At 41.8% G+C, this 72,089-nt stretch overlaps 1 long non-coding RNA gene across 1 annotated transcript; it reads left to right on the top strand.

The window, feature by feature from the left end:
• The first annotated feature begins 7,149 nt into the window (after positions 1–7,149).
• On the top strand, positions 7,150–8,136 carry LOC133559904 (uncharacterized). The gene is made up of 3 exons (XR_009808323.1): positions 7,150–7,322; positions 7,439–7,634; positions 7,787–8,136. It is a non-coding gene; the product is annotated as an uncharacterized LOC133559904 (long non-coding RNA).
• The last annotated feature ends 63,953 nt before the right edge of the window (positions 8,137–72,089 follow it).

Consider the following 72,089-nt stretch of genomic DNA (forward strand, 5'->3'; position numbering starts at 1 on the left):
TCGCAAAAATGACTGATGATTTATTGCTAACAATGGATTCTGATGCATCATCTATGTTGCTGCTCCTCGATCTTAGCGCTGCTTTCAATACCGTCGATCATAATATTTTATTAAAGCGTATCAAAACACGAATTGGTATGTCAGACTTAGCCCTGTCTTGGTTTAACTCTTATTTTACTGACATGATTCAGTGCGTCTCCCATAACAATGTGACCTCGGAATATGTTAAAGTTACATGTGGAGTTCCCCAGGGTTCGGTCCTTGGCCCTGCACTCTTCAGCATCTACATGCTAGGTGATATCATACGCAAATACGGTGTTAGCTTTCACTGTTATGCTGAAGACACCCTACATGCCCCTAAAGCTGACCAACACGCCGGATTATAGTCAGCTGGAGGCGTGTCTTAGTGAACTTAAACAATGGATGTCCGCTAACTTTTTGCACCTCAATGCCAAAAAGACGGAAATGCTGATTATCGGTCCTGCTAGACACCGACTCCTATTTAATAATACAACTTTAACATTTGACAACCAAACAATTAAACAAGGCGACTCGGTAAAGAATCTGGGTTTTATCTTCGAACCAACTCTCTCGTTTGAGTCACACATTAAGAGCGTTACTAAAACGGCCTTCTTTTATCCCCGTAATATCGCAAAAATTTGCTCCATTTTGACCAATAGCGACGCTGAGATCATTATCCATGCATTTGTTACGTCTCGTCTCGATTACAGTAACGTATTATTTTCGGGTCTCCCCATGTCTAGCATTAAAATACAAACCCCGTTTCCATATGAGGTGGGGAATTGTGTTAGATGTAAATATAAACGGAATACAATGATTTACAAATCATTTTCAACCCATATTCAGTTGAATATGCTACAAAGACAACATATTTGATGTTGTGTTGCCCACATACATGTATGCGGTCCTCTCCAAGGTTTCTCATAGTCATCATTGTCACTGTCACAGACGTCCCAGTGGGTGTAAGTTTTTCCTTGCCCTTATGTGGCCTCTACCGAGGATGTCATGGGTTGTGCAGCCTTTTGAGACACTTGTGATTTAGAGCTATATAAATAAACATTGATTGATTGATTGATTTCCTGCAGCTTGGCTTGCGTGATGAGAATTGATTTGGATAACCTGGTCTGACTGCATCGTGTTTATTTTCACTGCACTTAGACCGGGGGTCAGCAACCCGTGGCTCTTTTGTGCCGCCCAAGTGGCTCCCTGGAGCATTCTAAAAAAGGATTTGAATTTTTTTCGTTTTAGTATGGTTTTTGTTTGAGGACAAACGTGACACAAACCTTCCCAATTGTTAGAAAACCCACTGTTTAATGTGTGTATGCTTCACTGATGAGCGTATTTGGTGAACATCGTTTTGGCCTACTAATTTCGGCGGTTCTTGAACTCACCAGAGTGTTGACTGTGACGCTACAGTAAAATCTTTCTCTCCGTCTTTGTCTCATTTTGTCCTCCCACCGCCAAAAACATGCACCTGGGGATAAGTTGATTGGCAACATTAAATTGACCCGAGTGTGTGAATGTGAGTGTGAATGTTGTCTGTCTATCTGTGTTGGCCCTGCGATGAGGTGGCGACTTGTCCAGGGTAACCCTGCCCGAATGCAGCTGAGATAGGCTCCAGCGACCTCCCGCGACCCCAAAAGAGACAAGCGGTAGAAAATGGATGATGGATGGATGACTCTTTCAATGCCCCCTATAATCTGGTGCGCCTTATATGGGAAAACAGATTGAAAATAGACCACTCATATGCCTTGCGCCTTACAATCCGGTGCCCCCTATGGTCCGGAAAATACGGTAAATACTTTCCACAGGCTGTACAAAGTCACGATGTATAAAATTGTTTCTGCAAAGATTATATTTGGTAACCTGTTGAGAAACAGGCAGATTGCTTACACATCAAGTGAGAGTACTGAATGCAAAACTAAAACTGAGAAGGAAGACTTGCAGCAGCCTCAGCTCAGCTTTCTGCCCCGTCATTGATCAGTAAATGTGCAAATTTAGTGATTTTTACTTTGGAAAATGTTATAAAACTACTGGATCGTACAGAAATTAAATCTTTCAACTTTTTGATTAAAAAAAAAGAATAATTTTATGTTAATGTTATGTTTTTTCAATTTTATCATGACAAGTGAGGTTAACTATGCGAAGCCCAGCAGGGAAGATCTTCTAAACCAGGGGTAGGGAACCGATGGCTCGAGAGCCAGATGTGGCTCTTTTGATGACTGCATCTGGCTCTCAGATACATCTTAGCTGACATTGCTTAACATACAAGCAATGAATAATTCCACTGCTAATCACAGTGTTAAAAATAGTGAAGTGAATTATATTTATGTACCGCTTTCCTCGAGTGACTCAAAGCTCTGTACGTAGTGAAACCCAACATCTAAATTACATTTAATCCAGTGTGGGTGGCACTGGGAGCATGTGGGTAAAGTATCTTGCCATGGGGCGGCATGGCGTAATGGGTAGAGCGGCCCGCCAGAAACCTGAGGGTTGCAGGTTCGCTTCCCACCTATTGACATCCCCCCAAAAAAATCGCTGCCGTTGTGTCCTTGGGCAGGACACTTCACCCTTTGCCCCCGTTGCCGCTCACACTGGTGAATGAATGATGTATGAATGTCAGATGGTGGTCGGAGGGGCCGTAGGCGCAAACTGGCAGCCACGCTTCCGTCAGTCTACCAGCTGTGGCTACTGATGTAGCTTACCACCACCAGGTGTGAATTAATGTTGAGTCCCACTTCTCTGTGAGCGCTTTGAGTGTTTAGAAAAGCGCGATATGAATACAATTTTTTTTTTTTTTTTGCTTAAGGACACAACGGCAGTGACTAGGATGGCGAAGGGGAATCGAACCTGGAAGCCTCAAGTTGCTGGTATGCCGCCCCCCACATTCTAAAACAATTCATAGAAAAAGGCCTGAGAATTATACTTTAATGCGATTATACATTCACATAGCACTAATTTAGCGAAAGAAACAGGGGGAAAAAATGTACAAGGAACTAAAACTATTCATGAAAAAAATCACCAAACAATGGTTGGGTTAACATGTCACTATGACTGGAAATACTTATTATGACCGTTTTAAAAAGTAACAAGTATTGTTAGAAAATTAAAAACACCATCTTGTAACAGGACATCTTGGATGACAGGCGCAAGATGTCACCTGTTAAAATAACGTTCAAAATATAAAACATTCTTAAGCATTTTAATTCGTCCGTCCATCTATCCGTTTTTTACCGCACCTGTTCAAGAAGTCGCATCAATGGTAAGAAGTATTTTATTTATTATTAGTTAGCGTCAGAATGAAAAAAAAAAAAGACTTATTATACTCTAAAAATGTTGGTCTTACTTAAAAAATGGATGCATTTAGTTGTATTCAGTGTTAAAATATATTATAAGGCTCTCATGGCAATATACTTAAAAACATTTGGCTTTCATGGCTCTCTCAGCCAAAAAGGTTCCCGACCCTGTTCTAAACACAAGCATAAAAAGACAAGCATGTTGATGTGACAGTTCAGGTCGATTTGCTGTGCCTGGAGAGTAAGGACCAAAGATCAGGTGATCCATCCATCCATCCATTTTCTACCGCTTGTTCCCTTTGGGGTCGCGGGGGACGCTGGTGCCCATCTCAGCTACAATCGGGCAGAAGGCAGCATACACCCTGGACAAGTTGCCAACTCATCACAGGGCCAACACAGATAGATGGACAACATTCACACTCACATTCACACACTAGGGCCAATTTAGTGTTGCCAATCAACCTATCCCCAGGTGAATGTCTTTGGAAGTGGGAGGAAGCCGGAGTACCTGGAGGGAACCCACGCATTCACGGGGAGGACATGCAAACTCCACACAGAAAGATCTCGAGCCTGGGATTGAACCCAGGATTACTCAGTACCTTCGTATTGCGAGGCAAACGCACTAACCCCTCTGCCACCGTGAAGCCCAAGATCAGGTGAATTAAGTGGAATAAAGAGAGTCAGCACTTTCTCTGCAAGACAGTTTATGTTTGTGAGTTTTTGTCTGACAAAGAGTGTCTTTGGCCGCACTAAACCTTGGACGCTATTGGAAAGCAAATCTTCCAGTCAGTAGGAACATTGAGACCCAGCAGGACATTTTTCAGTGCTCTTTAAGTTGTCACACAAGTATAGTTTTACATGCCTCTGTCGTCTGTTTGAGCCGCAGCCAAACTCTTAAATTCAACATGATAAACCCCGGTTAGACCTAGAAAGACGAATAAATAAGTGAAAGACGAAAGAATAAACAATGTAGAGCACTGGCAGGAAGCGGGAACACACCTCAGTCATTCGTCAGACGCTACCAGGGTACGTTTTGTTTTGGGTAAACGCCAGATCCCCTCGAGGCCTGCCGCTGATAAAATATGAATACACAGACACACGAGTGCTTTATTATTGATACTGTTTGCTGCAGGCCTTGTCGGATGTTCTAGGGCAGGCTTTGAGATGCATTCATCACACAATTTAAATGCAGTAAGCTATAATTTGCTGTAATTTAATACTTGGAAAACCACACAAAACTTCCGTTTGGCGTTTGACCCAGCAGTGAAACTTACCGAAAGTTCAATTTGGATGTTTGTGTGTGTGTGTCTATGTGTGTGTGTGTGTGTGTGTTTAAGACCATGTCCACACGAGTTTAAAAAACACATATTTGGGGTTAAAACCATCTCAATCCAGACAAGTGTAGTTTCATAACTGTCTATGTCTACACATAAACGCATACCCTGCTGCTCGAATTTGAATTTTCCTGAAGGAACTCTCCTGAAGGAATCAACAAAGTACTATTTATCCATCTATCTATCTATCTATCTATCTATCTATCTATCTATCTATCTATCTATCTATCTATCTATCTATCTATCTATCTATCTATCTATCTATCTATCTATCTATCTATCTATCTATCTATCTATCCATCTATTTATCTATCTATCTATCCATCTATCCATCTATCTATCTATCATGCACATTTTGTCCAATCAGAAGCCTGGAAAGAGCAGAAATATCTGACTTGGTGGAATTACAACTCATATTATGTTCATTTTGATTTACTTTAAACCAGGGGTCGGCAACCCAAAACACTGAAAGGGGGCCACATAGGACCAAAAAGACAAAAAAAAAAATCAGTCTGGAGCCGCAAAAAATGAAAAGCCATATATACTGTAAGTCTTATAATGAATGACGTAAGTGACGTAAGTGTCTATATTACCTATATTAGCCTACTATCAAAATGACTATCTGTTGCAGGCTGAAGCAAATCTTTGTTGACAGAAATGTTGAAATGTAATATTTATTCTACACATTTTTACAACATTAGAAACCATTAGTAAATCAGAGGCTACTCAGAAGGTGAGGTAACTCCTGGAAATGACTGGCTTTTAATGGCCAAAAAATATAGATGTGTGTGTCCAAGTTAAAGGAATCGGCAGGTTGTTTTCTTTTAATAGATTTATTACAATCTTTGGCAAGCTAGGTAACGTTTGCTGTGGTCTGGAACAACATGGCACACAAACAACTACCTGAAATGCACACAATGTTACCTACAGATAATGTGTCATGAGACATGCAAAACTGAATTATATACAAAGAAGGTAAAAGTAAAGGATATTGAATTATCTCAAATATAGCTACAAATGAGTGATAATGATGTAATATGTACATACAGCTAGCCTAAATAGCATGTTACTATCAATTAACTTGCCGTCATGCAGTGACCAAATATGTTTGATAAGCACTCCACACAATTCAATGACACCAACAAAGCTCACCTTTTAGCATTCACGTACAGTATAAAAGGTTTGGTGGACAAAATGAGACAAAGAATGAGTGGCATAAAATATGTCTTTCTCTGGCATCATTGAATAAAGTTATACATGTCAACAAACTACGGTGAGTTCAAGGACCGCCAAAATTAGTAGGACAAAACGGTGCTCGCCAAATACTCTCATCAGAGAATCATGTTTGATGTAAACACTGGGATTTCTAATAATTAGGTATGTTTGTGTCGTGTTGTCCTCCTACAGAAACCCTAATAAAACAAGAATATTTTTTTCCCCCCCACCTTTTTCTGTTTTCATACATTTTTGAAAAAGCTCTAGGGAGCCACCAGGATGGTGGTAAAGAGCCACATGCGGTTCTGAAGCCGCAGGTTGCAGACCCCTGCTTTAGACATACAATGACATGTACATTATCTTCAAAATCAGCCTCCAAGTACACAGAGCCCTGGGAACATTATTATCAGTGTTTAAAACGCAAATGCACGACTGTGCTGCTGGAACCCAACACTCATCAAATTATAACATGTTTAATTAGCAACATGGTGCTGTATTACATGTGCAGTGAAGCGGACACTATTTCTAAAAATCAGCAAGCTTTAACGAGCCAAGGAAACTACTTTGCATGTTTAAGTGCCTATATAAAGCACACGGACGTGCGTGTGCCGCTGCAAAACTTCTGGAATTATAAAGCACGTAATCATGGATATAGGGATATAATATATGTGCATTGAAGTGTATATTGTCTTTAACATCAGTACACACTACAAGGAGGACGCAACATTATTATTATTTTTTGTTGCTCGGTCGCTTTTTACAAGAATGGGAGCAACACATGTAAGTTGACTTCACGATTTGTCGTTAAATGAGGACTAAAAACATAAGATGATGTTGCATCTTTCTTATGACACACAGCAAAAAGTATTTGCTTGTCAAAGTTTTCCCATCGGGTGGCGGCTCGACAGCGATCGTATCCAAAACGATTGACTGTCGCAAAGCACATGTGTTTTTATCATAGTAAAGTGAAAATAGCTTATTTACGTTCAAACTAGACAAGTCCGATAATAGCTTTTTTGCCCATATCCGATATTCCGTTATTGTCAAACTCTTAATTACCAATACCGATTGTGGGGAGACGGAGCCGACGAGCCGACAGCGGGTTAGGACAGACGGCGGTCTTACCCGAGATGGCGGCCAGGAGGCGGGGCATGCGGCGGAGAGGAGAGGCGGGACGCACTCGGAGTGACGCTGCAGCCAGCCAAGTCAGGTGCGTAAGCGACACACCTGCGCTCAATCTTTACTGTCACAGTCAGTCTGTGTCTGTTTTTCTCTGTGTGTCTTTGGGAGATTGGGCGTGTTTTGGGCGAAGGCTTGGCTCCAGCTCTCAGCCTGGCACAGCTGATCCCAGCACCCTAATCACTCACCTGCCTGCCATCAACTCATCACCTGCAGCCTACAAATGTTTGGACTCCACTCGGCGCGATCGCCAGATCGTTTCACCTTGCTACATGCGGTAACGCTTCTCGCCAGTTTGTCCTAGAATTCTAGCAACTTTGACAATCTTGCAAACCTGCTATGTTTGTGTTTTTTGGCTCCTCATCTTACCTGGGTTTTTTCCTCTGCCTTAAGTTCCCTACCTGCCGTGTGTGCCTACCTCAGCCTGCAAGCCACGGCCTGCTAGCCACAGCCTGCTAGCCTCGGCCTGCTAGCCTCGGCCTGCTAGCCACGGCCTGCTAGCCACAGCCTGCTAGCCACAGCCTGCTAGCCTCAGTGTGCTCTCCTGGACTGCAAAGCCTAGGACTACAAGCTGCCTCCTTTCCTTCAGGTTTTATTAATAATAACCCTTGAACACTAATTCAGTCAAGAATCCTGAACACTTCCGTTATGCTGAGGAGACTAAAGTTGCGTGGGAGGAAAGAAGACTGTTGGGATGTCCACCCGTTTTACCCCCCGTGACATTTACATCTTCTGCTGCAGTATAAAAGGGGTGAAGGAGGAACACTGGCAGCAGAAGTAGGCGAGGAAACCACGGTGAACAAGGACCACGAGCACGACGAGAAAGACCCTGAGCGAGATGAGCCTCTGCAGCAGACGCTGCCACCGGCCACCGAAAGGTGTGCCGCGACGAGGAGGAAGAGCCAGGGAGCTAGAAATTGGCGCGACAGACTGGCAAGACATGATGTTTGTTGAAAGAATAAACGAAATTCAAACCTGTTACGATGCGTCCTGTACCGAGTGTCACTGCAAACCACACGAGGAAGGCTGGAGACCCGTCACACCGATATTGATCGATACCGATATATACAGTCGTGGAATTAACACATTATTATGCCTAATTTTGTTGTGATGCCCAGCTGGATGCAGTAAACAATGTAACAAGGTTTTCCAAAATAAATAAACTCAAGTTATGGAAAAAAATGCCAACATGCCACTTCCATATTTATTATTGAAGTCACAAAGTGCATTATCTTTTTTTAACATGCCTCAAAACAGCAGCTTGGAATTTGGGACATGCTCTCCCTGAGAGAGCATGAGGAGTTTGAGGTGGGCGGGGGAAGTGGGTAGCAGGGGGTGTTATTGTATCCCCGGAAGAGTTAGTGCTGTAAGGGGTTCTGGGTATTTGTTCTGTTGTGTTTATGTTGTGTTAAGGTGAGGATGTTCTCCCGAAATATGTGTTTGTCATTCTTGTTTGGTGTGGGTTCACAGTGTGGCGCATATTTGTAACAGTATTAACGTTGTTTATACGGCCACCCAGCGTGTGACCTGTATGGCTGTTGACCAAGTATGCATTTGCATGCACTTGTGTGAAAAGCCGTAGATAATATGTGATTGGGCCGGCATGCAAAGGCAGTGCCTTTAAGGCACGCCCACAACATTGTTGTCTTGGTGGAAATCAGGAGAAATTCAGGAGAATAGTTGCCCCGGGAGGGGCAAGGAAATTTGGGAAAATTAGGAGGGTTGGCAAGTATGACTGGGAGTTGCAACTGCTCTCTGATTCTCACTATGTCCGTGTACCATTCCTACAGCGGCATTTTAAAAAGTCATGAATATTACTTTTTGAAAACGATACCGATAATTTCCGATATTACATTTTAAAGCATTTATCGGCCGATAATATCGGCAGCCCGATATCATCGTGCATCTCTAGTTCAAACACAGTAATTCCTCTTTGTCAAAACTTGGACTATGATGCAGCTTTCTGCGTGGATAGTTTTCCCGGGATGCAACAGAACTGGACCGAACATGGCGTGAAGGTAAATACATGTCATGATCCGTGTTGTGCATTACAAACTCAAACGTGTTTCGTGCTCGCTTTTCTCTTGTCATAGTTAGGTTTTGGATGTCCGCCAACTTTTTGCAACTCAACGCCCAAAAAACGGAAATGCTGATTATCGGTCCTGCTAGACACCGACCTCTATTTAATAATACAACTTTAACATTTGACAACCAAACAATTACACAAGACAACTCAGTAAAGAATCTGGGTATTATCTTTGACCCAACTCTCTCCTTTGAGTCACACATTAAAAGCGTTACTAAAATGGCCTTCTTTCATCTCCGTAATATTGCTAAAATTCGCTCCATTTTGTCCATTAACGACGCTGAGATCATTATCCATGCGTTTGTTACGTCTCGCCTCGATTACTGGAACATATTATTTTCAGGTCTCCCCATGTCTAGCATTAAAAGATTACAGTTGGTACAAAATGCGGCTGCTAGACTTTTGACAAGAAAAATAAAGTTTGATCATGTTACGCCTATATTGGCTCACCTGCACTGGCTTCCTGTGCACTTAAGATCTGACTTTAAGGTTTTACTACTTAGGTATAAAATACTACACGTTCTAGCTCCAACCTATCTTGCTGATTGTATTGTACCATATGTCCCGGCAAGAAATCTGCGTTCAAAGGACTCCAGCTTATTAGTGATTCCCAGAGCCCCCCAAAAAAGTCTGCGGGCTATAGAGCGTTTTCCATTCGGGCTCCAGTACTCCAGTACAGTTCAAGATGCTACCTCGGTAGAAGCATTTAAGTCTCATCTTAACACTAATTTGTATACTCTAACCTTTAAATAGACCCCCTTTTTAGATCAGTTGATCTGCCGTTTCTTTTCTTTTTCTCCTCTGTCCCCCTCTCCCTTGTGGAGGAGGTCCGGTCTGGGTGGCCATGGATGAAGTACTGGCTGTCCAGAGTCGGGACCCAGGATGGACCGCTCGTCCAGAGTCGGGACCCAGGATGGACCGCTCGCCTGCGTATTGGTTGGGGACATCTCTGTGCTGCCGATCCGCCCCGCTTGGGATAGTTTCCGGCTGGCTCCACTTTGGACGGGACTCTCGCTACTGTATTGGATCTACTTTGGACTGGACTCTACTCTCACGGTTATGTTAGATCCACTATGGATTGGACTCTCACAATATCATGTTAAATCCGCTTGAAATCCATTGCACTCGGTCCCCTGTGGGGTGGGGGGAGGGGGGTGGGGGGGTCCTCTATGTGCTCCTCTCCAAGGTTTTTCTCATAGTTATCATTGTCGACGTCACACTGGGGTGAGTTTTTCCTTGCACTTATGTGGGCCCTACCGACGATGTCGTTGTGGTTTGTGCAGCCCTTTGAGACACTTGTGATGTAGGGCTATATAATTAAACATTGTGTTAGAATAATTATGTCTATATTATCACACTAACTTTAGTATGCTTAAAGTCTGTTGCTTTAGTTATTAGCTATCGTGCTCAAGTTAGACTTTTTTTCTAATCTATGCAAGGACAAAACTTCTTGTCTGAGGGGTGGCCTCAGCCACAGATGTTATCTTTGTTTTGGCCCGCTGGAAGCCAAGGACTTCAGGGACTTCGGCATGGATGGGAGAACAGCACGCAGACGAGACAGACACTTCAAGGATCTCAACGAAGATAAGATGACAACACACAGACGAAGCAGGAGACAAGGCGAAATCACATTCCATCACGTACTATGCGTCCTGGACCTGCCTTGCATAATATATGCGCCCACTCCTTTTGGAGGCAGCCTCAGTGATGTTGACTATGGAACTCTGCATAAAAAGTGAAACGCGGGAACTGGACCTTAGAGCGTAGGGCAAGACTGTGACTAAGTGTGCAGTGCCCGCGTTCTCCTCATGAGCCCTATTTAACTCTGTGTCTGCTTGGTTCCTTGCTTCTTGTCTGATTAATAGATGTCATCAGTGTTTGAACCTGACACATTGATTGATTGATTGATTGATTTTACGACTAATACCGTAGCACGCCGATGTGTTACTACGCTAGAAAAAGAGTCCCTCAGTGTTCGCTCTTACAATAACAATGTCGCTACAGTTTGATTAATATACGCGTTACGGAACGTAAATCAAGTAGTGATGACGGTTTTTGAATGCATTTTTTTTTTAATGCATTTTTTATTTATTTATAGATGGATGGATGGATGGATGGATGGATGGATGGATGGATGGATGGATAGATAGATAGATAGATTGATAGATCGGACTGTACAACTCCTCCCTGGGTAGGAGGGGCGGTACTAGGATGACAGAGGATGCAAAACAATAACCTATACCCCCATTATTTACTTTTTAAATTCAATCTCATTTCCGCACACTGCTGCTGGAATTTAAATTTTTCCTGAGGGAACTCTCCTGAAGGAATCAACAAAGTCGTATCCATCTATCTATCTATCTATCTATCTGTCTATCTATCTATCTATCTATCTATCTATCTATCTATCTATCTATCTATCTATCTATCTATCTATCTATCTATCTATCTATCTATCTATCTATCTATCTATCTATCTATCTATCCATCTATCCATCTATCTATCTATACACATTGGCTGGGGTATTTCTTGTAAGAACAAAACCACAGGTAAGAATATTGATGATATGTGCTTAAATGCATGCATGGTTTAAGCACATATTTGTGCATAGTTACATACTCACTGTTTTGCAAATTAATTGTCTTTGTCATTTTTTCACTTTTTGATGTAAGCTCCCCATGCTTCTTGTGTTGGGCTTTTTATTTTATTTCTATATAAGGCTTTAAAAAAACCAACAACAAAAAAACTGTTTCATCAAGTAGCCTGCCTACCTCTGATTAGCACATTTTACCAACTTGCCTAATCTCCATCTCAGCAAATACATGTAATTTCTTACATGTACCATCATCATTAAAATACGCATGGAATAAAACATAACATTGACAAACAGGACGGCGTGGCGCGGTTGGGAGAGTTTTTGCGCAGTTTTTTTTTCTTTTTTTTCTCTCTGGCACTCACCGAGAGTGGACGCTCCCCTTTCCTCTCCCTTATCTCTCCTGCTTGCTTCTTTGTTTTGTCTTGTCTTAACTTTCTTGTTGCCTCTTTTTGCACTGCTCTCCAAATCTAAACATTGGAACTATTTAACTGGCCTCAACAAAATTGACAAGATCTTGGGTTTGGGGGAACTTGCTGTCGTGACGAAGCGGTTGTTGCTGGACACACGACGGACTCTTGGGAGAAGGAGTGCAGCGTGCCTGGCGACCCTTTTCTGTCGAGGACGTGAAGATATCCACCTTTTCGGAATTATGACAACAGGACATCTGCTGATTGGAGTAAGACTTGCTCTGGTTTGTCGACAAATTGGAAGTTGATGGCAGTCTTCAAAGTACCCCAAAGCTGCGACAAAGGATTGGAGGATGCGGGAAGAACTGTGGATCACATTGGACTGTCTACCCCGCAGTTTTTGAGGACCAGACATAGACAATTTAGAGTGAAAAGCAAATTTTATTTTCACTCGCATACAAACCATTCTAACTTGGATTCTTTCCCTGGCTTCGAGACTCTCCCAACAGGTGTGTGTCTCTCATGGACACACACCTGTTGTTGTTGACATCAAGGCCGCGGAACAGAGACACACTGCAGGCTTACACACACACACACACACACACACACACACATATCCACAACATAAATATACGCCACGCATACACCCATCCCCCCCCCCCCCCCCAACCCAACACCCTCGACGAAACTCCCATAGGGGTGAAGAGCTGCGGCCTACCACCATGACCTTGAACTACCTTCCCTCTGTTGCTAGTTATCTCGAGATGTATGTTGTAATATATATATGTGCTTTGCTATGGAGGTTTTTTCCCACTCCAGACTGGGCCCCTTTAGGAGCCCAGTCTAGATTGTATTTTTTTACTCATCCTTCCCCAGCGTTTACCTTTTTCCCATCTTTTACAGGGCGCCTTATGGCGGCCCATCAGCGTTCTTGTTCTGTAACCCTGTACACTGTTTGTTTGTCTAATCTTGAACAGGTTTGTGCTGAAAACAAAGTTTCGTTGTACTTTTGCAATGACAATAAAGACCTATCCTATCCTATCCTATCCTATCCTATCCTAGAGTGGCTGTGCAAGAACCTTCACCCTTACTCCTGATGGATTGTGGTTAGGGTCTTGCATGGCAGCTCCCCCCATCAGTGTGTGAATGTGTGTGTGAATGGGTGAATGTGGAAATAGTGTCAAAGCGCTTTGAGTACCTTGAAGGTAGAAACACGCTATTCAAGTATAACCCATTTACCATATACGTAAAAGAGTGAGTGAAAGAACGTGAAACAATTTTGGTATACAAACATTTCTCAACTGATAACTGGGTGGTCAAAAAATTATGTTTCATCCCTTTAAAGTAATGAGAAACCATTTCTCTTTGGCAGGTTCTGCTTCGTCTCCACATCTTGGAGAGGCTATACTCTCGACTGCTACATGTTTTAGAAACAAAGGCAACTGGATTTGGACCGCTTGGAATATGTGTGCACTCAAGACCTGGCATTCTGCAGTGCTAGTTCAAATATTGACATTCCAGTCATCATTATCGGCGGTCACTCGCAGCGAGTATGACGATCCTCCGGGATCCCTTTATGGAGCATGCCTGTGCATGACTTTGTTTAACGTGGGGAGACTGGTGCACAGACAGTCAGGACCCGGGTCAGGGTCCAGTGACATGGAGTCCAAGACGACTGGGGACCCACTCGACGTCCATTGGATCAGGTCAATCAACATGATTGATTGACTTTGATTGATTGATTTTCTGCTGCAGCCTACTTCTGCCATAGCAGCCGTTGTGACACTCCATAGGCCTGTTCCACCGTTGAGGTCTTGGGTTGTTATTTACCCGTAACTGGACCCACAGGTTAGTGCGTCTGCCTCACAATACGAATGTCCTGAGTAGACCTGGGTTCAATCCCGGGCTCGGGATCTTTCTGTGTGGAGTTTGCATGTTCTCCCCTAGAATGCGTGGGTTCCCTCCGGGTACTCCGGCTTCCTCCCACTTCCAAAGACATGCACCTGGGGATGGATTGATTGTGAATGTGAGTGTGGATGTTGTCTGTCTATCTGTGTTGGCCCTGCGATGAGGTGGCGACTTGTCCAGTGTACCCCGCCTTCCGCCCGATTGTAGCTGAGATAGGCATCAGCTGCCCTCGCGACCCCAAAGGGAATAAGCGGTAGACAATGGATGGATGAATGGACGCACATGGATGTTGGGGTGCCTTCTTCTGCCATCGCAGCCATTGTGGTAGTTCTTAAATCTACCGTCTTTCGCCTGCTCCGGCGTTGAGGTCTTCATCGTATCCCTGGCTAGAAGGCGGTCAGGTACTAGGCCTTTGCCAAGGGCTACCTGGGGTAACAGTATTAAAGGGGTTAACCTCCTCGTGCCCCAAGACCCCATAGAGGAGCCTCCACTGCCGGATACACTTTAACGTCATGCCCAGGACATTCCAGTATGCATAATGAACACACCATCTGTGTAGCATGTCCAAAATGAGGGAACACGTATTCAGGTGAAATTCGGGAAGACGCATGCAGATAATGCAGGACGCCCAAAGCTAGGCTGACCATATTCTGAAATCCCAAAAAGAGGACACATATATGCGTGCCAGGGCGGGCAGCACGCCAAGGCCGGGAGTAGGTGAAAATTTGCCAATGATACTCAAACTTGCTTTATAAATAATACATTTATTTAAATAAAGCATTTTTTCTCCTCTGTTGACGGCTGTGGTGGCGCTAGGGAATTCTAAAATGGGGTCCCAGGGACCCCATCAAGTCATAAAAATGGGGTCCCACAGTAAATTTTTTGGGTCCCACTTTTTTGTAAGCGTTTTGAAAACAAATGATAAACGTATTAATTATCCTGTTGTATCTCACATTCTATATCGTGTTTTGGAAAAAGGTCGTCATAAATTTTACTTAATTCATTTAAATAAAAAAAAGAAAAAAGAAAACAAATGTGTATACATATGTAAATGTATTCAGTTATAAACATTCATTCACTTTCTTCTTTCCTTCATGGATCTAAACTTTACCCCTGCTGGTAGTTTTTCCTATGTTTTTATTTAATATCAATCAATCAATCAATCAATGTTCATTTATATAGCCCTAAATCACTAGTGTCTCAAAGGGCTGCACAAACCACAACACAAACCTCTACGACATCCTCGGTAGGCCCACATAAGGGCAAGGAAAACTCACACCCAGTGGGACGTCGGTGACAATGAGGACTATGAGAACCTTGGAGAGGACCAAATATGTGGGCAACCCCCCCTCCCCCCCCTCTAGGGGACCGAAAGCAATGGATGTCAAGCGTGTCTAACATGATACTGTGAAAAGTTCAGTCCATAGTGGATCCAACGCAGCCGCGAGAGTCCAGTCCAAAGCGGATCCAACACAGCAGCGAGAGTCCCGTCCACAGTGGAGCAAGCAGGAAACCATCCCAAGCGGAGGCGGATCAGCAGCGCAGAGATGTCCCCAGCCGATACACAGGCGTGCGGTCCATCCTGGGTCCCGACTCCAGATGAGTGGTCCATCCTGGGTCCCGACTCTGGACAGCCAGAACTTCATCCATGGACATCGGACCGGACCCCCTCCACAAGGGAGAGTGGGACATAGGAGAAAAAGAAAAGAAACGGCAGATCAACTGGTCCAAAAAGGGAGTCTATTTGAAGGCTAGAGTATGAAAATGAGTTTTAATATGAGACTTAAATGTTTCTACTGAGGTGGCATCTGAAACTGTTACCGGGAGGGCATTCCAGAGTACTGGAGCCCGAACGTAAAACGCTCTATAGCCCGCAGACTTTTTTTGGCCTCTGGGAATCACTAATAAGCCGGAGTCCTTTGAACGCAGATTTCTTGCCGGGACATATGCTACAATATAATCGGTAAGATAGGCTGGAGCTAGACCATGTAGTATTTTATACGTAAGTAGTAAAACCTTAAAGTCACATCTTAAGTGCACAGGAAGCCAGTGCAGGTGAGCCAGTACAGGCGTAATGTGATCAAACTTTCTTGTTCTTGTCAAAATTCTAGCAGCCGCATTTTGTACCAACTGTAATCTTTTAATGCTAGACCCGAAAATAATACGTTACAGTAGTCGAGGCGAGACGTAACAAACGCATGGATAATGATCTCAGCGTCATTAGTGGACAAAATGGAGCAAATTTTAGCGATATTACGGAGATGAAAGAAGGCCGTTTTAGTAACGCTTTTAATGTGTGGCTCAAAGGAGAGAGTTGGGTCGAAAATAATACCCAGATTATTTACCGAGTCGCCTTGTTTAAAAAGTGTTTTGCTTGGGTCATGAAATGATAATAATGGTGTGCCAGGCCATACATACATTGTATATACAATTCTTAAATCTCTGGAGTCTTACACTCACCTTAGTGTTTACCAAGAAGTCTATTTCCTTTTCCCGGGAAAATTCGAACCAACACTTCCTTTCAATAGCGTCACTTCCCTAACTTCCCCGGAAGTCCCGCCCCCCAACCAAAGCCATTGGCTAACACCTCGTAGCCAGCCGCTACAATATTTACAGCTGGTGTGATGTTATGAGCCAGGGAATAAAAGGACTACACTACCTAGCATGCAACAGGTGTGATGAGTATGCGCGGTAGCCCGGTAAAGGGGGGTGGTGTGTCGCCATGACGGCATCTTGTATGTTGTGATATGCTCGCTCTGAAAGTAAACGTTATGAACTCAGCCAACAAATACACGCAACCCTAATTCAAAATGCCGGACATTTGACGCATTTAAAAAAAAACGCCCGGACATGCCGGACAACGCCGCAAAAGAGGACATGTACGGGGAAAAGAGGACGTATGGTCAGCCTACCCAAAGCCTAATATTAGCACTGAGTACCTTCGGCATCATCTGGAAATACCATTATCAGTCACAACCATTGCAAGCCTGTTGGGAGTATCAATGCACTCGATTCATAGAATACTGTCAGAAAACAGCAAGTCAGTGACTTCACTGTACGGTCAAATGACAGATGAGCAGTTGGATGCAACGGTTGCAGATGTCAAGTTAACAATGTCACATAGTAGGTACGGCATGATAAAGGGAGCCCTATAAATCCAGAGGGTTCCTGGTTCATTGGGAGCGTGTAAGCGCGTCAATGCACAGAGTTGACACTTTAGGTGTGCTGGCGAGACTGACCTCAATGGGGTGTGCTGTGAGACGCGCTTACTCGGTGCCTTGTCCAAGGTCTCTTGTTCATATCGACACAAACCCCAAGCTGATTCGGTATGAATGATTTTATGTGTTTATTCAAAAGTCATCCATTAAAACTTTGTTTCATTTTTTTTTAACAGATATAACATTATTTTCGGTGGAGTGGGCGGATATTCCAGGAGGGTGGGTTTTTGAGAAAAGTAGAATTGTTTTTGTTTTTATAGATGTTATGAGAAAGTGATAATGCATATCCTCCACAGTGGTTGTTTCCAAAATTGCCTATATACGTCACTAGAGTAAATTATGTCTATTCAGTCTACAAAAAAGTTTTTGGTCCAAATCCAATATCTATTTAAGTCATTCAGTACTCCCTATTTAATATACACTACATTATTTATTAATTAGTGAGCTGCAAATAGACATATTTACTGTACACAATATTCTAATTTTACCTGATCTATAGTGTACACATTAGGATGTACTTTTAGGGCATTTCATATTTGCCAAATTGACTTTCTTTTGGACACTAAGGTAACATGACTTATCATGTATGGTAAAATATCGACACCCGCGGAAAAGCCAACAATGCAACACACCAAATGTTAAGCTTGCCTCTGACAGTTTGACTATGTTTTAGTTTTTTTCTCTACATCTGTCTTTGTTTCCTCTGTGTGTGTAGTGTTTCCTGTCAGCGCTCTTATTTTGTTGGTTTCCTGCCTTTCTCCCTGAGTGCTGTATTCCCCCTCAGCTGCGGCTGATTGGCACCTGGCCACACCTGGAGTCAATCAGTCCTCTCCTATTTAGACCTGTCTTCCCATCCAGTCACCGCTGGATTATTGTATTGCATGTCGCACTTGTCATTGCTACCTGTCGTATCGTGTCAATGCAGCGTTGCGGTAAGCTATGTTTGATAGCGGTTTTTAGGTTACTGTCTTTTGTTCCCTGCTTCCGGTTTGTTTTCTAAGTACAAGTACGACTTCTGTTTTCCATGCTAAAGTTCCTTTTTGTTTTCTCGCTCCCATGCTAACTCTCTTAGTTTGTTGTCTTCCCACGTGCGTGCTTTTTGTTTGTACCCTTTGTTTGGTTTTGTTCTAGTATTTTATATTAAAACCATGTTTCCTTATTCAATGCCTGCCTCCGTCTCTGCATCTTCGGGTTCGTCAACAACAAACCTTGACACCAAATAGGTCATTAATGACAACAATTAATGATTTATGATCTGTCTTAAGGAAGTTATAGTAATTGGCTACATACCTTAATTTTGTTATGCTGCACAATTCTAATCAAAGTTCCTCCAAACAACTAAAACCTGCACACTTACGGCTTAACTTTTTGACTTGAGCTTATATTATTTCTTTTTGCACAACTCGTTTGGTAATTGTGTTAAATCTATTCACCGCTTAGTTGACAAATGTTGATTTTTAGTCACAGACATGTTTTCAATGATATACTCTGTGTGTTTGTACCTTGGAGCTGCAAATAATAATTTGTCATCTACAACCCAGGCCTTTTTTTCCCTGGAGTCTGTGGAAAAATATGGCTTCCCACTGAGGTATGATGTATATTATGCTATTTCCAAGTAACTGCAAGAATACACAGGACCCAGCAAGAGTTCTATTGTACAGGCACATCAACAGCTTGAAGTCCACCAAATGATGCTATGTGTGACGGCGTGGGCTCGAACTCGCTTCTCGTCGGCAGCAATTTCTCCCAGTGCCTCAATTAGAGGGCACGCCAGGACACGCCGACGCTCGCCCATGCGCTGGCAAAGCTGCAAGCAATCTGCAATTAGCATACCTGTCACATGGGAATTGCATCTTACTGCGGAGTTCGTTCTCCCGAGATGCAGACGGACCACTCCGGACGGAAGTGTGAAGGTAGGATATGATTTGTTTGTCATAAATCATACACAATACAAAGAAACAGGAAACAAACAAAAGGAAAGCGTGCCGCCCGCACGGGAAGCTAAGGTAATCACTTGGAACAGGAATCATAAACTTGGAAACAGAATACCAAAGTACCTGTTGCATACAGCAAACAACAAAGCCAGACTGAGCGTGGCGAGGAACGTGAATAAAGAGCTCTCTGATTAGTGCTTGGCAGCAGGTGAGCGTGCCGAACACTAACCAGACGCAGGTGAATCCAATCAGTACCCATGGTAACCAAAACAAACCCAGAGGTGCAAAAAAACAGGACTTATTTTAGTGTTAAAATGTTGCAGGCAGAAATGTCTATTTTTAAAATGCTCCTGTAAATCTTGCAGTTAAAAACAAACAATGTTTAGTGTCACGCTTTGATAAAAGGATTGGACTTAGATGCAGAGTTGGGACTTTAGACAGGCTTTTATTTTGACAACTTCCTTTTACCTCCAAAGTCAAGAAATAACATTATAATCACAAAAAAAACTACTCGGCGAAAAGGTTCCAGAAAAAGAAGAAATAACCGAAAATCACTCCGAACGGAGGAAAACACAAAAGTAAAGACGAACTATAATTGACGCCGTATATTCTATAAACAGTATTTAACAAAAAACGCTCCAACAGGAGGACCAAAACAACATCTATGAAAATTTCTACAATAACTAATCTAATAAAGTTTTTAACAAAAATAATCACTCAAAAAGTTGAGGAATGAATGAAAATTTTTTAACTGAAACTTACCACTGCGGCTGAATAACTAAATAATCAAAATCACTCTGCTGAGGAGGAAGAAAGGAAAACTCAAAATATTCACAAAGGGGTTCAGGATCAAGGGACATAAGCACAAGACAAGGCAAGGCATGGACAAAGACATGGACGCTAGAGAGCACGAATAAATGAGACAATCTGGCACAGAACAAAGGAAGGAGTGAGCTTATAAAACACATGAAGGTAACAGGGAACAGCTGGAAACAATCAGGGAAAAGGGATGACGTCAGACTGATGACACAAAAGGAAGGGCAAGTGACCTGAAATGAGAGGAGAGTTACTTTTCAAATTAAAACCATAAGACAGAAAAACCCAAAACAAGACATCCCTCACCGCGGTGTGACATTTTAGATATTGTGCGAATAAGGCGCCTCAACTAATAACATGACAAATTAACAAAATTAATACAAATAATTATCAAAAAATCCCTTGATTTGGAATTACCTAAAAATTAAAAACAATTTTAAAGTTATCAAAATAAGCAGATTTTATCGTAAACATTTCGTAAGAAAGTTACTTAAACAATTACCGCATAATCAAGGATGCATTTTTGTTAAGTATATTTTATCAAATATATTAAGTAAGGTGTAGTGCCTACAGAATCAATTATTACCGTATACTCACTGCCCTGTCAACAAAGGTGAGATAAAGCCCAAAATGAGAAATAAAAAGGCTAACATCTGATTACTTAAATATATTTTTTTAAATTCCATCCATCCATTTTTCTACCGCTTATTCCCTTTTGGGGTTGCGGGGGGCGCTGGCGCCTATCTCAGCTACAATCGGGCGGAAGGCGGGGTACACCCTGGACAATATATATTTGTATATTATCAAAAACATGGTCCTCCATGAAAATTGGAATCTATCTGTGCCTTTTTCAGGATAAGCGCTGATCAAGGGGTTGAGAATGTTGGTGTAGCACATCTAATGTTCTCAATTCGTGGCACTGGAATTGGGAGTTTTATCTCTGGCAAGAGTATTCACAATCAAAGGTACGTTTTTAAACCAGTCACCCACCACAATTTACACCGAACACCAACATACAGGATAACATAAAGCACCTGGTTAACGCTAACAACCACCTATTAACGGGTAGCCATGAATTGCAACCTAACTCACTAAAATATTGTATTATGGTCTTCGGTTACTTAGCAATGCATTAATGATAATAATTAATAATTAATCACTTACTCTTATTAGTTTAAATTGTGTAACACTAGAGCTGGGACATCTGCTAATTAGAATCAGAATCGGTATCAGAAATACTTTCTTAATCCCCGAGGGGAAATTTAACTTTTCAGCACAATCCCATTCAAGATCAGACAAACATTACAGGGAGACAGAACAGGATTGCTGACAGGTCTGCCAACTTCCAGCGAACCCTAAAGGTGAGATACAGGTAAATAATGGGGGAGTGAGAAAAACCATCGGTTTAAGCCTGGGTCCCTAAAGAGGGCGTCCAGACTAAAGGCCAAGGGAAAAAACAACTCATAGCCATAGCACACATCCCTCTTACATGTGGGAAATATCAAACATCATAGGACATTAAAGACATTAAAGACATTAAAAGAGCATAAAGTGAAACCTTAGGTCTCGTTCTCTCTTTTTCATCTGTCAAATAACTACAAAGTCCATGTTACAATCCAAAAAGTTCAAGTTGATGCTAGATAAGAAAAGTGAATGTTTTACTTGGAAAAAAAGACATCTAACAGCTTTGTCCATCCACCTCTGCTATATCTACTTCTCCATTCTTAAAAGGGACTGCTTTGATTCAACAGCACAAAAAGTCAATGGTGGACAAAATACTGGAACCCGACAATTAATTTCAGTATTTTCCAACAAAGTGGTCAGGAAAAAAATGTTTTAATACACAAATATTTTTCAGTACGGTACTTTTCGGAGTATAAGTCGCTCCGGAGTATAAGTCGCACCTGCCGAAAATGCGTAATAAAGAAGGAAAAAAACATATATAAGTCGCACTGGAGTATAAGACGCATTTTTGGGGAAAATTTATTTGATAAAACCAAGAATAGACATTTGAAAGGCAATTTAAAATAAATAAAGACTAGTGAACAACAGGCTGAATAAGTGTACGTTATATGAGGCATAAATAACCAACTGAGAAGGTGCCTGGTATGTTAACCTAACATATTATGGTAAGAGTCATTCAAATAACTATAACATATAGAACATGCTATTAGTTTACCAAACAATCTTTCACTCTTAATTGCTAAATCCCATGAAATCTTATATGTCTAGTCTCTTACGTGAATGAGCTAAATAATATTATTTTATATTTAACAGTAATGTGTTGATAATTTCACACATAAGTCGCTCTGAGTAAAAGTCGCACATGCGGGCAAACTATGAAAAAAAACTGCGACTTATAGTCAGAAAAATACGGTATTTAAAACGTTTTCTCTATTTGTACATTTCTTTCCTGAAATATTGTACTTTTTCACATATTTCATTAAATTAAGCAATGTAATTGTTGTGATCCGCTGCCCGGATCATGTTTTGATTTAGAATTTTGAGTCTTTTAGTGTTTTCTGTTTGTTTTGGACTCATTCGGTTCCGGTTTGTGCTCCTCTGTTTGTTAGTATAGTAACGTATTATTTTCACCTGCCGTGGGTTCCAGAGGCACAAGTGTTTTTGTTAATCACTGTCTTTATTTAAGTCTGCCTCCTTCGTTCATTCTGTCTGGCTGCGTAATTTGTGTTGTTCTCACAACAAGTAACGACTTTGGTTCCCGATTCCGTATTCCTGTTTGCTACCAGCTAGCTTCCACGCTAGGTCCCTTGTTATTCCTCTTGCTCCCATGCTAGCTCTTTTTTTTCTCTTGCTCCCATGCTAGTTCTGTTTGTTTTGACAAAGTCTTTTTTATTTGTTAATAAATATTTTGTTCTTACCTTCACGCTGTGTCCAAGGCCCGACTGCATCTTTGAGAGAACAACTCCGCATCACCATGCGACCCAATCGTTACAGTAATATTGCTTTCTTCAAAGGGAAAATAACACCTCTCGGTGGAACTATTAACTCAGACATCTAAAATTTTAGTCTGATTACACACTTATTTTCGGTTTCATCTTTAACAATATATTGTAAATGTTGTCAGATATTCACCTGAATAGTAACTAAACTGGTCAGATAAATGAACTGTTTTCCTCTGAAATGTAATGGACTGGAAGGAAAAAGTAACAAGTACTTAAAAAGTGTATCTAAGGAAGGGTGATCGTCGTAAATCTTACTTTCCACCACTGATTATGGTGTATGGACTGCGGTTGTCTCGGTTGCAGATGAGCTCCTGTAATATGTACTGTTGATAACCTGCCTTTAACAGTTTGTCTTTTTATTTGGTGCTCAATAAACGTTAAGAGATGGCGCCGCTGTAGTGGCTGCTGGTGGCAGGAGCTCTGTGCTCTTGTATCATCCTTTTGTGTTCCTGATGTTTCCCTTTTGTTTTCATGTGGGGTTTTTTTGGTTTTTTTGCCTTTTGGTTCGGGACCCTTTGGGACTGTGCAGCAAGGGGTGGCACTCTCGTCTAACTAATTGTGAGGCCATGTCAAGCAATTGATGATCCTCCATAGACGTCTTCAGTCCATCATAGAATAGAATAGAATAGAATAGAAAGTACTTTATTGATCCCTTGGGGAAATTCAGCACCACAGTTCGCTCACAATAAACAATAATAATAATAAATAATATATAACATATATTATATATATAATATATGAATAATATAAATATATTCTACATATATTCTACATTTAAGTGCAATCAAGAAGGAACATATGCATTATACAGTCTGATGGCTGTCGGCAAGGGAGTAGGGTTGATTTTGAGATTGGTGGGGACACAAAAGTGCGCCAAGACAGCACTCTGAAAGTTTCCTCTTTTTTTTTACATTAGCAATCATAAGTTCAGGTCTTGCAGATGTTATAGGGCAAAGCAACTAAAATGAAAGCAAAGGAGACAACTTCAAAGAGTTCTCATCTTTACTCTTTAGTGTAGGGTTGTAGTGCAACTGTACATCATACTGTCAATGAACATAGCCTACTGTCCATCAACAACATCAGAAATACATTCATGCAATACAACATTGTAAATAAACATAAATTAACTGTAATAATCTCCAGCCTCTCCTTCTCTACTTCCTCCTGCCTCTCTTCCTCTAACTTCTCTGGCCTCTCCTCCTCCATCTCCTCCAGCCTCTCTGCTGTCTGTCACCTTACAAAAAAATATGTTGATGCATAACAGATACATTAGGGACAATGACCATAAAGCTTGATGGTACAGTTACTGCCTGAGCAAAAAGGCTTTTACTAAATATGAATATTACTTAATTTTAATTAATTCTATTTTATAATTGTAAAATCACATGATCATCTAGTGAGGTTTTATTGAATTTCCACCCCAAAGTTTTGTTCATTGGTATTTTCAAACCGTTGCTCACTTCTACACAAATACATGTAACTAAAAAATTATTTCCAAAATAAAACGGAAAGGTGAAATCCGGCGATCTGATTGGCTGTTACCCGCGGTTTAAATATTCTAAAGCCTTATCACAGCGCAGGCTATCACTCCGCCTCAGGCACGTATGACTGGTATGAATGGAATTTGTTGTCATGTACCCATGACAACGGACTGTTGCAGTCCATAGTAAAAGACAGCTGATGTTTTTACGATGTTAAAAAACTGAGACTAAAGTAGTTGAATTCACATGTTTAAGGTCAACTTTCACCTCCGAGGAGGGTTAACAATGGGGGAGGGGACTGAGCATTGACTTTTACCTGACAAAAAGCGGAGGAAAAGACGAGATGCAGTGCTAATTTGGAGCTAACGTCTGGATAGGTGGGACTATTTTTTCCACAGTGAGGCTATTTTATTGGATAATATGTATTTCTGGTTGAATAAAACTACATTAAATTGATTGAGTATTCCTATTTCATATTGCCTTTATTGGTAACAGTTTTATAAAAGCAATATATCACTCCAGTCCATGGTATATGCTCATTGTAGCACTCTAAGGGGCGTGACTGGAGTGAGATATTGTTGAATTATTCAATATTGTTGAGCCTCTATACACCCTTGAAGTAACTTACAGTTTGACTCCTAAAGAAGTCTTTTATATCCAGTTTTCTTTTCATTGACATCCTGCCAAACCTACAGCACACACGCACGCAAACAGACACAAACACAATGTAAATCAGAGCACTGATATTAAAATCCATCTAGCTACCGTGTGACAGGAACAAAAAATGCCGAACATGTTGACAACTTACACTGACAGTTGCACCGCCTCTGGTCTGCTTGCTAGCAACTAGCATGTAGGCTAGCCTTTACAAGCAGAAGGAGTGACAGCGGGGAAAGCCAATCACACGTAAGTTAGCATGAAACCGGCAACCAATCAGGGAGCGATATTTAGGTTAGAGGTGGGACTTCTAGCAGAGACCAACATTTAACCCTTTCTGTGCCATAAACATTGACTAAACATTACGGGCAGCGCTTGTATTGATAGTGACTACACAGTAGCGGCTGGATATTGGTAGGGACGTGTCCCTAGCGTCCCCACCCAATTCTACGCCCATGGCTGTCGGTATGAAGGACCTCCTGTGTCATCTTGCTTGCACACTGGGAAGTCACTCCGAAACTGCTGATTCTTGAGTTCCTTTAATCTGTTAACTAATATGTGGTTTGCTGAGAATTGTTTCCTTCCTTATGTTGGACTGTGACTGTTACCTTCTTTGAGAGGTACATTGATTGTCCAGCCAAGCTTTGTCCTTACAGTGTATGGACCATTGTCTACACCATACTTGCCAACCTTGAGACCTCCTAAGGGGGGAGGAGTATATTTATAGATAGAATTCACTGAAATTCCAGTATTTCTTATATATATATATATATAGAGAGAGAGAGAGAGAGAGAGAGAGAGAGAGAGAGAGAGAAATACACAAATAAAAGAAATACTTTAATTTCAGTGTTCATTTATTTACACATACACACACATAACACGCCTCTACCCAGGGTTGTATTTGAAAGTGCAATGCTTTTCAGCCAGTAGCACAGCCTTTGAAGGAGCATAGATATGGGCAGCATCTGTGAAATTTAATTTGCAGGAAAGTGGTGAGTTTAGGGTTGAATTGTCCGTCCTTGTTCTATTCTCTGTCACTATCTTTCTAAGCATGCTGAACACCCTCTCTGATGATGCATTGATGTGTGGCACGCACAAAATTGCCTTTATCAAATGCACCATAGTCTGGAATCTTCCATCTCTCCCTAGCATACACTTTCCCCTTCGATCTGTCCTGAATGAAGTGAAATTCTTGTTTCCAATCATTTTGGAACTTTCAAGCGTAATTCTTCTTCTTACTCCTCGTCGCCATGACTGTCTCTTCTTCGTCCTTCTGCTTCATCTCTGTTATGTTTTTGGACATTACTACTTGCCATAGTTTTGAAGCAATGCATGATGGGAATCCGGATGTTGTGTGTCAGTGTAATAAGGGGCCAGCTGAAATAAACACACGCTGAGAAATAGCTCTGTGCCTGCCTACTTTATGGGTTATAGATAAACCTATGGATAACGCAGACATATATAATAGTCTCCTTCTTGTTTTGCGTGCAGTTGCGCACTGAGCTCCAAAAGCCGTAGGTGGTATAGCGTGACTGGGCCTGCACGCTCTCTATAAGGAGGAAAAGCGAATGTGACGACAGGCTGTCTTTACTTAGGTCCGGCTGGAAATCGGGAGAAATTCGGGAGAATGGTTGTCCCGGGAGATTTTCGGGAGAGGCACTGAAATTCCGGAGTCTCCCGGAAAATTAGGGAGAGGTTGGCAAGTATGGTCTACACTAGCGATGACCTGCCACGGCTCTATTAGCCTTGGGGCCATCAGTCCCAATAAGCAGTCCGATCTTTGCATCTACTTTCGGCAGTTTTACCCACTGAAGGTGTGGCCACCATTGGCTACCGTTGAGGACACCAAGGTCATGTCCTCTGATTTTTTTTAAGTGACAAAAAGAAGATGATATTACCGACACAAAATGGGGAGGTCTGTTTTGTGGGGTTAGTGCGTCTGCCTCACAATACAAAGGTCCTGAGTTCAATCCCGGGCTCGGGATATTTCTGTGTGGAGTTTGCATGTTCTCCCCGTGACTGCGTGGGTTCCCTCCGGGTACTCCGGCTTCCTCCCACCTCCAAAAACTTGCACCTGGGGATAGGTTGATTGGCAACAGTAAATTGGCCCTAGTATGTAAATGTGAGTGTGAATGTTGTCTGTCAATCTGTGTTGGTCCTGTTATGAGGTGCGACTTGTCCAGGGTGTAAACCGCCGTCCGCCCGAATGAGGCTGAGATAGGCTCCAGCTTCTCCTGCGACCCTGAAAGGGACAAGCAGTAGAACATTGATGGATGGAAGGCCCTTAATATAAAATGTTACACCGAAACTCTGTCACTGATGATAATAATATGAGAACAAATGACCCTCTCAAACTTCCGGCAGCAAGTGTCATTAATACCCAGTTGCTAAATAAAAGGCGTGGGTTCGATCCCCGGTCATACTTGAAACTATGGAAAGGTTTTAAATGATCATGTTAAAATTGTTTATTATGCAAAACATCAGCATACTAGGCCCTGCGATGAGGTGGCGACTTGTCCAGGGTGTACCCCGCCTTCCGCCCGATTGTAGCTGAGATAGGCGCCAGCGCCCCCCGCGACCCCAAAAGGGAATAAGCGGTAGAAAATGGATGGATGGATCAGCATACTAATGTTACAAAATCATGCTGATAGTCAAAGATGTTAGATAATACAACACGTGGTAGTTCTACCTCAACTGAAATATTTTGTTATTCTGGAAATTCATTGTGCTGCTCAAGGCTATATTTTTTTATACAATGTTGGGATACCCAAGATTTCAGCCTTTCAAAGCTCCTCTCAGAACTATCAATTTTTCACCTGCATGGTTATTTGTCAAATCCTAGTTACGTGTCCTGGTGGCCACTTGTCATCATGTTCTTGTAAAGGAATGTTATTCTTTGTCGCAGGGATAGTCTTCTGGTAGAAGGTAACTGGAAGCCCTAAAAAAATTGTTCCAGTTCATGCTGCTCACTCCTAAGTCAGAGACTATGTGACTGCTAACAATCCTTTTTTCTCCCATCGTCTTCCTTACAATGAGGTTGAGCTCCTTCCTTAGTTTCCCAGTACAGAATTAGGCTGTTCTTCCAGATTCAAGAAAGGAATAAGGAGTTGTTTCCATTTGGCCTTTGACGCTCTTTACTTGTACTAGAACCATCGCTAAAATGCTTTCGTTGTTCTCGGAACTTGCTCCAAAAGGTCTTAGTACTTGTGTCCACGAACCCACTAACAATTGAGTCTACTTGTCTCTTCTCATATTTGATGTAACTCCCCTTCATGCTGTGCTGTGTTTGTATCGCTGCTTTGACCTTCATGTGGAACACTGTAGGGCAGGGGTCGGGAACCTTTTTGGCTGAGAGAGCCATGAAAGCCAAATATTTTAAAATGTATTTCCGTGAGAGCAATATAAATGTTTCTTAACACTGAATATAACTAAATGCCTGCATTTTTTTTAGTAAGACCAACATTTTTAGAGTACTGTAAGTCTCTAATTATTTTTAATACCATTGTTATTCTGAAGCTAACAAATAATAAATAAAATACTTCTTACCGTGAATGCGACTTCTTAAACAGGTGCGGTAGAACACGGATATTTTGACACTGTGACTACCAGCGTAGTTAGGTAGGTAGGTATTGTTATTGCCCAAGTACAACAAAAAATTGTTGATTCACTGATTGATTTGTTTGGACAAACAAACGGTGTTTAGGGTCACAGAACAGCTATGGGAAAAAAACTCCAGAGCAAAGCATATATACATATTACAACATACAACTCCAGACCTGCAACAGAGGGCAGGGAGTGGGGGCTACGGTGGCGGGCTGCAGCTCTTCAGGCACTGTCCGGCAGTCCATCAACCCTAAGGGATTCGCGTCAAAGGCGTTGGATGAATTATTCATTACTTATTGTGTTAAGCAATGTCAGCTAAGATTTATCTTGAGAGCCAGATGCAGTCATCAAAAGAGCCACCCATGGCTCGAGAGCCATAGGTTCCCTACCCCTGCTGTAGGGTGTGACTGAGGGCACACTTGGCAGGACGTTATCTCCTCACACAAATTACTCCTGTGGCCCCATCTAAGACAGCAGAATCACAGCACTTTGGCTATGAAGAAGTCAATTTTCTCCTTATGAAGAGACGTTATCATCTTCCTGAAGTGTTCCATAGAATGATTTGCACCCTGACAAAAACATTTTGACCAAAGAACCACTATTACATATTATGTAGACCCCGACGAAGTGTTTGTGTCATGACGTGGACTTTGGTGCGGTTTGTTTTCCCGTGGTGCAAAGCGACTGGATCGGACACGATGTGAAGGTAACGACATCTTTTAATATTATCTCAAAAGTACTACAAAAACAAGGGGTATAAACAAAAGGCGCTTACCGTTGAGGGGCCAAACTTGGCTCTGAAAACAAAAAAAATAGCACATAAACAGACTAAGGACATGAAACAAAACTACACTTACTGTGACGTGGAAAAGCATGAACCTATGGCAAGAAGTGAGCAATCGGAAGTGTCAGGAGTGTGATGTCGCCAGGCCGACCAACGGAAAATGACAGGCTTAACTAGTGATGTGGTGATTGAAAACAGGTGCGTGATTGGTGATTGGTAGTCATGGTGACAAAACAGGGGGTGAAAAAACAGGAACTGACAGAGTGCAAAAACCAAACAGAACATACCGTATTTCCTTGAATTGCCGCAGGGCATATAGTATGCGCCTGCCTTAAATTACTTCCGGGTCAAACTTGATTCCCAAAATAATTAGCGCATGCTTAGTATTACCGCCTGGTCAAACTCGTGACATCACGAGTGACACTTCCCTTGTCATCTTTTTCAAAATGGAGGAGGCTGATTTCAATACCGGTAATTTGAAATTGCATAAAGGAAAGAAGATTAAGAGCTATTCAGTAGGATTTAAGGTCCTAGCTTAAATCACACTCAATTTTTTACTGCATACCTTTGGTAAGTGCCGGAGTGAGAAGAGATTCTAAAATTATTAGCACATGCTTACTTTTACCGCATGCCTTTGGTAAGCGCAGGTGTGAGAAGAGGTTTTAAATTAATTAGCGCCCCGGCGGAAATTCAAGGAAATACGGTAGCCAAACTAAACATGTTCACCAAACATGACAGTTTTCAATTTAAATAAATTAAATGATGATATGACTGCTTTAATACACCCTATATATGAAAAAATATCAAAAATAGACTATTTATCGGCAGTGCGCTTTATTGTTTATTTATTGTTCATTGTTCGGTGTTCATAGGCGCCGCTTCCGCGGGTGCTTCGGGGCCGAGCACCCATGTGGGATTGATGGAAACTTTCAATCTGTCACACCGTGGTGAGGGAAGTCTTGTTTTGGTGTTGTCTGGCAAACTTCCTGTTTTATTTTGAAAATTCTAATCCTCCTCTCGTTTTAGGCCACTTGCCTTTCCTCCTGTGTCACTGGTCTGATGTCTCTCCTGATTGCCTGATTGTGCCCACCTGTGCCCACCTGTGCCTCCCTCCCTCATGTGTATATAGTTCTCGTCTTCCCCTGTCTTGTTACCAGAGTATATCGTCTCGCTACTGGCGTGGCGCAGTGGAAGAGTGGCCGTGCGCAACCCGAGGGTCACTGGTTCAAATCCCACCTAGAACCAACCTCGTCACGTCCGTTGTGTCCTGAGCAAGACACTTCCCCCTTGCTCCTGATGGGTGCTGGTTAGCGCCTTGCATGGCAGCTCCCTCCATCAGAGTGTGAATGTGTGTGTGAATGGGTAAATGTGGAAGTAGTGTCAAAGCGCTTTGAGTACCTTGAAGGTAGAAAAGCGCTATACAAGTACAACCCATTTATCATTTATTTACGTACCTCCAGCCTTGTACCAAGTTTGATAAGTATTGTCTTGCTTTATTTATTGATTTCTTTGTTTCCTCTGAGAGAGTGATTTTCTGTTGCTAACGTTTTTTGTGCTAGTCTTTTGTATCTAGTTCATAGTGCCTTGTCTTCCTTTTTCCTCCATCTGGAGCGCTTTTAGTTTGCTGGCTTCCCGACTCCTTTGCATGATTGATTTTCGTTTTTGTAGATCATCATAGATTGTTGGTTTTTGCTAATAGGCTCATATAGAATTTTTGCTATTGCCTTTTTTCCTCCTTATGGAGTGATTTTTTGTTTGTTGCCTTATGGACTTTGCTACATTTCCTTTTTTCCTCAAATATATCACAGATTTTGTAGCCACTTTGTTTTGATCACTCTGTCCTAGAGATAACAAAGAAAATTAATTAAATAAAGTCTGAGTCAATTGTCACGCTTCTGCACCTGAGTCCTCATTTTCGCCCAGCCCTAACAGTATACTCTGGCCAGTATGGACTCAGCAGAGGCTAAACAACTGACGGAAATCCTGCGTACTCAGGAATCACGGCTCGCCGGACAGAAGGATTTTCAGACGGCGATGGCAGCAAACATGGGTCACCTTTCCTCCCAGCTACAAGGGCTACTTGAACTGTTTGCTCGACCGGTTCCGGCGTCCCAGTCCCCCACACCACCCATTGCTACCACTCTGTCTTCACCTCCTCCCGGAGTCGGATGCAAGGTGGCCCCTCCGACGCCATATGCTGGCGCTCCTGGTTTGTGCAAAACATTTTTGATAGACTGTGCAATTCATTATGAACTGATGCCCCATGCCTTCCCCACTGAATGTTCCAAGATTGCTTTCATGATTTCGCACCATACGGATAGAGCTAAAGTGTGGGCTTCTGCCGAATGGGGGCGGCAATCGTCAGTCTGCCACTCCTTCACAGACTTTCAAGCTGCTCTAATCAAAACTTTTGACCCGGTGACCTCCAGCAGAGAAAAGGCACAAGAACTTAGTAGTTTAAAGCAGGGCAGCGGTTCCGTTTGTGACTACGCCATTCGCTTCCGCACGCTGGCAGCAGGAAGTGGATGGGAAGACACGGCTCTCTACGATGTTTTTCTGAAGGGGCTCAGTGCTTCCATACAGGACCTCCTCGTTCCCCTGGACCTACCCAACAATCTAGATGCCCTCATCGCGCTCGCCATCAAGACGGACAACCGACTGACTCAGCTCAAACGACAGCGAGGTGGAGGATCGGAAGCTTCAGGAAGAACCACCCGATCTTTCGCACCTCACTGGTCGACAACTCAGCACTCACCCCCGGAGCTACATCCTCACCCACGCACAAATCATAAGGAGGAACCCATGCAGCTGGGGGGAGCCCGACTAACACCAGAGGAATGACGCAAGCGGCTGATGGAGGGGAGATGTTTTTATTGTGGAGAGGGCGGCCATCTTGTCTTTTCGTGTCCGACCAAGGGATCCCAAGCGGTGAGTCATGTTCCGGCGGTACCTCAGACGCCACGCATTCTCACTAAGGTCACGATAACGCATCACACAGCTACAGACCTAGATTCGGGGGCAGACGAGAGTCTGATGGACTGGGGTTTAGCTAGGAGACTAAGACTCAAGTCAAAACCGCTAGCTAAACCCATTAGGGCCAGGTCGTTGAATGGTAAGGAGCTTTTCACTATCACACCCATCAGTGAACCAGTCCAAATGAACATTGACTGCCATCAGGAAAAGATTTTCCCGTACTTGATAACTTCACCCTCTCATTCTCTGATCTTGGGGCATCCATGGCTATACCGGCATAATCCTCGGGTTGACTGGAAAACAGGGAAGATCAGTGAATGGGGAAGGGAATGCACCAAGAACTGTGTTTTTTCTACAGTCCAGGGAAAACGTGTCAAGGAAATTAATCTTGTTTCTGCCAATCCTGCCACAGACTCTGAATTTCCGGACCTGAAGTCCGTTCCCTCCTGTTATCACCATCTGCGACAAGTCTTCAGCAAGACAAAGGCCCTGTCACTTCCTCCCCACCGATCCATCGTCTGGACGGATCACAAGAATCTGGAATATATCAAGAAGGCTAAGAGACTCAACTCTCGCCAGGCTAGGTGGGCGCTTTTCTTTAACCGCTTTTCCTTTTCGCTCTCCTACAGGCCGGGGTCTCGTAACATCAAGCCAGATGATCTGTCACGACTATTTGACCCCGAGCTTGAGGCCAAGTAACCTGAGACCATCCTTCCACTGAACTGTGTGGTAGGAGCAGTAAGTTGGCCAATAGAAACAGAGGTAAAGCAAGCTAACGGTGTGGCCCCGCCACCTAGGGGATGCCCTGATGATCGATTGTTTGTCCCTCCTAAACTGCGTCCCAAGGTGATTCATTGGGCCCACACCTCGCTGCTTTCGTGTCATCCGGGAGTTAAAAGGACCATGTTTGTGATCTCCCGGCGGTTCTGGTGGCCAGCCATGGAGACGGAGGTCCGGGAGTATGTAGAGGCATGTTCGGTCTGTGCCAGGAACAAGACGTCATCCAAGTCTCGCATGGGATTACTCCAGCCGCTCCCCACCCCTCCAGACCGTGGTCAGACATCTCGATGGACTTCGTTACAGGCCTCCCAGCCTCACAAGGTAACAACACTGTCCTCACTGTGGTCGACAGATTCTCCAAAATGGTCAGATTCATCGCTATGCCAAAATTACCATCCGCCAAGGAGACGGCAGAGACTATGATGACTAATGTGTTCCGAGTGCATGGATTTCCCAAAGACATTGTTTCAGACCGGGGACCTCAGTTTTTATCACGGTTCTGGAGGGAGTTCTGCCGACTCATTCGAGCCAAGGCTAGCCTGACATCAGGATATCATCCGGAAGCCAACGGCCAGACCGAACGTCTTAACCAGCAGCTGGAGACCGGCCTCCGGTGCTTGGTCGGCCAGAACCCCTCCACATGGAGCAAACACCTGGTCTGGGTAGAGTATGCGCCCAATTCGCTGCCTACATCAGCCACCGGCCTCTCCCCCTTTTATTGTGCCTTGGGGTACCAGCCCCCTCTCTTTCCAGAAAATGAGTCGGAAGTGTCGGTCCCCTCTGCCCATGCCATGGTCCAACGTTGTCGCCACATTTGGGCAGCCGCCCATCAAGTATTGACCAGACAAGGAGATCGGATGAAGAGAGCGGCAGACCGCAAGAGACGGTCTGCGCCTGCCAACCAACCAGGTCAGAGAGTCTGGCTTTCAGCCAAGGACTTACGTCTGAAGGTCACGTCAAAGAAACTGGCACCACGCTTTGTAGGTCTGTTCCCAATACCAAGCTCGTCGGACCTACAGCGGTTCGGCTTCGTCCGCCCCGATCTCTCCGCGTCCATCCCACCTTCCATGTCTGTCAGATCAAACCTGTCAAAGAAAGCACCATAGTCCCAAACACCACGTCCCCTCCACCACCCGAAGTGATTGAAGGTGGCCCGGTACACAAAGTTAAACGTTTGTTGGCAGTACACAACTGGGGCCAGGGCAGACAGTTCCTGGTGGATTGGGAAGGATACGGACCGGAAGAGAGACAGTGGGTTCCCTCCCGCCACATTGTCAACCCCACTCTCATCAGGAACTTCTACAGAGACTACCCTGAACTGAACCATGGTGAGGGAAGTCTTGTTTTGGTGTTGTCTGGCAAACTTCCTGTTTTATTTTGAAAATTCTAATCCTCCTCTCGTTTCAGGCCACTTGCCCTTCCTCCTGTGTCACTGGTCTGCTGTCTCTCCTGATTGCCTGATTGTGCCCACCTGTGTCTCCCTCCCTCATGTGTATATAGTTCTCGTCTTCCCCTGTCCTGTTGCCAGAGTATATCGTCTCGCTACGTACCTCCAGCCTTGTACCAAGTTTGATAAGTATTGTCTTGTTTTATTTATTGGTTTCTTTGTTTCCTCTGAGAGAGTGATTTTTTGTGCTAGTCTTTTGTATCTAGTTAATAGTGCCTTGTCTTCCTTTTTCCTCCATCTGGAGCGCTTTTAGTTTGCTGGCTTCCCGACTCCTTTGCATGATTGATTTTCGTTTTTGTAGATCATCATAGATTGTTGGTTTTTGCTATTAGGCTCATATAGAATTTTTGCTATTGCCCTTTTTCCTCCTTATGGAGTGATTTTTTGTTTGTTGCCTTATGGACTTTGCTACATTTCCTTTTTCCCTCAAATATATCACAGATTTTGTAGCCACTTTGTTTCGATCACTCTGTCCTAGAGATAACAAAGAAAATTAATTAATAAAGTCTGAGTCAATTGTCACGCTTCTGCACCTGAGTCCTCATTTTCGCCCAGCCCTAACACAATCTTTAAAATCATTTTTTAAAAAAAACAATGATGTTGTTAAATCTGAGCCAAATTTTGTCCGTTTCACATAATAAATAAGTCACAAATCATCGAGTCTATGATTAACAGGATGGCAAACATTACAAACATCATAGGGAGACAGAACAGGATCGCTGACGGGTCTGCCAACTTCCGGCGCCCCTTACAAAAAAGGTGAGCTACAGGTAAACAATGGGGGGGGAGAGAGAGAGACCTGGATGGGAGAAAAAAATAGAAAATGACAGGGGGGAGAAAGTAATAAATCGGTCTCAGCCTGGGCCTCTGGAGAGGGGGTCCAGACTGAGGCCAACTCATAGCCCAGAGCACACATCCCTCTTACATGATAGGAGCAGACCCAACAAAGCAACCAAGAGAGCTGACTCCACTCTCGGCCGCCCACTAACTCGGCCAGTGTCCAGTCTGCATGGATGAGCAATTATGCGTCTAATGAGACCCAATACTTGCTCATTCAGCCAAGACACTGTGAAACTTGTTCGTCCCGGCGCTCAGCGCCAGCTCCGCAGCCTCTTCATCCGCATCTCCTCCAGTCTCTCCAAACAGACTCTGGTGTGGCAGAGACTCAGTAGCTGGTCTCCATGGCCACAAGGCTCTCGAGAGGCAGATCCAGAAGTCCACAAAAAAGCAATGCAGAAGTCACAAGAGTGCCACCCCTTGTCACACAGTCCAAGAGGGTCCCCAACTAAAAAAACTAACGTAACCAAGATTTCATTGTTTTCAATAGTGAAATAAAATGACAATCATCTCAACTTTGAACACACTGCACTTGGGCGAATTAAGCATACTTAGTCAACAGTTATACATGTCACACCAAGGGTGGCAGTATGAACAATGCCAACACTGTCGTAAACATGTGCCATATAGTGAACCCACACTACACAACGGAACAAAATCCCAGAATTCCCTGCAGCACCAACTCTTCCGGGACGCTACAGTATAAATAAACGACATTGATGGATTTACACCTAACATCCACTGTAATGATACCACATAGCGTATCTAGTTGATACTGCTATGATTATATTGATATTTTTTAACATCACACTATCTTCTTTTTTTTTTTTTTTTTTAATGTATATTACTGTGGAGGGGGCGTGGCCTGCGAACCTGCAGCGAAGCGGGGTGTGCCAGGACCGGCTTGCAGATCAGCAACAGGTGCGTACATGGCCCATCTGAGCCTGGTTATCTAATCACATGTCGCTCTGTTAAAAGGCAGCAGCCGGGAGGAGAGAGGGGGTGGAGCTGGATCAAGAGCGATAGAGAGACGGACACAAAAATACAATTACTGGAAAGCAACCGGGTGAACTAATTAAAAAAATAAAACAGTGTTGTAACCCTGATTCGGGCTCTTGTGGCAATGTTTGGTGGTCCAAGAAACCCACTGGAGGGCAACCTCCACAATTATATTTATAAACTCAGGAAATAAGTTCATGGACACATGAGGGCTGATATGACCAATGTATGTTCCTGTAACTCCTTGTTATCAGATTGATACCCAAATTTGTGGTATCCAAAACTAATGTAAAGTTTCAAACAACAGTAGAATAAGTGATCATTACATTTTAACGGAAGCGTAAATTAACATGTCTGTTGATCAAGTTTTTGTTTGGCCACCTGCTGTTTGTTTTTTGGACTCTTTTAGTTCCTGGTTCTCTTGCTTGTTTTGTTTCCATGACTACTCATTGTTTTCACCTGTCTCACGTTTTGCACTTGCGCACCTGTCACTAATCAGGTCGGTATTATTTCAGCTTGCAGCTGCCAGGCAGTTGGCCTGGCGAGATTACCTCCTGGACACCCATGCTATCTGATATCCTTACTACTCATGCCATTGTCATGCTGCCATAGTGTTCTTACTGCTCGTTTCTTGCCACGTGAGTTTTGTGTATTCTTGTCACAGTAAGTGTTTATTTGTTTCATGTTCATAGTTTTTTGCCCAAGTGCTAGTTTTTGTTTCATTAGTCAAGTTTGTTCTCCGCCTTTGTGAGCGCCTTTAGTTTTGTACTTTTTGTTAGAGTTAAAATAAAATCATGTATTTACCTCCAAGCCATGTCCGAACCAACTTTACTTGCATCTCAGGAAAACAAACATGTTAAAAGAGAAAGTAAGCAGATATTAAAAGTAAATGAATTCATTTTTTTACCACTTATCCTTCATATTGTTGACAAAATGATGGAAAGATAAATGCATATGTCAGCAGCTAAATTAGGAGCCTTTGTTTGTTTACTTACTACTAAAAGATAAGTTGTCTTGTATGTTCACTATTTCATTAAGGACCAAATTGCAATAAGCAACATATGTTTAATGTACCCTAATATGTTTTTGTTCAAATAAAGCCAATAATGACATTTTTTGTGGTCCCCTTTATTTAGAAAAGTACTGAAAAGTACCGAAATACTTTTGGTACTGGTACCAAAATATTGGTATCGGGACAACACTAATTCCTTGTGGCTGCTCCCACCCAGCTGCATCTTGTAAAGAAAAAGGCAAAAGTGAAGAGGGTCTATAAAAAAAAAAATCGATGTCGGAAAATGAGCAAGGCACGTTTTCTTGGACATGACTTTCACTGTGGGAGGGTGGCCGTGCGCAACCCGAGGGCCCCTGGTTCAAATCCCACCTAGTACCAACCTCGTCACGTCCGTTGTGTCCTGAGCAAGACACTTCACCCTTGCTCCTGATGGGTGCTGGTTACCGCCTTGCATGGCAGCTCCCTCCATCAGTGTGTGAATGTGTGTGTGAATGGGTAAATGTGGAAGTAGTGTCAAAGCGCTTTGAGTACCTTGAAGGTAGAAAAACGCTATACAAGTACAACCCATTTATCATTTATCATTTATTGCCAAAAGTATTTGGCCAGCCATCCCATTGATGAGAATCAGGTGTCCTAATCACTTGGCCTGGCCACAGGTGTATAAAACCAAGCATTTAGGCATGGAGAGTGTTTTTACAAACATTAGTGAAAGAATGGGCCGCTTCCAGCATGGAACTGTCATAGAATGCCACCTGTGCAAGAAATCCAGTCGTGAAATTGCAGTGGAGATGCGTTCTTTGGAGTGATGAATCTGTCATGTTTTGTGATCATGTTCTATTTAGTTGTGTTATGTTACTTCAAGACTCCATTAGTTCCTGTTTTTTCACTCCCTTGTTTTGTTTCCATGACAATATGGATACAGAGCTAATGTTTCAACTTCAATGGCTTTAATTGAAATTACAGAATAAATTACTTATGCAATAGATGGTAGAAAATGTGCGGCAGCAGTGTTTATGGATCTAACTAAAGCATTTGACACAATTAATCACAATATTTTAATTAAAAAACTAGAATGATATGGCATCAGAGGGTTAGTCTTAAACTGGATAAGAAGTTAACTAACGAACAGGAAACAATACGTGAAGCTAGGCGAACACACTTCTACAACGCTAAATATATCCTGTGGTGTACCTCAGGGATCAATACTAGGACCTAAATTATTCAATCTCTATATAAATGACATTTGTAAACTAACAAGAGATTTAAAGTTAGTATTATATGCGGATGATACAACAGCGTTTTGTTCAGGAGAGAACACACAGTGGATAATACAAATAATAACAGGAGAAATTAACAAATTTAAAAAATGGTTTGACAAAAACATCATTGAATCTCAGTAAAACTAAAATAATGCTATTTGGTAACAGCAGAAGACAAAGTCAAACACAAATACAAATAGACGGAATAGAAATTGAAAGAGTAAATGAAACCAAATTTCTAGGTATACCAATTGATGATACATTGAACTGGAAATCTCATGAAAAAAATATACAACATAAAGTTGCAAGAAACACGTCAATAATGAATAAAGCCAAATATGTTCTAGACAAAAAAATCACTTCATATTCTCTACTGCTCACTAGTGTTACATATGTGAGCTACTGTATAGAAATATGGGGAAATAATTACAAAAGAACACTTCATTCACTAACAGTGTCACAAAAAAGATCAGTTAGAATAATACATAATGTTGGATATGGAGAACATACAAACCCTTTATTTATTGAATCAAAGATACTGAAATTCCACGACATAGTGGATTTGCAGACAGCTAAAATTATACACAAAGCAAACTACAACCTGCTTCCCAAGAATATACAACAATTCTTCGCAACAAAAGAGGAGAAATATAATCTTACAGAAAAATGTAATTTAAAACTATTGTACGCGCGTACAACACTTAAGACCTTCAGTATATCTGTTTGTGGAATTAAATTATGGAATGGATTAAGCAAAGCAATCAAACAATGTACTAATATGATCCACATCAAGAAACTCTTCCAACTTAATGTGTTTACAAAGTACAAAAAAGAAGAATCATGATAAACATTCTGAATTTATTCACCCATTCATTCGTTCATTCTCTTTCATTCTCTTTTAATCTTACTTATCTCATTGTATGGAATAAAACTCAAACAATAATTTATTTATTTACTTTTATTTAATTACTTATGGAGTATATTGTGAAGACATTGAGAACAGGAAGTGAACAAAAGTTTTAGCAACTGTTATGTAAAAGAAAAGGGGTAGGATTAAATAAGCGCTGCTTCATCCTACTCCTTTTCGAACATGCTGAAAAGAGAAACTGGAAATGGTGACGTATCATGTTGTATGCTTGCATGTTTGAAATAAACTCATACTCACTCACACTCACACAACTCATTGTTTTCACCGGTACTCATTTGGACTCACGCACCTGATTTGTTTAGGACTCACGCACCTTTGTTAATTATATCACTATTATTTAAGATAGTAGTTGCCAGGCAGTCGGCCTGGCGTCTTTGTTGTTGCTCCATTTTCTGTTCACTCTGGTTACGTATCGCTCTGCCCATTTTCTTCCAAGTAAGTTTTGTTTATTCATGTCACGTTTAGCGAGTCATTTGTTTCATATCCATAGTTTTGCCTTTGTGGTAGTTTTTGTTTTTTTAGCCAAGTTTGTTCTCCGCCTTGTGCACGCCTTTAGTTTGCACTTTTTTTTTATAGATGAATTAAAATATGTCCTTACCTTCACGCGATGTCCCATCACCTTCCTTTGCATTCCGGGAAAACAAACCACACCATAGCCCCCGTTCTGACAGAATCACACTTTTCCATCTGGCAATCAGATGGACGAGTCTGGGTTTGGAGGTTGCCAGGAGAGTGGTACATTTTGAATTGCATTGTGCTGAGTATAACATTTGGTGGATGAGGAATTATGGTGTGGGATTGTTTTTTTCAGGAGTTGGGCTTGACCTCTTAGTTCCAGTGAAAGGAATGTTGAATGCTCCAGGATACCAAAACATTTTGGACAATTCCATGCTCCCAACCATGTGAGAACAGTTTGGAGCGGGCCCCTTCCTTTTCCAACATGACTGTGCACCAATGCAAAAAGCAAGGTCCATAAAGACATGGAAGACATGGTCTGGATGAACTTGACAGGCCTGCATAGAGTCCTGACTTGAGCCCGATAGAACACCTTTGGGATGAATTAGAACGGAGACTGAGAGCCAGGCCTTCTTGATCAACATCAGTGTGTGACCTCACCAATGCACTATTGGAAAAATGGTCAAAAATTCCTATAAACATCCTTCTCAACCTGGTGGATAGCCTTCCCAGAAGAGTTAAAGCTGCAATAGCTGCAAAAGGGGGACAGACATCATAATGAAACCTATGGGTTAGGAATGGGATGGCACTTCAAGTTCATATGTGAGTCAAGGCAGGTGGTCAAATACTTTTGGCAATATAGTGTATGTGTACATATAGTGCTGGGGTCGGCAACCTTTACCACTCAAAGAGCTATTTTGACCCGTTTCACGAAATAAAGAAAACAATGCGAGCCACAAAACTCTTTTGAAATTTAAAATGAAATAACACTGCATACAGAGTTTTTTTTTTTTAAACTTTTTGCTATGTATAAACCAGGGGTCTCAGATACGCGGCCCGCACCTTAATATGAAAATGTAATGATAGTGGGGCCCACAAGTTTTTTATGAATGCCGCTTGACAGCATCACAGTCACACTTGCCAACAATCCCGAATATTCCGAGAGACGACCGAATGTCAGATCAACCGTTCTCGCGAATGTTTGCAGAATTTCCCTTGATTAATAATAATAAGAGCAACCTATGAAGGTGCCACCTTTGACGCCCCATACAACACGTCCAATAAGCTTGCCAGCCAAGTCACATGTTGGCCGAGGCTTCTGCTGACACACACATACGGTTGCAAGGCATACTTTTTCAACAGCCATACAGGTTACACTGATGGTTGTGATATAAACAACTTTAACACTCTTACTAATATGCGCCACACTGTGAACCCACACCAAACAGGAATGACAAACACATTTTGGGAGAACATCGGCACTGTAACACAACATAAACACAAAAGAACAAATACCCAGAATTCCATGCATCCCACTCTTCCGGGCAACATTATACACCCCGCTAGCACCAAATCCCCCCACCCCCGCCGTGCATCCGTTTAGGTGGGCGGAGTTGGAGGGGGCGGGGTTTGGAGCTAATGTAGCCCGGCAGAGCAGGGATGCATGGAATTCTGGGTATTTGTTTTTTTGTGTTTATGTTGTGTTGCAGTGCCAATGTTCTCCCGAAATGTGTTTGTCATTCTTGTTTGGTGTGGGTTCACAGTGTGGCGCATATTAGTAAGTGTGTGACGGGTTTCCTACCCTGATCGTGTGGGTTGCAGTGCCGATCGACACGACACGAATCATAGCAGGTTTGACTCGTGTTTATTCTTTCAATAACCATCATGTTTTGCCAGTCTGTTGCGGCAATTTCTGGCTCGCTGGCTCTTCCTTGCTTTTCGCGGCACACCTTTCGGTGTCCGGGGGCTGCGTCTGCTGCGGTGGCTCATCTGGATCTGTGTCTCGCTCGTCGGGCTCGTGGTCGTTGTTGTCGTGTGTTTCCTCTCCTACTTCTGCCACAAGTGTTCCTCCTTCACCCCTTTTATGCTGCAGCAGAAGATGTAATGATTGAGCGCAGGTGTGTTGGGTACGCACCTGACGCTGATGGCTGCAGTGTCGCTCCAGGCGTGCCCCACCTCTCCGCTCTGCTGCATGCCCCGCCTCTTGGCCGCCATCTTGTTCAGGACAACCATTCGCCCTGTCCCGCTGTCGGCTCCGTCTCTCCACAGAGTGTTAAAGTTGTTTATATTACAACCCTCAGTGTAACCTGCATGGTTGTTGACTAAGTGTACCTTGCAATTGCTTTCGTGTGTTAACAGAGGCTGAACATAAAATGATCAGTCCACGCACAGATCGCGAGATGTAAAAGCGGGCGCGGCGACATGTTGTAGAGGAGGTTAAAGACATAGCCATCACTGCACACCCTCAGTATTGTAGTCCAGGTGAAAATTGGAGATTGTTATCCGCGGGTGATTTCTGAGAGAGGCTCTAAAATCCGGAAACCTCACGGAATAGTCGTTGGGGTCGGCAATTTAGCAGCTGAGTCACATCAGAGTGATCAAAGAGGTGAGTGCGGCTCCGGAGCCGCGGGTTGCCGACGCCTGATATAGTGGAGGACTGGTACACTTGAAGGAAACGTACAGCACATCCGCCATGTTTTCAAGAGAGCTTATGGAAGCGTTAATGCTTGCACAAGATTTTGCAGCAAAGATATTCTCTGGAAGATGTCAACTTGCTTCTGGTTTGTTGGGAACCGTGTAATTATGACAATATGGAGCCTTAATCCCCGAAGCGTACAGATGGAGTGATATTAACACGGCTAAATGTGTCCTCTGTCATCTTAAACGCTGTGCTGGAGTTGATAAGGAGTGACACTTAAATTTTAAACTTGACTGCCGTTGTGACCACACTGTCTCACTGAGGGGCTTAAACGATTATATTAGACAGGCACAACATTAGCTACACCTGTGCAGCCTTGTAATATACAATTATTACCAAGGTTTATCATCATTGTAGTTTATAGGATGTCGTTAGATTGTAGATAGAGGTGGTGACCAGTTAAAGGACACAATTAAACAATTTTTATCATTGTAACTCCGATAGGTTGTGGTAAAAATGCTGTATGAGACATGTAATGAAGTAATGATGATATCCAAACGTTTTTTGATCATTCAATGAATAATCAATGACTTATGGACAATAAGGACTCGCCTGTTCACCTGCAAAGGAATGTTCATTAAATGGGAACATTATCACCAGACCTATGTAAGTGTCAATATATACCTTGATGTTGCAGAAAAAAAGACCATATATTTTTTTAACCGATTTCCGAACTCTAAATGGGTGAATTTTGGCTAATTAAACGCCTTTCTATTTATCGCTCTCGGAGCGATGACGTCAGAACGTGACGTTACATAGGTAATAAAGCCGCCATTTTCTCAAACACATTACAAACAACGGGTCTCAGCTCTGTTATTTTCCGTTTTTTCGACTGTTTTCTGGAACCTTGGAGACATTTTGCCTCGTCGGTGTGTTGTCGGAGGGTGTAACAAAGATGCGAAAGTGGCAAGAAATTGGACGGAATTTGTTCAAAATATGAGGGTGTGGGGAAAGCCGACGAAATGGTCAGTCGTTTGTTCCGCACACTTTACCGACTAAAGCTATGTTACTACAGAGATGGCAAGATTGTGTGGATATCCTGCGACACCAAAGCAGATGCATTTCCAACGATAAAGTCAAAGAAATCTGCCGCCAGGCCGCCATTGAATGTGCCGGAGTGTCTGCACATTTTACCGGCGATGCTAAGGCAGACATGGCACAGAGATGTATGGATAACCTGCAGATGCATTTCCAACGATAAAGTCAATGAAATCCCAAAGGTGAGTTCTGTTGATGTTATTGACTTATGTGTTAATCAGACATATTTGGTTGCGGCATGACTGCCAGCTAATCGATGCTAACATGCTATTTAGGCTAGTTGTGTGTACATTTGTAGCTATATTTGCATCCAGCGTTTCCCTCCAACAACATTTAATGCCAAACAAACACTTACCAATTGTCAGATTTAAGTTGATCCAGTGTCACAAGATGCGAAAGTCCCGAACGTTTGGTCTGCACATTTTGAGCGGTGATGCTAAGGCAGACATGGCCGAATAGCGTCAATAGCTATTCGCTCAATAGCTTCAGTTTCTTCTTCAATTTGGTTTTCGCCATCTGCCTCCATACTCCAACCATCCGTTTCAATAAATGCGTAATCTGTTTAATCACTTAAGCCGCTGAAATCCGACTCCGAATCCGAGCTAATGTCGCTATATCTTGCTGTGCTATCCGTTTGTTTGTATTGGCATCTCTGGATGAGGTCACAGGAAAATGGACGGTGGCTTCACAGATAGCCAAAATCAGGCACTTTGAAACCTTTTTTCGGGATATTCCGGGATGGGTAAAATTTTTAAAAAAAACTTTGAAAAATAAAATAAGCCACTGGGAACTGATTTTTATTGTTTTTGTTTTTTTTTATACATTCTAATTTGTAATACATGACTTGTACTAGACAGCTACAATGTAGCTAATACTCGTCATCTTTTACGCCTATAAAGTCCTCTAAAAACCTCCAAAACTGCTAACAATACTCCATTTACATGTCGTGGTCTGCACATTTACTTTCATATATATTTACTTCATTGCATATCACATATACTTTATTACTTTACTTTGTTTTGTCATGTCCAGCTTCTAAGCCAAATCATATAGTTGATGTCGGTTCCCATAATTGCTACACGGAATTTACTTTACAAAAGATAAGTGTGGGCTACTTCTCTTGTTGTATTTGACTTTATGAAATGGATTTATTTAATGTTTGGCGCAGCCGTACCGGAGCAGGAGGGGATATAGAAAAGAAAAAAAAGGAAGACAGATTGGAAAATTGTGGGGATGATTGGGGGATAAGACAGAGAGACAACAACAACAGCAAACACAGCAATAACAGTAACAACAAATACAATATTTACAAATAAGATAGCAAAGTACCAGAAAGGGAAGTGTGAACGGCTTCTTGCCTCCACTGGCGGGTTGCATGGACCATTGAGGAAAGACATCTTGCTGAGCAGGTTTGACTCTTGTTTATTTTTCAATAAAGCTTTTGTCTTTCGATCGGATCGCTTTTCAGCGCTCCGCTCCTGTTCGCTCCTCTCTCGCCTTCAGTCTGCCGCGCCTTTGTCGTTGTGTTCGGCTCGCTCTCGGTGCTTTGCGCTCGTCTGTTTCTGCGGCTGGTTCTCATACTCCTTCTGCCTCGATCGCTCCTCCTTCTCCCTTTTTATACAGCAGGAGGAGATGCACAGATTGCGAACCGGTGTGTGTGTAACGCACCTGGTTCTGATTTCTGCAGCGTCGCTCCAGTCACGCCCCGCCTCTCTGTTCTGCCGCATTCTCCGCCTCCTGGCCGCCATCTTGAGTAGGACCACGGCTTGCCCTACCCCGCCGTCGGCCCGTCGGCTCCGTCTCTCCACAGGAAGTAAATAGTAACAATGTACAAATGACAATGAACATTACTACACTACAAATGGAGAAATACAAATACCAATAGAAATAGCACTATTGATCATGAATAACAATAATTACCTCTATAATCAACAATAATCAACAATACATTTTTTTTTTAATGCAACAATACCTGCATATTTACAAAACCAAAAACCAGTGAAGTTGGCACATTGTGTAAATGGTAAATGAAAATAAAATACAATGATTTGCAAATCCTTTTCAACATATATTCAATTGAATGCACTGCAAAGACAAGATACTTAAAGCTCGAACTGAGAAACTTTGTTATTTTTTGCAATTAGTAGCTCATTTGGAATTTGATGCCTGCAACATGTTTCAAAAAAGCTGGCACAAGTGGCAATAAAGACTGAGAAGGTTGAGGAATGCTCATCAAACACTATTTGGAACATCCACCAGGCTAATTAGGAACAGGTGGGTGCCACAATCGGGTATACTAGCAGCTTCAATGAAATGCACAGTCATTCACCAACAAGCATGGGGTGAGGGTCACCACTTTGTGAACAAATGCATGAGCAAATTGTTGAACATTTTAAGAACAACATTTCTCAATGAGCTTTTGCAAGGAATTTAGGGATTTCACCATCTATGGTCCCTAATATCATCAAAAGGTTCAGAGAACCTGGAGAAATCACTTCACGTAAGCACGTGGCTTTCGATCCCTCAGGTAGTACTGCATCCAAAAGCGACATGGGTGTGTAAATGATATCGCCACATGGGCTCAGGAACACTTCAGAAAACCACTGTCAGTAACTACAGTTGGTCGCTACATCTGTAAGTGCAAGTTAAAACTCTACTATGCAAAGCCAAAGCCATTTATCAACAACACCCAGAAATGCTTCGCTGGGTCTTAGCTCATCTAAGATGTACTAATGCAAAGTGGAAAAGTGTTCTGTGGTCTGATGAGTACACATTTCAATTTTTTTTTTGAAAACTGTGGATGTCGTGTCCTCCTGAGAAAAATAACCATCCGGATTGTTATAGGCACAAAGTTCAAAAGCCAGCGTCTGTGATGGTATGGAGGTGTATTAGTGTCCAAGGCATGGATAACTTACACATCTGTGAAGGCACCATAATTGCTGAGAGGTACATACAGGTTTTGGAGCAACATATGTTGTCATCCAAGCAACGTTATCATGGACGCCCCTTCTTATTTCAGCAAAACCATGCCAAGCCACGTGTTACAACAGCGTGGTTTCATAGTAAAAGAGTGCGGGTACACTCCTAGCCCGCCTGCGGTCCAGACATGTCTCCCATCGAAAATGTGTGGCGCAATATGAAACGTAAAATACCACAACGGAGACCCCAGACTGTTGAACAACTTAAGCTGTACACCAAGCAAGAATGGGAAAGAAAGAAAAATCGTGTGTAATAAAAGTGGGCAAATTTTGTGTGAGCTGCTAAAACTGCGTTTATAATTGAAAAGTGATGCAAACTGCCTTTATTTAAAATGGATTTTGTGGGTATGACACGGGGTTATCTCCATGGAAACGCTAGGCCATTTACTGCACATTCATGTTTTCATGCTCCTTTATACTTGTGGTGTTTTGCTTTTTTTTTTTTTTAAAAACATGCAGGAGCCATGTACCACTTTTTATGGGCATTTTAAAAGCAGTACAATTTTTGGAGTGCATCTACATTGAAATCACTTTTGTTACGTCGCATGTGCAATCCCTCATGGCATCTGCGGCAAGCTCTGCCGACACCTCCGCTAGAAGCGCGCCGGGACATGCCCTAGCTCGCTCTGCCTGCATCGCAGCCACTCCCTTGCATTGCTGTGGGCAATCGCAAATCAGTGCACCTGGGACGGATGAAGACAGAACCTAGTTCACTCCTCGTAGTAAGTATCCTGGCTCTGGCTTCCCTCCTGCGCACTTGCTCTCTCTCTGTGGCTTCCCTGTTCCCGTGTCTTATGTCCTCTGTGCTCCCCGCGATGTTTCCCCTGTTTCCCGTAATCGAGCTGTGTGCCTCGATTCCTTCTGGATTCCAGATTGCCGCCCTCGATCCTCGACCCCTGCTTGGACACGGACCTCGTTGCTTCTCTCCAGCCCCCGACCGCTTGCTTGCCCACGGACTGCCCTCTCGCCTTACCCCTTTGGTCCGGCGAAGGATTTATCCAACACACAATTACAACAAACTCTGGTAACATTGACATCGTCTTGCACCATTCACATTTAGTAGCATACACACTCCAGCACTTCATCAAGATCGAGTTCATTAAACCTATTTTATATTGGCCCTGTGATGGTAATAATCTATATTTGACGATAAAAACGAACGCATCAATTACATTTGTTTAACGAGTCATCTAGAATGCAGAATAAAATTATAAAAGGATGTTGCAGAATGGACGATATGTCTAATATTTTCAATTATTTAGTCCAAAAATGTGAACGTGTCATATGTCTACATAGTTTGTCACGTCCTATAGAGCAGTGGTTCCCTACCACCGGCTCGATTAGTACCGGGCCGCAGAATAATTTTTTATGATTATTATTATTATTTTTATTTTTATTAAATCAACATAAAAAAGAAAAGATACACTTGCTATTAGTGCACCAAGCCAAAAAACCCCCCTTTTTAATGACAAAAAAAAATAAAAAATACTAAAAATGTAAAAAAAAGAATCCCGAAGCCCCCCCCACCCGGGCCGAGGGACAAATTATCAAGCGTTGACCGGTCCACAGCTACAAAAAGGCTGAGGACCACAGCTACACCACTGCGTAACTGTCAATTTGCACATACTTTCCAGACCGCAATCACGCTCTAAATTAGTCAATCATGAGGTTATGATAACAGCGCCACCATGTGGTTATTTTTCAGGCAAATAATAGCACAGGCAACAAGTAGGAGTGAATGGTTTGACACATTTTCTCAGGAGTCCAAGAGTTGGCATACACAACGAGAGTAAAAGACAAGGACATAAAGTGTATGGTAACAAGGTGTACGTGCACGTTAATAAGATAATTTACCACAGGAGGCGCTCTCACCGCAGACTGTCCTCGAGGCCAATGTGCATCACTTCTTTTGAACTAAAACGTGTGTGTGCGTGTGCATGTGTGTGTGTGTGTGTGTGCATGTGTATGTGCACGACGTTGTTTTTTCCTCTGGTCAGTCAAGGGAGAGAAGATATACTCTCTCCCAGACAGCATCCTTTTGGCCTGAATGTTCCTGTTACCACGGAAACAACAGCACACTGCATGCTCTCAAAGTAGAGGTGCACCAAAAAAAAAAAAAGAAAAGGAAAAAAAAAGACACGTGATGATGTTTGCAGTGTGTCTCTGACGCACGTGGCGGCAAACTCCTCTTTCTCATCCCCTCGCCATCCTCCATTCCTGTCTCAGCTGTGTGAGGCAGTTGGGAACGCTTTGCTGCCTTTGCAGATGCAGTCAATCCTCTGTGTGTGTGTGTGTGTGTGTGTGTGTGTGTGTGTGTGTGTGTGTGTGTGTGTGTGTGTGTGTGTGTGTGTGTTCTTGTATTTCTACCCTTCTTGAGACATCAACAAGGAAATGTACGGTCCATATGAGGACCGGTGAACAAGTTAAGACATAAATCATGGTCCAAATACGGAAAACTGTTGCATCTAATAGAGAATGTCTCATTTGCACCCCTGGTGGTGAAATCTATCAAAATTTAGGGGGGTCCCAAAAAGGAGGGATTTTTCAAACTGACTGTGTGTCGGTGTTAAAGTGATTCCCCCTCTGGTCAACATATGAAAAAACAAGTGTGTGTAAAAAATTTGAAGCGCTCCCCCTCTGGTCAACATATGAAATAACACAAGAAAATGAAACGCGTCCCCTTTGGCCAAAATTGATAATAAATAAAAAAAATGCAATAAATATGTATATAGAAAAATACTGTAATAACTTGAAGTAAATAATGAGATTAAAATCAATTACAAAAAAATATATATATATATGTATTTTTTAAACTAAAAGCAGTCTTTTTCCCACAATGTGTCGACTTTTTCCATTTTGAAATTGGGAACAGTTTCTAAAATTATTTCGGATTCTGTAATATTGCAATATATTCTTGTAAAATTTGAACTTTTTTTATGTACAATTATCACTTTTGTAATGCAAAATTGTGACTTTTGTCCTATAAAATTCTGACCTTTATCACAATATTGCCATTTTTCGGTTGACCTTGTAAAATAGTGAAATTTTTTGCGAAACATTAGGACTTTTGTCATAATTTTACCAAGTAAAATTTCGATAATTATTATAATGTTGCCAACAATTTAAATTTTTCCTATAAAATTGTGACTTTCGTCGACTCTTTTTTTCATAAAATTGCCAAAATTCTAAGCTTTTCTTGTAAAACTACGACTGATATTGAGCAAAATTCCAACTTTTATCATAACATTGCACAAATGTTCAGTTTTTCTTGTAAAATGTTGACTTGCGTTGAGTGAAATTACAGCTTTTATTGTAACACTGCCAAAATTCTAACTTTTTCTTGTGAAATTGTGACCTTTTTCTTATCAAATTCTTAAAGTTAAAGTTAAAGTACCAATGATTGTCACACACACACTAGGTGTGGTGAAATTTGTCCTCTGCATTTGACCCATCCCATTGATCACCCCCTGAGAGGTGAGAGGAGCAGTGGGCAGCAGTGGTGCCGTGCCCGGTAATCCTCTATGGTGATTTAAACCCCAATTCCAACCCTTGATGCTGAGTGCCAAGCAGGCAGGCAACGGGTCCCATTTTTTTTATAGTCTTAGGTATGAGTCGGCCGGGGTTTGAACTCCCAACCTACCGATCTCAGGGCCGACACTCTAACCACTAGGCCACTGATTCCAACCAATTTTTCACAACAGCCTTTTTTTAATCTTTGCATAGTATGTATATATTATTAATGTTGTAAATACAAATCTTTATACGTCTAGAAAGGGCGGTCCGGTCCTATAGAGCAGTGGTTCTCAACCTTTTTTTCAGTGATGTACTCCCTGTGGACATTTTTTAAATTCAAGTACCCCCTAATCAGAGCATAGCATTTTTGGTTGAAAAAAAGAGATAAAGAAGTAAAATACAGCACTATGTCATCCGTTTCTGATTTATTAAAGTGTATAACAATGCAAAATATTGCTCATTTGTAGTGGTCTTTCTTGATGTATTTGGAAAAAAAGATATAAAAGTAACTAAAAACTTGTCGAAAAATAAACAAGTGACTCAATTATAAATAAATATTTCTACACATAGAAGTAATCATCAACTTAAAGTGCCCTCTTTGGGGATTGTAATAGAGATCCTCTCCAAGATTTCTCATAGTCATCATTGTCACTGGGGTGAGTTTTCCTTGCCCTTATATGGGCTCTACCGAGGATGTCGTTATGGTTTGTGCAGCCCTTTGAGACATTAGTGATTTAGGGCTATATAAACAAACATTGATTGATTGACATTGAGATCCATCTGGATTCATGAACTTAATTCTAAACATTTCTTCACAAAAAAAGAAATCTTTAACATCAATATTTATGGAACATGTCCACAAAAAATCTAGCTGTCAACACTGAATATTGCATTGTTGCATTTTTTTTTCACAGTGTATAAATTTACATTCATATTTTGTAGATATATTGTTCAATAAATATATTTCTAAAGGATTTTTGAATTGTTCCTCATTTTAGAATATTTGAAAAAAAATCTTACGTATCCCTTGGCATACCTTCAAGTACCCCCAGGGGTACGCGTACCCCCATTTGAGAACCACTGCTATAGAGGTAGGCATTTTTCGGAGGTCTCAAGAAGGTAACACATACAAGAATGTGTGTGTGTGTGTGTGTGTGTGCTTTACAATGACTTGTTTCTGTTCACTGCAGCACACACACACACACACACACACACACACACACACACACACACACACACACACACACACACACACACACACACACACACACACACACACACACACGGAAGAGTGCGCCCTGACTGGCACCCGGGGCAAAACGACTGCAACCTAATGATCTGACACACATGCAGTCAGTGTGCGTCTCCTTAGGGGACATCAAAGGGGGCTGACAGTGATGGAGTCCCCAGGCAACGGGAAATGATCCACATCCTTGTTAGCGCTGGTCATCCATTAGCTGATCCTAATTGATGTATGAATTGCCAACTTGATTGCCTCATACCCAGCAATACGTCCCAATAGTGCGCAACAGGTGCGCAACGGCGACCGGATGCCAAGTGGGAGTGAGACAGGATCCTGCAAGCTCTCGGCTGCTGGGTGTCAGACAGGTGGGAAATTGCCCCCACGATGGCGGTGAAGCACAGCTGGCAGGGGGGGGGGGATGGGGGGATGGACATCCATCCTTTGGAACGCTCGATTCTACGGCTGTTGTCACGCGGAAGAAAGCGGCCATCAATGTAATGTTACAAGAGTGGGATGCAATAAATAGGCACCTTCTCCCGCTTTTGAACTACCCTTTTAGAGGCAAGATCAGTGGAGGGATTATAGAGGAGGAAAAATAGGACACCTTATTACAGCAACAAGATGCCCGCTAAGGCTCCCGTGGGGGTCACAAGAGTGTCTCTGTGGACCGACACCCCTCTCCTCCGCTCGCTGCATCATCGCTGACATTTGGGATGGGAACTCTGACACACACATTTCCAACCAGGAGTGATTAGACTGCTTCAGCCAGGGACCCACGTGGCAAACATGGTCCTTGATAACAGGGCTCCCTCCAGGAATGAAAGGGCTGCTGCTTTGACGACCGACATCTTAAAGTAAAAAGGTGTCAATTTCAAGGCCCACTCGTATGTATGGTGTGCAACTACAGTGGGGCAAAAAAGTATTTAGTCAGCCACCGATTGTGCAAGTTCTCCCACTTAAAATGATGACAGAGGTCTGTAATTTTCATCATAGGTACATTTCAACTGTGAGAGACAGAATGTGAAAAACATATCCAGGAATTCACATTGTAGGAATTTGAAAGAATTTATTTGTAAATTATGGTGGAAAATAAGTATTTGGTCAACCATTCAAAGCTCTCACTGATGGAAGGAGGTTTTGGCTCAAAATCTCACGATACATGGCCCCATTCATTCTTTCCTTAACACGGATCAATCGTCCTGTCCCCTAAGCAGAAAAAAAGCCCCAAAGCATGATGTTTCCACCCCCATGCTTCACAGTAGGTGTGGTATTCTTGGGATGCAACTATGTATTCTTCTTCCTCCAAACACGACGAGGTGAGTTTATACTAAAAAGTTCTATTTTGGTTTCATCTGACCACATGACATTCTCCCAATCCTCTGCTGTATCATCCATGTATCCATTTTGGTATAAACTCAACTGATTATTCGCAGATAAATATAATTTTTCATCATTAATAAGTGTACCCAAGACAGATACTTTTGGGCCTACTGCATTGCAAGCAGCCCATAATATTATTTCTCATACTTCACAGTTTATTATTGGATTTTTTTTCTATCCCAAACTTTTGCGAATAATATATGATGAACCAACCAACAAACTCCTACATTCCTTATACCAGGGGTCCCCAAACTTTTTCACTCGGCGTCCGCATTGGTTTAAAAATATTTGACCTGGGGCCGGGCTCTATATATATATATATATATATATATGTGTGTATATATATATACATATACGTATATATACGTATGTACATATACGTACAGTATATATACTTATATATATATATATATATATATATATATACGAAGTCACGTTATCGATGGAAAAATTTATTTTTAGACAATATGATTAGCCTGAGCGGCTAGGAGACACCAAAAGTAACACGCGGTAGAAAATGGATTAGAAAGGACAGATTAAAAAAAATAATAATAATAATTCAAAAAAATAAATATATATACATATATATATATATATATTTTTTTTTTACTTGGGACTTCCTGCGGGCCGTATTTTGGACACTGGCGGGCCGTATCCGTAGTTTGGGGACCCTGCCTTATATTTTCAGAAAGGTCTCGATAAGGGCGACAGTGGCCCTTCTAGTGGGATAGATTTTGTGTTACCATGGCAACGCTATTCCGAAAGCTAATCGCTATATATACTAATTTTGCCAGCAGCACACTCATATAGCGAGTTTACCTCCTCTTGTAGCTCAGCCATTCTTTCACATAGCTCGGTGCTTAACGTCTCATTTTGTTCACATACTTGTGTACTTTAATCCAGGCTAACGTCTGGCTGAATGGCCATCGGAAGGAGGCGAGCGCCATGGGGGTTCCTCTATTACAGTGCATGGTGTACGCTCTAATTTACTAGAGGGTGGAAGCCTTGATAATACGGTTTTTTGTGTGAACAACCTGTCCTCACGGCCACATCATTTAACCCACTGTCAAGTGTTTCGGTGAAAACGTTGACACACATGTCCTCTCTCAGAAAATGTCACTTTTTTGGAGATTGCGTGTCCCATTTCGCTTCTGTTGGCCCTCAAAACCAAGAAAGTTAGCAAAATGTCTCATTGACTCCGATGTTAAATGCAGAAGTGGGTAGTAACGCGCTACATTTACTCCGTTACATCTACTTGAGTAACTTTTGGGATAAATTGTACTTCTAAGAGTACTTTTAGAGCAACATACTTTTACTTGAGTATATTTTTACTCCGCTCCATTTATCTACATTCAGCTCGCTACTCGCTACCGATTTTTATTGATCTGTTAATGCACGCTTTGTTTTGTTTTGTCAGGCAAATCTTCAAAATACGATACATCACATGCCTGCGTTTCACCAATCAAATGCAGTCACTGGTGACGTTTGACTCCGTTTCACCCAACAAATGCAGTTACTGGTGACGTTTGACTCCGTTTCACCAATCAAATGCAGTCACAGGTGACGTTTGACTCCGTTTCACCAAACAAATGCAGTCACTGGTGACGTTTGACTCTATTTCACCAATTAAATGCAGTCACAGGTGACGTTTGAATCCCTTTCACCAAACAAATGCAGTTACTGATGACGTTTGACTTCGTTTCACCAAACAAATGCAGTCACTGGTGACGTTTGACTCCGTTTCACCAATCAAATGCAGTCACAGGTGACGTTTGACTCCGTTTCATCCAATCAAACAGAGCCAGGCGGTCACATGATTAACTGCACTTTTTTTTAATAAACCTTTATTTATAAATTTCAACATTTATAAACAGTTGAAAATAATAATCAAAGTACAAAAACAGTGCAAAACAGTATAAAAACCGTACAAAACAGCGCCATGGGGTTGTAAATTAAAAGTAACTAAATGAAATGCAATATATATATATATATATATATATATATATATATATATATATATATATATATATATATATATATATATATATATATAAAATCAACAAAGTGTAAAGCCATGGGCTCACTTAATCTCAGTAAATAACTTACATTTGGAACACAGCATCATTGTTTTCACAGCTTTTTGGTTGTTAGAGGTAGAGTGTTTTAATGTAGAGTTCTAAATCTTTTTTAAAGGCACCAAAAACAGGTCGGGTATTGAGAAACTTACATTTATGAATATAAAACTTAGCTAATAGTATAATGAGGTTGCAAAGGTAAAATTAATTTTCAATTTTTTTTTCAGTACAGTGTAAAACCAAATATATATTATTTAATATATATTATTATTTTAGTTGCTTAAAAGATATTCCTGGCTCTGAATATGCTCATTGCTATTTTTTATTTTTTGTGCATTACTTGTTGCCGTCATCATTAAACAAACAGGTTACTCATCAGTTACTCTGTACTTGAGTATTTTTTTCACAACATACTTTTAACTTTTACTCAAGTAAATATTTGGGTGACTACTCCTTACTTTTATTTGAGTAATAAATCTCTAAAGTAACAGTACTGTTACTTGAGTACAATTTCTAGCTTCTCTACCCACCGTTGGTTAAATGTCAGATCTAAAAACTTAGACTTAGACTTCTTTTTTATTGTCATTCAAATTCAAACTTAACAGTACAGATAAAAACAAAATGTATTAAATAATTGGCGAAAAAGACTTAAATGGTGCCTTTTGGCGATAGTTAGCAGGTAGGTGGCTCGTAGCCGGCTAGCTAACGCTTGCTAGCGTGGAAGCATTGATTCATTTTTACACTTTTTTATACCTTGATTGATTGCCAAGTCCATGTTTATGTGAAACATGTTACGTTCCATGGAATGTGATACATGTCTAAGTCACGCATGCCTCTGTGTTACAAGTCCACGTCTATGTGATGGATGGAATGCGACGCATGTTCATGTTCACACGTCTATGTCACATGTTAGTAATTGTTTAGCCGTGGATCCAGAAGAAACAGACAGGTGAAATTGAGCAAACACAAATTTTAATGCTCAGAAAAAAAAATACATGAACTAAAAATTATGACACTGTCATGCCTGTAATTCAGTTTTAAGTTTGATCATGTTTGTTTTGTTTTTGGATTCTTGTTTCCCGTCTTACACTTCCTGGTTTTGTTTGTTTCCATAGTAACCCATTAGTTTCCACCTGGTCTCTCAGTCACGCCCTACTCTCAGTCCCGCACCTGTTCCTGATTATCACAGCCAGTATTTATACCATTCTGTTTCTGTCCTCGTCCTGGGAACTTTGCTATTTGTATTCTGCCTCATGCCTTCACGCACCCTCGATTCCCTTGCTATCCATGCCCCTTGTACCGGTCACAGTAAGTGTTTTTGTGTTAGTTATTCATAGTTCTGCCACAGTGCAAGTTTAAGTTTAGTTCATTGTCTTTCATGCCATCGAGCAGTTGTTTTGTTTTCCTGTTTGTATTTTTGTAGCCAAGTTTTGTACCTCTTTGTGAGCACCCTTAGTTTTTTTTGTGTATTTAGTATTCCAAATAAACCATGTACTCACAGTCTCGCCTGGCTCGTCCTGTAATCCCTCTGCATCGAAGGAGTAAACCAAATCCAAGTCCAAACCTGACGGACACAGTAGGAAGTAGTGTTGTACCGATACCAATATTTTGGTACAGGTACCGGTACCAAAATGTATTTCGATTCTTTTTGGTCCTTTTCTAAAAAAAGGGGACAGCAAAAAATTTAATTATCGGCTTTATTTTAATAAATAAATCTTAGGGTACATTAAACATATGTTTCTTAATGGAAGTTTGTCCTTAAATAAAATAGTGAACATAAAAGACAACTTGTCTTTTAGTAGTAAGTAAGCAAACAATAGCTCTTAATTAAACTGCTGACATATGCTGTCTCATATTGTGTCATTTAACATTCTATTGTTTTGTCTAAATAATTAAGGACAAGCGGTAGGACATGAATGATTAATCTACTTGTTCATTTACTGTTAATATCTGCTTACTTTCTCTTTTAACATGTTCTATCTACACTTCTGTTAAAATGTAATATTCACTTATTCTTCTGTTGTTTGGATGCTTTACATTAGTTTTGGATGGTATCACACATTTAGGTATCAATACGTTACAGGATCATACATTGGTCAAATTCAAAGTCCTCATGTATCCAGGGACGTATTTCCAGAGTTTATAAACATAATATACATTTAAAAAAACGAAAGAAGATTTTGTGATGCTAAAAAATATCGATAGTAATCATAGTAGTATCGACTAGATACGCTTTTGTACTTGGTATCATTACAGTGTTACGTGTAGATCCACCAGTGCCGTTTGTTTACATTTTGACACCGGTGAGCTACGGTGTGCAGTGAAGCATGTTTAGCTATACCTCCTCCTGCAGGGATGATACTTGTAAGAAACATACTTTATTTGTCGCCATGGAGGCCAGGATTATTGATTTAGAAGTAGCTAAAACGTGGCTAGCTGGCCATGTCTTAAAGCACCTCTTTTTGAGGATGGTTAATGTTATAACTTCACCTTTGTCGTTAGTTTTTAAGCCAATATGCGTGCGTTCTCCATTTTCAGACTACACACTGTGTCTGTTTGAAAGTACTCTGTGATTGTGCGCTGCCGAAAATGCTCCTCTGCTCGTAAACCAGCAATAACACTACGTGGGGTGGGGAACCGGTACTTTTCAGAGGCGGTATAGTACCGAATATGATTCAGTAGTATTGCAATAGTATACTAATACCGGTATACCGTACAACTCGAGTAGGAAGCTACAAGTGCCACGAAAAAAAAAAAAAAGATAAATTACAAAAGATAAATAACCAAAGTGAGTGCAGGGAGTAAAATTAGAAAGAAAAAAACAACTCAAAGTAAAAGGACATGCTCGAAGCAGATGAGGGAAAGATCCCTTGACCACAGGTGTGTGCCAACAGATGATAAAGACTGAGATAATGATGGCCAGGTGTGCTCAACTACTCCCGCCTTCACTCGGTTGTCATGGCAACCAAACGGCAGACACAAAGAGGAAAACGAGAACAGACCAGAACCAGACAACACAATGACAAAAATCACATCTACAACATCAGGTGTGTGTCAAGTGTCCACAGTCAGTGTACTTACCACACTTGGTGCACGCTTTCTTAAATAAGAGACTTTTTTTTTCTCCCTCCACAGGCCTCCAGTTGAAGTCTCCTTCCGTTTTTGCTGACAGGCAAAACTTCACCAGTCACTGGACAGTTTTTCCCTAATCCAAATCATTTTGGTCGTGGTTTTTCAATGTCAAGTGTCTTTAGGTTGTGTAGCTTTAACGTAACTCATTATTTATAAATATTAGGAATAAGGATGGTGGAGTATGGGCATATACAGTAGATGATATCAACAGATATGACATGCAGGTAGAAAAAAACGGCCGTCTTTTAAAGTTTTTGATTCTTTTTCCTACATAGTGTTTTAAAGGCCTACGAAAACACACTACTACCGACCACGCAGTCTGATAGTTTATATATCAATGATGAAATATCAACATTACAACCTATGCCAATACGGCCTTTTTAGTTTACTAAATTGCAATTTTAAATTTCCCGCGAAGTGTCCTGTTGAAAACGTCGCGTGACGTCACAGACTGTTAGGAAATATTAGCGCTGCGCACACACAGCTAAAAGTCGTCTGCTTTAACAGCATAATTACACAGTATTTTGGACATCTGTGTTGCTGAATATTTTGCAATTTGTTTAATTAATAATGGAGAAGTCAAAGTAGAAAGATGGAGTTGGGAAGCTTTTAGCCTTTAGCCACACAAACACACGGTGATTCCTTGTTAAAAATTCCCGGAGGTGAAACTTGTCTATGGTTCAGAGCGGTCAAGCGAACATGGATCCCGACCATTTGTCAACCAGCAGGTTTCGGTGAGAAAATTGTGGTAAAAAAATCGCCACTTACCGGAGATCAGCTGAGCTTGTGCCGTCCGTACAGCTTCCGTCGACTTCCATCAGACACTGGCGTCAACACACCTGTGGATACACCCTTCCGACTATCAGGTACTATTAAACTCACTAAAACACTAGAAAGATAAGGGATTTTCCAGAATTATCCTATTAAATGTGTCTAAAAATATCTGAATCCGTCCCAATGCAATCGCGTTTTTTTTTTCTAGTCCGTCGCTATCAATATCCTCAAACACAAATCTTTCATCCTCGCTCAAATTAATGGGGAAATTGTCGTTTTCTCGGTCCGAATAGCAATTTTTGTTGGAGGCTCCCATTAAAAACAATGTGAAGATGTGAGGAGCCATCAACATAAGACGTCATCGTCTGCGACTTCCGGTAAAGGCAGGGCATTTCTGTTAGCGACCAAAAGTTGCAAACTTTATCGTGGATGTTCTCTACTAAATCCTTTCAGCAAAAATATGGCAATATCGCGAAATGATCAAGTATGACACATAGAATGGACCTGCTATCTCCGTTCAAATAAGAAAATCTAATTTCAGTAGGCTTTTAATTGAATAAGTCAGTTCAGTGCTCCCCGTTTGCTGCACACCAGTCAAATCAAAAGTTGCATTGTTTTAAGCAATCAATCAATCAAAGTTGACTTACATAGCCCTTAATCACAAATGTCTCAAAGGGCTGCACAAGCCACGACGACATCCTCGTCTCAGATGCAACATCAGGGCAAGAAAAAAAAACAATGGGAACAATGAGAAACCCTGGAAGAGGCCGCAGATGTGGGCGCCGAGTGGATTCGGTTAATAATGAGAGGGTCCAGTCCATTGTGGGAGCCAACAGGGGATCTTCTTGCACAGGGGTGTCAATCTTATTTTTGGATCAGAGACTGCATGGAGGAAAATCTGTGCACACTCAGGCCGGACTATTAAAATCATGGCATTAAAAAAAATAAAAAAATAAAAACACCTTCAGATTGTTTTCTCTTTCAAAAAATAGAACAAACACATTCGGAAGTTATTACAATAAAAATATAGAAAAAAGTACTGGCAGTGGTAAATTTAAGATCCATGAAGGAAAGAAAAAAGTGAATGAATGTTTATAACTGAACGCATTTGCATAAACATTTTTTTTCTTTTGTATTTTTTTTTAATGAACTCAGTAACATTTATGACAACCTTTTTCCAATACACAATATAGAATGTGAGATATAACAGGATAATGCATACATTTATCATTTGTTTTCAAAACAGTTACGAAAAAGTGGGACCCCAAAAATTGACGGTGGCACCCCATTTTTATGACTTGATGGGGTCCCCCATTTTGAAAAATGTTTGGTTTGTTTTCAAAGACAAACCAAACAGTCCGGTCGCGATCGATTGAATGTCAAGAGAATAGGCTAAAGAAAAAGCTGGAATCTACGCGGCAAGCATTAATTATAGAATTTACTTATCCATTGCCAAACACAGTAACCCTGATCCAATTAAAAACAGTTTTTAGGAAGATTATTCTTTATTTGGCCGGAGAACAGGGATGCTATTAGTGATTCCTAGAGCTCAAAAAAAGTCTGCGGGCTATAGAGCGTTTTCCGTTCGGGCTCCAGTACTCTGGAATGCCCTCCCGGTAACAGTTCGAGATGCTACCTCAGTAGAAGCATTTAAGTCTCATCTTAAAACTCATCTGTATACTCTAGCCTTTAAATAGACCTCCTTTTTAGACCAGTTGATCTGCCGCTTCTTTTCTTTCTCCTATGTCCCCCCCTCCCTTGTGGAGGGGGTCCGGTCCGATGACCATGGATGAAGTACTGACTGTCCAGAGTCGAGACCCAGGATGGACCGCTCGTCGGGACCCAGGATGGACCGCTCGCCTGTATCGGTTGGGGACATCTCTACGCTGCTGATCCGCTTGAGATGGTTTCCTGTGGACGGGACTCTCACTGCTGTCTTGGAGCCACTATGGATTGAACTTTCACAGTATCATGTTAGACCCGCTCGACATCCATTGCTTTCGGTCCCCTAGAGGGGGGGGGTTGCCCACATCTGAGGTCCTCTCCAAGGTTTCTCATAGTCAGCATTGTCGCTGGCGTCCCACTGAATGTGAATTCTCCCTGCCCACTGGGTGTGAGTTTTCCTTGCCCTTTTGTGGGTTCTTCCGAGGATGTTGTAGTCGTAATGATTTGTGCAGTCCTTTGAGACATTTGTGATTTGGGGCTATATAAATAAACATTGATTGATGATTGATTGATATTGTCTTGCAGTAGAAGGCTAAACTGGCTACACAACAAATCGAGCTAACATTACTTAAGTAACATTCACAAATTTTTTAACTTACTGTTATTACTTACAGTTTAGTTGTCTTCTCCATTGCCATGAATAGAAGGTGCGATCGATTGAATGTCAAGAGAATAGGCTGAAGAAAAAGCTGGAATCCACACCACGAGCTATGTACATCGCAAATGCAAGAATAAATTATATAACTTACTCATCTATTGCCAAACACAGTAGCCCTGATCCAATTAAAAGCAGTTTTTAGGAAGATTATTCTTTATTTTGCCGAAGAACGGTGGTGCTATTGTCTTGCAGTAGGAGGCTAAGCTGGCTACACAACAAATCGAGCTAACATTACTTAAGTATCATTCACACATTTTTTTTCAACTTACTGTTATTACTTACCGTTTAGTTGTCTTCTCCATTGCCATTAAAAGCACTTTTTCGGAAAATCCATCTTCAGGTTTCTGAAGCAGGACTCTTCAAAGTGGTTTGCACACACGCAGAGTGACTTCTTCACAGTTGGAGGCACATTGCCACAAATCACAAAAGTTGAAAGGAGGGCATTTTTTTATTTTAGATGAGGCTGAAAGTTTGTGGAGTGACTCCATCAATCCATTTTCTACCGCTTATTCCCTTTGGGGTGGCAGGGGGCGCTGGTGCCTATCTCAGCTACAATCAGGCGGAAGGCCGTGTACACCCTAGACAAGTCGCCACCTCATCACAGGGCCATGTGGAGTGACTCGTGCTGGTTAAAGCAAAACATTTTCCTTCATTGGGTTCCATCGTGGAGACGTTGTGTCGCACAAACGCTCCTGCATGAATTAAATGTGGCGGACTCACGCGAATCTCTTGGGGTAAACCTTTACCATATATGGAGATATCCGCAAACGTCACACTTCGGAAAAACGTCAAAAACGGGGGAATTTTCAAACAGCATTGTGGAGGTCTCTTGCTTCCGGGTTCTCTGAACCACCCACCTTGGACATGACAGCTGCAATCAGGGTTTTGAACAGTGTTTTATTTTTCAATAAAATGTCCTTATTGTCCATTTCTGCCGTATCAATTTCTTCGCACGCTCACTCTTCCCCCACCTGAGCACACAAATGTTTTTTCTGTTGCTTTTCAGCAAACGTCTTTTGGGTCTGTCCGTCAATTTCGCTCTCTCTCTCGGCGTGCTCCGCCATCCACCAAGAACAAACCCTCTCCTTCCCGACTGCTGCCTTTAACAGAGCGACAGGTGATCAGACAAATACTCACAGCTGTGTCATCCACGCACCTGCCGCTAATCTCGAGGCTGGTTGACACGTCCCGCTTCTCCGGAGAACCACAGGCCACGCTCCCACCCCCCACCCCCATAGGCATGTTTCAAGGAAATACGAAGTACGACAAGATTGTTTTACTCTGCAATTCCTTTACGCTTTGATTTGAAATTTACAGGACTTATGCCGATCTCATATACACAGCAGCAGGTACCAGTAGGTAAGAGGCGTTGGTTTTGCGTAATTAGTCCCCATTAAAAGCTATAAAGGTTGTCGACACACACTCAGTTTGTAGCTGGGTGAGGACCCAGAAAGCAAGGAAGGTATGTGAATGTCATCTTGTCATAGGTAAGTGGGGGGACGACATGGTGCTGTTGGGAGAGTGGCCGTGTCAGCAAACTGAGGGTTCCTGGTCCGATTCCCCACTTTTTACCAACCTCGTGACGTCCGTTGTGTCTTTGAGCAAGACACTTTGTCAAGCCGTAACTGTGGGTGTTTGTGCTTCCTCGATGCAAGGATGATGTGGGACAATTCAGGCATGAATGTAAGTAATTTTTTATTTATTACTAAAGTAATACAAAAAGCACGCTCGAAGGCGGATAATAATCTATGCTAAAACCTTACCAAAAACAGCACAATGGCATGGCTATCTATAAATAAATAAAAGATGCTAACAAAGATGCTCAATAAACCAAAAAACAGCCCTTAGGTGAAAGAATACATGGATCTTATGTGGCGTGGTCCAAAGGTTTAGCAGCGTGGCAAGGCGTGGAGGTTTGTGATACAAATGACGGCATGAGGCAGAATGCAAAAATCCCAGACTGATGGACAGAAAGAAAATGATTTAAGTACTGGCTGTGATAATTACGAACAGGTGCGGGACTGAGGGCAGGGGCGTGACTAGGAGGGCAAGGTGAAAATCAATGAGTTGTCATGGTAACAAAACAAACCAGGAAGTGAAAAACCGGAACAAGAGTCCAGAAAACAAAACAAAACATGATCAAACATAAAACCAGATTTACAGGCGTGACACACTTCACCCTTGCTGCTGATGGGTGGTTAACGCTTTGCACTGCAGCCCATTCACACACACATTCACACACTGATGGAGGGAGCTGCCATGCAAGGCGCCAGCCAGCAACCATCAGGAGCAAGGGTGAAGTGTCTTGCTCAGGACACAACGGACGTGACGAGGTTGGTTCTAGGTGGGATTTGAACCAGTGACGCTCGGGTTGCGCACGGCCACTCTCCCACCGCGCCACGCCGTCCCTATTCACATTGTTTTTAATGGGAGCCTCCAACAAAAACAGCTATTCGGACCGAGAAAACGACAATTTCCCCATTAATTTGAGCGAGGATGAAAAATTTCTGTTTGAGGATATTGAAAGCGACGGACTAGAAAAAAAAACAAAAAAAAACGCGATTGCATTGGGACGGATTCTGATGTTTTAGTGAGTTTAATATTACCTGATAGTCAGAGGTGTACGTCCACGGGTGTGTTGACGTGCAGTGTCTCAGGGAAGTCGACGGCAGCTGTATGGGCGGCACAAGCTCAGCTGATATCCGGTAAGAAGCGACTTTTTACCACAATTTTCTCACCGAAACTTGCTGGTTGACATTCGGTCGGGATCCATGTTCGCTGTGATCCATAGTAAAGTTACACCTTTGTGAATTTTAAACAAGGAATCCCCATGTGTTTGAATGGCTAAAGGCTAAAGCTTCCCAACTCCATCTTTCTACTTTGACTTCTCCAATATTAATTGAACAAATTGCAAAGGATTCAGCAACACAGATGTCCAAAATACTGTGTAATTATGCTGTTAAAGCATACGAATTTTAGCTGTGTGTGTGCGCAGCGCTCATACTTCCTAAAAACCTGTGACGTCAAGCGTACACGTCATCATTACGCGACGTTTTCAAGAAAAAACTCCCAGGAAATTTTAAATTGCAATTTACTAAACTAAAAAGGCCGTATTGGCATGTGTTGCAATTTTAATATTTCATCATTGATATATAAACTATCAGACTGCATGGTGGGTAGTAGTGGGTTTCAGTAGGCCTTTAAAGTGCTTTGAGTACCTTGAAGGTAGAAAAGCGCTATACAAGTATAACCCATTTAACATTTATCATTTAAGTAAAAACTACTATTTTCCCAAACAATTCACTTAAAAGCAGGTGAAAATGTCAACGTAGGGCTGGGCGATATGGCCTTTTTTTAATATCTCGATATTTTTAGGCCATATCGCGATATACGATATAATTTACGATATTTTGCCTTAGCCTTGAATTAAAACTTGATGTATATAATCACAGCAGTATGATGATTCTATGTGTCTACATTAAAACATTCTTTTTCATACTGCATTCATATATGCTACTTTTAAACTTTCGTGCAGAGAGGGAAATCACATCTAAGTCAATTGACCAAAAGTGTATTTATTAAAGTTATTAAACAATGGCACAAACATTCACGTCATTTCCAAAACAGAAAGTGCAAGATTGTCAGAGACATTTTTAGTGTCAAATAAAAATGAGCTGCTTAATAGGAAATCAAATAGTATTCATCCTTCATTATGTGGCATGTTAGTAAGGTTATGAAATTCTCTTCATTCTCTAGCGAGGGACTTTACAAATAACGCTACATATTAGCAGTAATGCTACGTTTTATAGCAACGCTTCCCCCCCCCACACTTGACAAATTACGGTTGTCTGTTCGACATATTCCCACTTGAAGCCGAACCACCGCCAGACGATGGAAACCCTGCAGTTTTTATTGGGAATTAAGTCTTCCTTCATTTGTTGCCAGATCCGCATCTTCTTTCCCTCGTATTACCACTCGCACGGCTACGTTACCCAGTCTGCTACCTCTCAGCTGGGCAAGGGCATATACGTATGTGACGTATGACGTGACGTGTGTAAGTTTGTGTGCCTGCTTGTCTGTGAGAATGAGAGACAGAAAAGAGTGAGAAGAGCTCGTAGTGTACGCCCGCAGCTAAAAGCAACTGCGTGAGAACGTATACTCGAATATTACAATATAGTCATTTTGTATATCGCACAGAGACAAACCCGCGATATCCAGAAGCCAGTAAACACGCTAGCGGGTCTACCTGGTTGATCCTGCCAGTAGCATATGCTTGTCTCAAAGATTAAGCCATGCAAGTGCAAGTGCAAACGAGTTTGAGGATATTGAAAGCGACGGACTAGAGATTATTGAGATTGTTCTTTTTTATATCGCCCAACCCTACGTCAACGTGATACAAATTACTCCCTGCATTTGACCCATGCCCATGTTCACCTCCTGGGAGGTGAGGGGAACAGCGAGCAACAGCGGTGGCCACGCTCCGGAATCATTTTGGTGATTTAACCCCCCAATTCCAACCCTTGATGCTGAGTGCCAAGCATGATTGTTCCCATTTTTATAGTCTTTGGTATGACTCGACCGGGTTCGAACTCACAACCTTCCAGTCTCAGAGCGGACACTCTAACCACATTCTTCCAAATTCTATCTGAGGTTTGCGATCCATAATCGTCTTTTTTCTTTTTAGACAATTGTTCTGTCTGCGCGCCCTGATTTTCACAACTTCTTGCAAACAATAGTACTGTAGATGTTATGTTTTCCCTCAATACCGACAACCAATAACAGTGCAAAAATTAACCATTTAGTTTTTGGAGAAGTGCCGACAGTCTCGTTTCCAGACAATATTGTTGTACTCTCTGGTGGTGGTTGTGAGGGGAAAACACTGGTCAAGGAAACAGGAAGTCTTTGTAATTCAATAGCAAGTCAGAAAAATGGCTGATGTTTGGCAATACGTTTTACCAAACAAACAGTCGTTGTCAAAAGTTTACATACACTTGTAAAGAACGTAATGGCGACATCAGTGTGTAAAGGATATAACCACATGGGCTCAGGAAAACTTCAGAAAACCACTGTCAGTAAATACAGTCTGTCGCTACACCTGTAAGTGCAAGTTAAAACTCTACTATGTAAAGCGAAGGCCATTTATCAACAACACCCAGAAACGTAGCTGGCTTTGCTGGCCCTGAGTTTACATACATTTGTAAAGAGCATAATGTCATGGCTGTCTTGATTTTCCAATCATTTCTACAGCTATTTTTTTGGTGATTGGAGCACATACTTGTTGGTCAAGGTTTCTTCCATGAAATGCTCAGTCATTCACAAACAAGCATGGGGCGAGGGTCACCAAATTGTGAACAAATGCGTGAGAAAACTGTCGAAAAGTCTAGTAAAAACAATTCTCCATGAGCTATTACAAGGAATTTAGGGATTTCACCATCTACTGTGCGTAATATCATCAAAAGGTTCGAGAATCTGGAGAAATCACTGCATGTAAGCGATATTACGGATCTTCGACCCCTCCGGCGGTACTGCATCAAAAAAGCAACATCAGTGTGTAAAGGATATCACCACATGGGCTCAGGAACACTTCAGAAAACCACTGTCAGTAATTATAGTTGGTCGCTACATTTGTAAGTGCAAGTTAAAACACTTGTAAAGAACATAATGTCATGGCTGTTTTGAGTTTCCAATCATTTCTACAACTCTTTCTTTTTTTGTGATAGAGTTATTGGTGTTATGATCCGCCTCCCAGATCGTACATTGTTTTGGTTTTTGAGTCCTTTTGTGTTTTTTCGATCATTTTGGACTCTTCCTGTTCTTAGTTTTTGCACTTCCTGTTTTGTCTTGTTGCCATGGTTTCTGTTTTGTTCCACCTGCTCTTGTTTTCATGCGCACCGGTGTTTTGATTATTGCCTTAGTATTTAAGCCTGCCTTCGACATCAGTTCTGTCTTGATCCGTTGTTGGCTAATGGCGACACTCACGTTGGTATCTCTTCTATGTCTTTACTTGTGCTAAGTCTCGTCTTAGCTTCTCGTGCGCTCGGCCCGTCAATTTTTGGACTCTGGACTCCCTGCTAGTTAGCGTTATCTTCTCGTGCGTTCGGCACGCCTTTTCTTTTGTCTGTTTGTATCAGTGTTATTTTATTTTTGTATTAAACCAAGCTCCTACCTGCAATTCCTGCCTGTCTTGGTCCTCGTGCATCCTGGGGTGACACCACGCGCATCCTATATGCGTTTACAACGTGACAATTGGAACACATACTTGTTGGTCATGGTTGCTTCCATGAAATGCTCAGTCATTCACAAAAAAGGATGGGGCAAGGGTCACCACTTTGTGAACAATTGCGTGAGAAAATTGTCAAACAGTTTAGGAAAACCAATTTTCCACGAGCTATTGCAAGGAATTTAGGGATTTCACCATCTACGGTCTGTAATATCATCAAAAGGATCAGAGAATCTGGAGAAATCACTGCACGTAAGCGATGCTATGACAGATATTTGATCCCTCAGGCGGTACTGCATCAAAAAGCGACATCAGTGTGTAAAGGATATCACCACATGGGCTCAGGAACACTTCAGAATACCACTGTTAGTAACTGCAGTTGGTCGCTACATCTGTAAGTGCAATTTAAAACTATGTAAAGCAAAGGACATTTATCAACAACATCCAGAAACGCAGCTGGCTTTGGCTTACATACAAAGAGCTTACATACACTTGTAAAGAACATAATATCATGGCTGTCTTGAGTTTCCAATCATTTCTACAGCATTGTATTTTTTTGTGATAGAGTGATTGGAGCACATACTTGTTGGTCACAAAGAACATTAATGAAGTTTGGTTCTTATATGAATTTATTATGGGTCTACAGAAAGTGTGACCAAATAGATCGGTTTCTAGTGTTTTTAGTTATGTTAAACATTTAGTTTTTCCATCTGAAAAAGCTATGCAATCATTCTGGGCCTCCAATTTGTTATGGATGCTAAATTTCTTTCATTACAGTCTTAAAAAGTTTTGACATGTGACTTGCTGAAACCTGCAGAGACCCTGTGGAAATACAAAAATGAATAAAAAATACACTGATAGTGTTGTGCATTTCGCACAACACTATCAGTGTAAAAAAACAACAACACGTAATAGGTGTTACATTTGACTATTCTGTGTTGTTACTTCACCATTACGAGCTTTGACTCAAAACACTTTTAAAAGTGTGGTTTTAACACAAATTTGGAAAGTGTTAATCCCTGGGCTTGGATTTTTTATTTTATTTGCCTTGGCAAATTAAGACCCGGGGCCACATGCGGCCTGTTAAGCTTTTCAATCTGGCCCGCTGGACATTCCCAAATAATTTTTATAGATCTTTATGATGGAAAGTGTAGCTGCCATTATGATGTGCAGTCATGTTTTCAAATGACCGTAAGTCTTCAACTATATAAACTATTTCAATGGTTGGAATCTGCACTTTTGCATGATATACAAGTTACTATGGTAATTTAATTAGTTACTATGGTAATCTAATTAGTTACTATGGTAATCTAATTAGTTACTATGGTAATCTAATTAGTTACTATGGTAATCTAAATCACAGCAGCTCAGTCGAGGCACCAAGCAGGGTTGGTGGGGAGCGTTTCCACAGAGTTTTACCATAGTAAATGCGGGTGTCAGGGACAGACGCGTAGGGAGATCTTTACAACAAAGTTCTAAAGCTTAGTGATATATCACATATATCAGAATATTTGGTGTTTTTTTTTTTACTCTTCGCATTTGTATTTCACTGGGTTTGTTGCGTTTGGCTTGATTTTAAAATATGTGGATGGAGAGGGGGTGTGACGTTCATATGTTGTCAATATTCAGTGTTATATCCTTCATAGTTACACATTCTTTATTTTCATATACATTCTGGGTGTCTCATTCTGTAAAACAAATTAAAAATCCCATCCCGCTTTTTAAGGTCTGTCATAACGTTTTTAGCATTCAGACATTATTGTGAGGTTTTTCTATTAGTGCGCCTAAAAATCAGATATAGCGGCCCCCAGACACGTTTTTATCCTCAGAATTTGCCCCCTCGAGTCAAAATAATTGCCCAGGCCTGGTTTAGAAGCTGCATTGTACGATGTGTTGTGAAGACTTTTTTAAAATGTTTATAACAGTTAGAGATGCTACCTCAGTAGAAGCATTTAAGTCACATCTTAAAACTCATTTGTATACTCTAGCCCAGGGGTCGGGAACCTTTTTGGCTGAGAGAGCCATGGAAGCCAGATATTTCAAAATGTATTTCCGTGAGAGCCATGTAATATTTTTTAACACTGAACACAACTAAATGCGCGCATTTTTAAGTAAGACCAACATTTTTAGAGTAAAATAAGTCTCTTATTCTTTTTTAATAACATTGTTATTCTAAAGCTAACCAATAATAAATATAATACTTCTTATCATTAATGTGACTTCTTGAACAGGTGCGATAGAAAATGGATGGTTGGAGTAAAATGCACGAGAATGTTTTAGAATTTAAACACTGTGATTACCAGTGGAATTATTTATCACTTATCGTGTTAAGCAATGTCAGCTAAGATTTATCTGACAGCCAGATTCAGTCATCAAAAGAGCAACATCTTGCTCGAGAGCCATAGGTTCCCTACCCCTGCTCTAGCCTTTAAATAGACCCTCCTTTGTAGACCAGTTGATCTGCCGTTTCTTTTCTTTTCTTAAGTGCCATAAACAACAATCTGTCAATGTCGGAAACAAACATCTGAGTGTTTCAGAAGCAGAGCAAACATGTGTGGGAGATCATGAGATGAGAGATTGTTCTTTTCAGGCTCTCATTACTGTAAGAACATTATTACAAGTTTTGCAGAGTGAGGTTGACTTTTAAAAAGGGTTATTGGTGTTGATGATACGTATAAAATTACATTTTGCCATGCAATATAAACATCTAACCTTGTCATGATCCGTCATCCGGGTCTTGCCATGATTTAAATGGGTTAAAATGGGTTGTACTTGTATAGCGCTTTTCTACCTTCAGGGTACTCAAAGCGCTTTGACACTACTTCCACATTTACCCATTCACACACACATTCACACACTGATGGAGGGAGCTGCCATGCAAGGCGCCAACCAGCACCCATCAGGAGCAAGGGTGAAGTGTCTTGCTCAGGACACAACGGACGTGACAAGGTTGGTTCTAGGTGGGATTTGAACCAGTGACCCTCGGGTTGCGCACGGCCACTCTCCCACTGCGCCACGCCGTCCCTATATTTTGGGTTTGGTAGTTTCCTGGGTGCACCCTCTTTCCCTGTTTTCTGTTGGTTTCCATGGGCACTGATTCTCCTCACCTTTCTTAGTTTTGCAATTACTGTGCCTACCACTCCCCTTTATAGCTTCCTGTCACCCAGCAGTAGTTGCAGGGTCAATGTTGGCGATAGGCAACAGTTACGTTCTCCCGGTTTATCGCCTCGCTCCAGTGCAGGCCTGTGCAATTATTTTGACTCGAGGGCCACGTTTATAGAAAAAAAATGTATCTGGGGGCCGGTATATCTATTTTTAGAAACACTAATACAAAACCTCACAATAATGTCTGATTGAATGCTAAAAACGTTATGACAGACCGCCTAAAAAACATAATGGAATATTACTTTTTTTCTATGAACGATAAAACACTGAATATTGACAAAATATGAATGTCACACGCAGCAAAAATGCAACAAACAGTGAAATATGAACGCTAAGGGTACAAAATAAACCCACCTACAATCCGATATATCACTAAGCTTTAGAACTTTGTTGTGAAAATCTCCTTCTGCGTCTGTGGAAACGCCCCCCACCCACACTGCTTGGTGGCTCGTCTGAGTTGCTGTGACGTAGATTACCATTGTAACTAATTAGATTACTATAGTAACTGTGGAGAGGCGGGGCCGGCAGTCCGACAGCAAGGCAGGGCACACCAGAGCCCGCTCCAAGATGGCGGCGTGGAGGTGTGGACTGCGAGCAAGCAGCGAGGCGAGGCGCGCCGGAATCGGCCCCGCAAATATTGTCAGGTGCGTGGGTCGCCCAGCTGGGGACAATTTAAATATCTTCTCGCACTGTATAAAATGGCAGCAGCCGTTGACGCCGGGGCGAGAGAGGGAGAGAGAAGGAGCCAGAAGGAAGCCAATGCTGAGCGCCAGAGGAAAAGATCACAAGGAAGACGAAGCATGCAAACGAAAATCTGGAGCTGAAGAGCGAGCAGAAAACTGGCAAGACTGAAAAGAAAACCCGCAAGAGACTTAAATATTGCAAAATAAAAGAAGTCTACACCTGCTCGAGAGAATGTCAGAAATACTTTATTAATCCCAGAGGGGAAATTCCTTGGTGGTCCTGAGAACCCGCACGACGACGGCTCGAGACCGTCACAGTAACTAATTAGATCACCATAGTAACTAATTAGATTACCATAGTAACTGGTATATCATCCAAAAGTGCAGATTCCAACCAATGAAATACTTTGTACAGTTGAAGACTTACGGTCATTAGAAAATATGACTGCACATCATAATGGCAGATAAACTTTCCATCTTAAAGGTCTAAAACAAAATATTTAGGAATGTCCGGCGGGCCAGATTGAAAAGCTTAACGGGCCGCATGTGGCCCCCGGGCCTTAATTTGCCCAGGTCTGCTCTAGTGGTTTTGGTTTAGGCTAGCTTTCCTCGTT

Source organism: Nerophis ophidion, linkage group LG10 (assembly GCF_033978795.1).
Source record: "Nerophis ophidion isolate RoL-2023_Sa linkage group LG10, RoL_Noph_v1.0, whole genome shotgun sequence".
NCBI lineage: Eukaryota > Metazoa > Chordata > Actinopteri > Syngnathiformes > Syngnathidae > Nerophis > Nerophis ophidion.